The sequence below is a fragment of the Papaver somniferum genome, unplaced genomic scaffold, assembly GCF_003573695.1.
Source record: "Papaver somniferum cultivar HN1 unplaced genomic scaffold, ASM357369v1 unplaced-scaffold_81, whole genome shotgun sequence".
Classification (NCBI taxonomy): domain Eukaryota; kingdom Viridiplantae; phylum Streptophyta; class Magnoliopsida; order Ranunculales; family Papaveraceae; genus Papaver; species Papaver somniferum.
The window spans coordinates 2,649,456-2,721,544 of record NW_020651082.1 but is presented as its reverse complement, the minus strand read 5'-3'; the positions used below and the strand labels follow the sequence as shown (position 1 = coordinate 2,721,544).

General features: G+C 38.1%; 2 protein-coding genes and 2 pseudogenes across 2 annotated transcripts; 1 reads left to right on the top strand and 3 right to left on the bottom strand.

The window, feature by feature from the left end:
- Positions 1-32,654: 32,654 nt before the first annotated feature.
- LOC113345303 lies at positions 32,655-33,994 on the bottom strand. Its single transcript, XM_026589090.1, has 3 exons — positions 33,704-33,994; positions 33,498-33,599; positions 32,655-33,393 (listed from the first exon to the last, which is right to left on the bottom strand). The coding sequence occupies exons 1-3, from the start codon at positions 33,962-33,964 to the stop codon at positions 33,286-33,288; spliced, it is 471 nt and encodes a 156-aa protein (XP_026444875.1). The 5' UTR covers positions 33,965-33,994; the 3' UTR covers positions 32,655-33,285.
- A 47-nt stretch (positions 33,995-34,041) lies between these two features.
- On the bottom strand, positions 34,042-34,122 carry LOC113345631 (annotated as a pseudogene).
- Positions 34,123-43,810: 9,688 nt separating this feature from the next.
- LOC113345613 lies at positions 43,811-47,544 on the top strand. Its single transcript, XM_026589380.1, has 4 exons — positions 43,811-44,248; positions 45,747-45,984; positions 46,734-46,892; positions 47,097-47,544. Exons 1-3 carry the CDS (start codon positions 43,934-43,936, stop codon positions 46,889-46,891), a joined length of 711 nt encoding a protein of 236 aa, XP_026445165.1. The 5' UTR covers positions 43,811-43,933; the 3' UTR covers position 46,892; positions 47,097-47,544.
- A 654-nt stretch (positions 47,545-48,198) lies between these two features.
- Positions 48,199-50,909, bottom strand: LOC113345612 (annotated as a pseudogene).
- Positions 50,910-72,089: the final 21,180 nt, after the last annotated feature.

Sequence of the window (72,089 nt, the reverse complement as noted above, 5' to 3'; positions counted from 1 at the left end):
ATTTCAAAATAGGAATGGTATTATTTTCGGGAAAATGGAAAGATTTCGTATCAAATGAGAAAAAAGAGAGAGGAGGTATTCTCGGGATTTTGTGGGTTTATTATGGGAATTTACGTGGAGATTTCTTCCCTGCGCAGAGTTTAACATCGTCCAAGATGAGTAAGAAATGTTCTTGGAGTGTGGAAGCTGCAGTTGACGCGTGAAGAAGAAGAGAATAAAGAAATTATTTTCGTGACTTAAACAAAAATTATTACGAGAAGATTTTGGGTTATTACATGAGATTTTTAGTCCTGCTGTGCATAAATAGGTTGATGGGAGTCTGAGAAGTGGGTATCGAAAGTTTGGGGTAGAGGCAGAGGAGAACATAGAGTTGCAGTGAAGATTTTAGGCATCTGCTAAAGAAGAAAAATAGGAGTTGTAGACGATAGAAGCAAACTGTCATTCTGACGAACACGAAGAACATTAAGTGATGTGAACTGTAGCAGAGAACTGTTGTTTTCCAATAATCCCTGTCACAATTTATTTGCAACAAAAAATTTGACTTTGCAACACTTCTTCTGTAACATCTATAACGCCATTAAAGTGTTGCACGTACTCTGCTTAATTATTTTTCATTATTTTCTCTTTGAGCCATGTATCAACCTTTTAAAAGTAATTTGAGTATGATGAGCTAAACCCTGAAAATGCGGGGGTCTAACAACCACACCCAACAATTCGTTTGGAAATCTGAGAGGACTTACTCCAATATACTTTCTAGAGAATCAACTAGACTGTCATACTCAATCTAGAGCAAAGTATATCAAAGAGTTTAATATCTCTAACTCTTAATTCAATCTGCAATCAACAAATAGAAATCTGCGAGCCCGATTGAATATAAGAGGAGTAACTTGAATGGTACCAAAGACCAATGTTCAAGTGTCAATCAATTTAAATCAACAAACCCAAGGTATGATATTCTAATTGATTGAACTTAACACATAACCTGTGATATTTCAATTATATAACAAAATATAATGCGGAAAAGAAATAACACAGGCACCAGAAGTTTTGTTATCGAGGAAACCGCAAATGCAGAAAAACCCTGGGACCTAGTCCAGATTGAACACCACACTGTATGAAGTCGCTACTGACTCTATCCTACTACCAATTAACTTCGGACTGGACTGTAGTTGAACCCTAATCAATCTCACACTGATTCAAGATACAGTTGCGTTCCTTACATCTCTGATCCCAATAGGATACTACGCACTTGATTCCCTTATTTGATCTCACCCACAACCAAGAGTTGCTACGACCCAAAGTCGAAGACTTGATAAACAAATCTGTCTTAGACAGAAATGTCTATAGGATTGAATAAATCTGTCTCCCACATAAATGCCAAAGAGTTTTTGTTCCGTATTTTGATAAATCAAGGTTAACAGGAACCAATTGATAAACCGGACTTATATTCTCGAAGAACAGCCTAGTATTATCAATCACCTCATAATAATCTTAATCGACTAGAGAAACAAGATATTGTGGAATCACAAACGATGAGACGAAGATGTTTGTGATTTCTTTACTTTTTCCTATCGGAGAAATTAATCTCAAGTCAATTATTTCAATTGTACTCAATACGATAGAATCGGGCAAGATCAGAAAACGCAACTACAAAGAAAATAATTGGGTCTGGCTTCACAATCCCAATGAAGTATATGAAGTCATTAACCTACAGGGTCTCGATAGAAACCTAAGGTTAAAGGAGAATCGACTCTAGTTTATGCAACTAGTAACACACAGGAGGTGTGCGGATTAGTTTTCCCAGTTGCTAGAGTTCTCCTTTATATATTTTTCAAATCAGGGTATGCAATCCAAGTTAGCTTGGTAACAAAGCATTCAAGAATAATTGACTCGAAAAATCTGGAAAAATTAGAATCAACTAACCAACAATTAGAATCTACAGGAATAATCATGAAATTGTTGCATTGATGCTAATAAACTTATGGTTCTGTCGGTCAAAATTATATGGTTTTAGAGCTAAAATCAAATTATCTCTTTCCTCTTCGCCTATTCCAAAATTTTCATCCATAACAACCATATTTATCAAAATCCAAACTACAAATTTAAGAGTAATCAACCGATTAATTAATTAATAATAATCAACAACTTTCTTTGGCCATTTCATCAATCAATTTCTTTGAAATTTCCAAATTTGAAACTCTCGTATCTCAACTATGGCAGTTTTGGATATTTTCTGAAACTTCTATTTAGTCAGAGAAATAAATAATCTATGGTAGTCCATGAAATCGTATCTCTATACGAACTAATATCAAACCGCTTAATAACCGGTATAATCGAAGAAATCACAACTCACATACGTATAACCAACCCATTTTGTACAAAATCATAAGATTACCATCCAATTATAATAACCTGAGAATGAACTTGACAACTACAAAAGCAATCACTTAGTTCAGGCTATTAAGAACATGCTTTTAAAACAAAAGTGATTGTAATGGGTGAAATACCAATAATTTTCTTATACACAGATGTAACATTAATGGTTTTTTTTTTCTTACTAAATATAAAGCTCTAATATGGTGTTCATGAAGTAGAAGATTAAAGATATGTTGTTTTGCCACAGAGAAAAGAGAAAGAACGGTATTAATGGAAAGCTGGTTTTTGATGTATATTTAGTATTTCTTAAAAATAATTTATATTTGGAAAAACTGGATAACCGCCAAAGAGATTCGGCAAATAAGGAAAGGAGGAACGTGCACTCTGGTTAAAGGCAGGGTGCACAAAGTCGGACTCTGAATAGAGATTTACTATGGAACCGATAATTATGACCACTTATATATGTCTCACATGTTTCATTAAGAGATGGGTCCAAATTCCATGCACAAAATTTAAGGAAGAACAAATATTTACTACTCCCTCCGTCCCATTATTAGGTTCAAGTTTCAAATTTTCAGTTTCTTGCGTATTTTCCTGAGCTTGGTTTGGTCGACTTTTATTGAGATTTTTTCGGAGATTTGATTATATACTAGCATGTTATTTCAAAATATGAATGGTATTTTTTCGGGAAAATTGGAAGATTTCGTATCAAATGGGAAAAAAAGAGAGAGGAGGTATTCTTGGGATTTTGTGGGTTTATTATGGGAAATTTATGTGGAGATTTCTTCCATGCGCAGAGTTTAAATCCGTCCAAGATGAGTAAGAAACGTGCTGGGAGTGTGGAAGCTGCAGTTGACGCGTGAAGAAGTGGAGAATAAAGAAATTATTTCGTGACTTAAACGAAAATTATTACGAGAAGATTTTGAGTTATTACATGAGATTTTTAGTCCTGCTGTGCATAAATAGGTTGATGGGAGTGTGAGAAGTGGGTACCGAAAGTTTGGGGTAGCGGCAGAGGAGAACATAGAGTTGCAGCGAAGATTTTCGGCATCCGCTGAAAAAGAAAAATAGGAGTTGCAGACGATGGAAGAAAACTGTCATTCTGAAGAACACGAAGAACAATAAGTGATGTGAATTGTAGCAGAGAACTGTTGTTTTCCAATAACACCTGTCACAATTTATTTGCAATGAAAAATTTGAATTTTCAACACTTCTTCTGTAACATCTATAACATCATTACAGCGTTGCACATTCTCTGCTTAATTATTTTTCATTATTTTCTCTTTTTCAAACACTGTTTGAGCCATGTATCAACCTTTTGAAAGTGATTTGAGTATGATGAGATAAACCCTGAAAATGCGGGGGTCTAACAACCACACCCAACAATTCGTTTGGAAGTCTGAGAGGACTTACTCCAATATACTTTCTAGAGAATCAACTAGACAGTCATACTCAATCTATAGTAAAGTATATCAAAGAGTTTAATATCTCTGACTCTTAATTCAATCTGCAATCAGCAAATAGAAATCTGCGACCCCGATTGAATATAAGAGGAGTAACTTGAACGGTACCAAAGACCAATGTTCAAGTGTCAATCAATTTAAATCAACAACCCAAGGTCTAATATTCTAATTGATTGAACTTAACACATAACCTGTGATATTTCAATTATATAACAAAATATAATGCGAAAAAAATAACACAGGCACCAGAAGTTTTGTTAACGAGGAAACCACAAATGCAGAAAAACCCCGGGACCTGATCCAGATTGAACACCACACTGTATGAAGCCGCTACAAACTCTAGCCTACTACCAATTAACTTTGGACTGGACTGTAGTTGAACCCTAATCAATCTCACACTGATTCAAGGTACAGTTGCGTTCCTTACGTCTCTGATCCCAGTAGGATACTACGCACTTGATTCCCTTAGTTGATCTCACCCACAACCAAGAGTTTCTACGACCCAAAGTCGAAGACTTGATAAACAAATCTGTCTCAGACAGAAAGGTCTATAGGATTGAATAAATCTGTCTCCCACAGAAATGCCAAAGAGTTTTTGTTCCGTCTTTTGATAAATCAAGGTGAATAGGAACCAATCGATAAACCGGACTTATATTCCCGAAGAACAGCCTAGTATTATCAACCATCTCATAATAATCTTAATCGACTAGAGAAACAAGATATTGTGGAATCACAAATGATGAGACGAAGATGTTTGTGATTTCTTTTATCTTGCCTATCAGAGAAATTAATCTCGAGTCAATTATTTAAATTGTACTCAATACGATAGAATCGGGCAAGATCAGAAAAAAGAACTACAAATAGTTGGGTCTGGCTTCACAATCCCAATGAAGTCTTTGAAGTCGTTAACCTACAGGGTCTCGATAGAAACCTAAGGTTAAAGGAGAATCGACTCTAGTTTATGCAACTAGTAACACACATGAGGTGTGCGGATTAGTTTTCCCAGTTGCTAGAGTTCTCCTTTATATAGTTTTCAAATCAGGGTTTGCAATCCAAGTTACCTTGGTAACAAAGCATTCAATAATCACCGTTAGATGAAAAACCTGATTCAACCAAGCTAATATATTTCAACTGTTAGATCGAACTTAGCTTGTTACACACAAACGAAATGTAACCTCATTTAGGTTTATGTAACTGTACCCAAACGTGTACACCATGTTGGTTCACAAATAGTTAACTGAGGTTAGGCATATGATTACTCTCATATCAACCTTATTCATCTTAACCATAACTAGTTCAAATGACTCAAATGAAACTAGTTAAAGAGTTGGTCAATTGTTATATTCTCATAGAATTATACAATAACACAATTGAAGCAAAATCGGTTTGATTCACTCGAATCAATCATGAACATTATATCCACGGTTTACAAAGATATCATTCCTTATTATATAAATATTTATGTTCATGTTCATAACCGATTTTAAAATTTAACCTTCAAGTATGCAAACGGGTACGCATACTTGAAATACCCAGACTAAGATAGGGTTTCGCTAGTACGCAAACGAGTATGCGCACTTCCAATACCAGCAGAAATTCTCGTACATGAACCTGTACGCCAGTACACAAATGGGTACGCATACTTAGGTTCCTGGATTTCTCAAACCAACCGGTACGCAAACGGGTGCGCATATTATGGTTCCCGGACATGGATTACATATATGCAAGAGTGCACAACATGACATATCCAATAATGGTTAAGTGTTCTAAACTCTTATTTCAATCATTGAAAATTTCTTAGAGGATGACAATAGCCGTTTTCACACACTATTAGCATCAAATCAATTTTCAAGTTATTGAAATAATCATAACGAAACATTCCAAGACAACACCATATCACATAAACCATGCAAGATGTTACTCGGAAATTTTCACATGATATAAGATGAACTTGGTCGAAGCGAAAGCTTTCCAACACATATTTCGAGAAATATGTAAGCGAGATAAACTCAGCTTGAAATCTCAAATGTGTATATAGAAAACTATATCGTAATACGACTTATGTCTCAATATAAGAGATAGAGTAGAAATATACTTTCCAAGTGATAGATGAGTTTAAGTCTCCACGTACCTTTTGTCGATGAAGTTCCACAAGCTCCCCTTCGTAGTTCTTCGTCTTCAAATGATGAACGCCGTGAAGTCTAAGCTCAAATACACAATCTATGTCCTAGTCCGAGACATCTATAAATAGGCTAGAGATCAAGACTTATAGTTTTGATCACTAACATTGAAAAACATGCTTGATATAGCAACGCATGCGAGTTCGAACGAGCAGTGTCTTAAAAATCTCCCCCTTTGTCAATTTATATGACAAAACTATCAATACATATGGACTACAAAATAAATAAAAATTTGTAGCTTATCATCCAAATGCTTGATCTCCTTGGCATCTTCAACACCACTCAAAATCCTCGTCATTTCCAAGTACTCCATGATTCTAAACGTGTTCAACTCATCATCATAGTTTTTGAAGATCCATAGTGATAACAATGAGAAAACAAATGCTCTCAATCGTTGTTATACAATGTCATATTATTATTACACAGTATCAAAGTTCAATTGTATCACAACTTTGAAAACAATACTACGGTGATATGTATCACTCCCCCTTAGTCAATACTTCATCTCATCTGGAAAACCACTCCCCCTTACATAATGATCCGTAAACTATATGTATTTGTAGTATGAAACTACACATTAATTCTCCCACTTTTTGTCAATATAAATTAGCAAAGATACGAAAACTAGTGGGATCCTCATGAAATTTTCATAGAGATACTTCATGACCAAAAGAGAATAACATACTAACTAATTTAGATGCAATCATAAAGCCGAAGCTAAATGCATTCATCAAGGAGTTTATAAAGATACAAGATAACCCCTATAATATTCCACAGCCGCACTCCCTACAAAGATTTGGCAATTAAGAACAAGTTCAATTAAGAACTCTCCCCTATAATACGTCATTCCCGAAAGAACAACAAAGGCGACCTTGCTTTTACAAGAAAAGAAGGATTTCTTTTGATATAACCAAATCACATGAAAACATGAATTTGAATCCAAAACTCTCAATTGAATTAACCACAAAAATGATCAGTATATGCACAAAAAATGTGACATATAATAGACTTAATCCTTGTAAACAAAAGTTCATCATTTCTTTCATCAAAAATTTTCATAATGACATAAAAGGCTTTTAATTTTGTATTGTCAAAAGTTCATTCTATCTTTTATCAATACTTTCATACCGACATAATAGAGATAACTTTTGAACAAGTATGGGACAGTCACAGATTCACGGACGTAAACAACATATCCCATAACAATTTGCAATGTGTAAAATCATAAAGATTAAAATTGCAAACATCATCTTCCAAATAACTTAGAATTTAAATAAATAAATATAAAAACATTGAGGATGAAAACGTTGGACATAGCTATGTGTACCCACAATAATGGCTATTCCAAACCCTGGTTATTCTTCTAAAAACACAAGAAATAAATTCTCATAAGAATATTTACTAGAAAAAATAAATCAAAACAATTCATACGAGATCAACAACCATGGAACGAACAAGGGCGAGTTCATCATTTGCTTTCTTTAGCTCCTCCTTAAAAAACACTAGGTTCTTTGATGCAATCTCAAGATGTTCACGCATGACCTCAAAATCTTGAAGAAGATTTCCAACCAATTGAAGCGACATCTGGATTGGAAGATCTTTTTCATGATCAATTGCTTTAAAGCAAATAACAGGGATGAGATCATCATCAAGTTCAAAGGTTATCTCATCAAAGTTGTCTTCCTTTTTGCTTCCTTCCATCGTGCACTTGCTCAATCAAACCCATAAGAGCTCTTGGCGTTACCGTACCAGTATGTATATCAAACTTGATATATATTTAAGAGATAATTTCTACAAGAGAAACCTAGGGTTTCTTGCATACGTTTGGTAACGGGTCGGGGTGCACAGATTAAAGGTTAATACCCAAGGAGAGGTCGGTTCACCTATGGAGCAAACAAGTTTTGAGACAATGACAAGAATCTTTGATACAAAGTGACTCGACTGTCATTCTAGGAAGAAAAACTAGTGTATATCATGAAGGCATTGTGTATACAATTTAAAACAAAACTGTTCGGAGCAAAATACAAAAAGAGATCAATGTCATCACAATACAACACAGACCATTTGTCAAGAAGAAGGTATCTTCTTGAGGAAAAAGAGATCAATGTCATCACAATACAACACTAGTTTTTCTTCCTAGAATGACAGTCGGGAAATTTTCTTTATAATAGAAATATCACAAGTAGTATATTGTTTACCTTTATAATAGAAATATCACAAGTAGTACGTTAAACAACCTAGGCATTTTTTCGAGCTCAAACTATTCGGAACCTACAAGATTTATAATTTTGAATTTGTATCTTGAGATATAGATTACAAGACTTGTTCTTGTTGGAATTTGGTTCATATACAGTTCAGTACATACTAGGTTGATTATCAAATATTGATTTTTGAGATCGTCCAAGTAAACTTGTTCTACAACTTAGATACATGATTTCATCTGTTGATCTATACTACTGATTGTAACAAGTTTGTCCATATAGATATCCGAACAAAAATGTTGGTGGTGTATTTGGTACCATCTTCTTTCAGAAAAAACCTAATTCAATTGTAGAACCTACAAAACCTTTATGTGAAGCACCGCTTTTACAGTGCCTGGATATACAATTATATATTTTCTAATTACACCAAACTTATTTTCCAAGGAATGTGCATCAGTGTCATTTTCATTTCCGCTAATTTGAACAAAGATTTCGTGAACACATTGCCAAAATGACTGCTTGATTAGAACCAGCAACTCCACTAATAGTTGTGCAAATGTATTTATTTGTAAGATGAACATCTTCTTGGGGAGTGAAAATCCTCTCCACACCGAACTAAAATGAAAGAAAATTTCGGTAGTAAGAGAAAAATAATCAACAAAAGTTCAATTAATTGGGGCAAATTGTATTTGAAATGAAGAGTTATCGTATATAGAGAAAATTTCGATGCTAGTTTTGTAACCATGATTATAATATTCTGAGATGCAATGACTTGAAATATAGAGTCATCTCAGACAAATGGAAGGCCAAGATCGAGTGTTAGAGGAGTGTGGGGAAAATATAAAGTCAAGAGAGAGATCACTTCATGGCCCAATACTAAGAAGTGTCTACCCCGGAACTGGGAAAAATTTGAGTATCCGCCAAGGTTGTTCTCCAGAAACTAAGGGTGACCAACGCATGGGTGGATGCTGATTTGGTGGATGCGGATTTGGTACCACCTGCGTCCAATCCATCTAAATTACCGGTTTTAAAAATACACCTGTGTCCAGTCTATTACCCGGCGGGTGTAATATACGTAGGTGAACGGACAAACCGAGTGGATGCGGGTGGATTCGCGGACTTTAATTAAAATGAGTATGTTACTTGAAAACTTGGGGGTACCAAAATACAAAACCAACTTTTTCTTAGGCAACCTGTATGGACTAAACTCAAATATAATTCTGAGAGTTCAACTTAATGAATCTCAATCAGAAAAGATATGGAGAGCTTATATCTCTTTCTCTCATAATCAGAATGTTACAGAAACTATAGTCCGTGAACCTGATTATATCGTGAGAGTACTTGGACGATTCCAAAGATCAATATCCAAGAATAAATCAAGTCGTATCCAACAATTGTGATGGACTTATCTACTTGAATTGATTACAACGTACAACCTATGATATTTCAATTATAAAGATAAACAATATAATGCAGAAAATAAATAACACAGACACCAGAAATTTTGTTAACGAGGAAACCGCAAATGCAGAAAAATCACGGGACCTAATCCAGACTTGAACACCAAACTGTATTAAGCCGCTATAGACACTAGCATACTATTAGAACTTCGGACTGGAATGTAATTGAGATCGAATTAAACTGTCACAGCAATTCAGTTACAGTCGCGCTCCTTACGCCTCTTGAATCCCAGTAGGACTCCGCACACATGATTCCCTTAGCTGACGTCATTTACAGCCTAATAGTTGCTTCAAGTTAATTGAAGACTGTAAACAAATCTACCTCCCACAGATAATCCTATATGTGATTTCCATTATGGTCAAAGATCAAGGTGTGGTAGGAAATTGATTGCAATAGACAAAGTCTAGCAAACCTCAAAATCTGGTCTTATGGCTCCCGCTCCCTTATTATTCACCTCACAAGTATAAACTTGTGGAATCAAAAAGTCTGAGACGAAGAAACTTTGTGATTCCTGTCTATCTTGTTTGTTGGAGCAAGGCTCGACAATCAAGACAAGATCAGGATACACGAACTATCAAGATAACGATAGTTAGACCTGGCTTCACGGATCCCTAGGTGAAGTCTTTTTAGTCGCTAAACCCTATAAGGGTTTTAAGGAGAAGACAACTCTAGTTTACAACTAGGACACACATGAATAGTGTCAGGGACTCAAAGATCCCAATTGTTTGAGGTTCTCCTTTTGTAGACTTTCAAGATCAAGGTTGCTTTGAATTTAAGCTAAGGTAGCTTTGGATAATCAATAATCACCGTTAGATGAAAAACCTGACTTGAGATTAACATAGCAGAATATACACTCTGGTTAGGATGAACCATAACCGAACCATGTACAAAGACTTGTTCATGTACGGTTAGCCATACTAGCCACTTTAACAATAAGCTTAACCATTTTCATATAACACTTAAGACTTTACTCTTGAGTCACAAATGTGATCAATCATGTCTAGATAGTGTTTTTAGAGAGTTATTCAAATGTCGATTATCTCATAGAAATAATTCTGATGCATCTGAAAATATTCGACAAGGTAAGTACGTGTACTGGGCACGTGTATTATACCTGTTCGAGAACATTCTTGTCATGGTATGTATATCGGCTATACGTACCCTTAAGACAAAAACGAGTTCAGGAACTCACGGATCTTTTATGGTATGCGTACCTTATTTGGTTTTGAAACCAACAGATCTTTTCCGATTTTCATACTAGGTATGCGTACCTTTCCTGGTTCACGAGTTCATAGACTTATTATGGTATGGATACCGGGTATGTGTACCAAAAAGTCGTTGTCGAGCTATATCTAAGCCGGTACGTGTAATGGGTACATATAATGCGGCTCCGGACTTATAACAGTTCTCCCAGTATACGAGTTGGTATGCATAATATCATATATCCAAATTTACAGTAGTTATATATTTCTATAATAATCGATTCGAAATATTCCTGAATAACATCAATCACACATATCACTATTCCATACTATTTTCAAATGATTAAATCTTAAATCATAATTAGGTCATAAGAAATAAATTGCTTTTCACCAAATTCATCAAGTATGAAAAAAATGTTCTTAAGCTTAGCATATTTCGAGAACGATAATCAAGATAAACTTGACTCGAAAATTCTGTTATGCATATACTGTCTAATTTAGTCATGCGACAATGTATCAAAGATATAAAGGTGAAAACTTGAGAAATAGGTGGTTCAGTCTTCACTTACCTTTTGTTGAAGAAGTTTTCCAGAGCTCCTGTTGATCTTCGCCTTCAAACGGTAGAACGCAGTTGTAGTTACCTAAAATCTATGAGAGGTTAGAAGTGGGATTCTAGGGTTTCTGAAAGTGAGTTATGGGAGGTTGAGCATGAACACTCTTCGCCGAAACCACACATAATGTCCGTTCAAAGGATACTTCAGTCACAGGGAAGAGATTTAGGGCTGGTCTTAGGGAGGAAGCAGATGAAAAGAGAGATCAGATAATTCTAGGGTTTGAAGAAGAATTGCTCTGAGAGGTTATGAGAAATATTGTCGTAGCTTGGAGAAATAGATGACCTATTTATAGATGAATTTCTCTAATCTCATGTCGGTGAATATAAGGATTGTTTTTTCGTGCCGTGCGGAGCAATTCTCCCGTCTCTTCAGGATTAAAAATAAACTAGGTTGTGTTTATCTCATTATTCCACCGCCTTTACTCTCTTCTGTGGTGAGAAATAAGCCGGGAATTCCTAACACGTGTCGTAGATAGCCAGACCAAAACCCTAATTATTATCTCCCCCCTCTCCCCCCACCCATTTATGCGAAGCTGAGTCAGCCTTTGTGATGACGTGTTGAGAAAGAGAAATATTCTCTTTAGCCGAGTTGGCCGGGATAGAGAGATATTCTCCGATTTGTAAGAATGACTAGGATGAGTCACGTGAAAAGGCATGGGATGCCGCAGAATTCTTGTGGAGAGGAGACTGGATTCCTACACGAGGCTCGTGCCTACCATGGGGAATATTCAGGCTTATCTGAGATTTCCCGAGAGATTTGAATCTTTCCGAGATTTTGCAGATTGATTTGAATCTCTCCCGAGATTTTGCAGACAGTTCAAAATCTCTACGAAGATTGTGTTAATGGATATGAATCTCTCTGTGGTCAGCTGGGACTCGTCCTGGAGAGAGAGAGAGAGAGAGAAAAGGCTTTGTACGCCCTATTAATGTCTGTGCGAGACTTTGGCTCACTTGTCTTTGACCAGCGTATCTTGCTGAGATGTGCTAGGAATCAACTGTGTGTCTATATGATGGGCCAACAAGACCAGTGTATCTCGAAAGGATGTTCTAGGAGTCTGTCGAAAGGTCCCAGAGGTAGAATAACCAGCATATCTCGCGGGGATGTCCTAGGAGTTATTCGGAAACCTTAGTAAGTCGAGTCAGAGCCTAGAGAAGACATGACCAGTGTATCTCGCGATGATGTACTAGAAATAAGTCCTTGATCTCAAATAGGGTGAGTCGTGCTTACATGAGATATGCGTATCTCCACTCTGGGTCATAAGTCCTCCGGGGATGTCTTTACGCATCTACAGAGCCTACATGACCAGCAGTATCTCATCGAGGATGTATATTAGGAATCATGGCATCACAATCAGCTGCGTCTCGCGAAGACATGCTGGAATTGTGGCTGCTCTGGTTCGTAAGTCTGTCGTGGAAGTTTTACGCTCTACAGAACCTACGTGACCAGCAGTATCTCGTCAAGGATGTATACTAGGAGTCACGACATCACGACCAGCAGTATCTCGCAGGGACGTATACTAGAAATCGTGGCTCTTGGTTCCTTGAGGAACAAGGCCTTAATATCTCCCGTGAGAGTTGAGTTTCGACTATGATCTTGAAATGACGCTTTTACCCCTTATCCAAATTTCACCATCTACATTAAGTCCCGTACTCAGAGTAGAACCTTGATTGTTCTATGATGAGTATATAGATGGTTACAAATCGGCCGGGAGCGAAATTAAAATCCACTCGGTATTCTAGACTTGCCGAGTCCCCAGATTGATGTTTAGTCTTTGATTATTATGACTCTAATCTTGGAATCGATTCTGGACTTTGGAACTTCATGAGATTTTGTGTTAGACGTTAATAAAATGATAGTAAAGTCTTGATGAGACAAAATTTATGTCTGGAGCGAATGGGATTTGTTAATTAGGGTTTCCTTGGCCAAAACCCTAATTTTCTCTCTTCATGCATCATTGAGATTTCTAGTTTGTACAGGCGAGTATGTGAAGAAGAGAAAGTTCTTAAATGGCTTCATTGATGTCCTTGATGTTGGTGAAGAGCCGTGAGAAAATATAGGCACTTACTTTTGAAGTTACGGGACTATCCCATGTAAATACTGAATTCATTCTTATACTGTACCTAAACCCTAATTTCTCTTTTGTTCGCATCTGACTCCTTCGGACACTGTGGAGAGGCTTGACGAGGCTTGGAATGTATACATCTATGTTGTGGAGTCGACACCTTTTATGATGAGAGCATGTTTGATTCCTATGAAATTGCCTAGGCATGGTCGCGGCTTGAGAGAGGGAGAGAGGCATGTGTATGGTCCTTCTTTTGGAAATTATGAACCCGAACTTTCATGTTTAAGCTAAATCACCTTTATTTTTTATGAAATTCCGCCTTTCTGGATTCCGTTTCAATCCCATTCTTCTTTAAACACTAAGATAACTTAGTTTTCACGTGTATAAAGCCTTGGTAATGAGTAGATGAGAGGTTTGTCGGTCTCTAACTGTATTATGGCCTTTTTCTTTTGAAAATACTCAAAATTACGAAATAAGGGTATTTGGGTCAAAATCCCTTATGAGCTCGTTTTTTTAGAAGATTGATGAGATAAATGGCATGAGAGAGGTGTATAAAACCGTCCAAGAGAAGGGAGAAAGGCTCATCCCCTTCTCTTTTAGAGTAAATCCCTTTTTCGCCAAATTCTTGAAATTATGACTTATTTTCGTCAAAACCCCGATTCTCTTCAATTTTGGTCCCTCTGAAAAAAATTCCAAGAGAATAAGTGATGTCCAAATGTCCCAAAATATATTTCATGCATGTGGGAGAGGATTGGCAACGTTCAGAGAGATTTTTGAAGAAGGGAAAGCTTAGATTTCCTTATTTGAGCTAAATTCCTTTAATTTTCTCTTTTAGCTCCAATTCCTTTTCCTTTTGAACGATGGATTCCCTTTTGATATAGGATTGAAAAGAGAACTATTTTACAACTCTTTTATGCGTGCACTAGGTCTGTAGGTTGTTCCATCATTCTTTCACATGTTCTGTTTGTATGAGGACTCTTCGTTTGGGTGTTCGTCAGGAAACTTCAGTTTTGAGAGACTTGCGTAGAATGGATATAAAATCTTCATACGATGTCAGATTTGAGATATCGACCCTAATTTGAAAATATAAAAGAACTATCTATTCAACTCAAAAATAATGACCTAATTCTGAGTTATTTAAGTCAGTCAACCAATCACGTACCTTTGTCATCAGGAATCTCGTATACAATTTCAGGAGTTTTTCAGATTGCTCTTACTTCGGTGTTGGGGACACATCTCCTACCTCATTTGTTCGTTTGAGGAAAACTTTTGGTATGTTGTTTAGAAAACATAGGGGAAAATATTTTCTTCAGGAAGAACCCTGAAATTTCTTATTGTTTGTTATCGGTTAGTCTTCGTGTTGGAATGTATGGATGTCTGTTTTCGAAAGGAGTCCTTGTTGCGTTTAAACTCTTGATGTATTGAGACTCTTAGGAAATGATCCTTTGGAGTGTTGTTAACTAATTTTCCTTCCTTAGCTTGACATAGGTCATGAATTTATCCCTTTGGGCCAAAACGCTTATGTGGCATGCTTATACGTTTTTACTCTTAGTTACGAAGAAAGCATGTCTTCTCTCAATTCTTAAACCATATAAACTCATTAATATCCTTGACGACGTGGATTTGGTTTATTGAAATAAAGGTAGTGATCTAGTCGTGAGGACGGGCTTCGTTTTTGTGAGACTTGACGCATTCTTGTTGAATAAAACCCTAGCGGTGTTTATATACGTCTTCAACTCTTGTATTTTTGATATAGTTTTTCTAACTCCTTCCTTGTTTGTAGGCTCACGTTATGAATATAATTCAATAAAAACATGTTGATAATAGAGTGGATGACCTTATCTTTTTTGGCGGTACAAGTGTGCAACAATCCCCAATTATCAGTAACTTTGGTGTTGGAGAATTCAAAAGAGGTGAGGAAAAACGCATTACCGGTTATCATACTGCTGGTGTTGACCTTGTTAGCCTTATTTGACTTCTGACTAAGGATGAGATACTCGTGGCATATTTGGTAACATGAGGAGAATAACTCTAAGCGCTCTTGCTTCTGAGGATCTTATAAATTTGGAAAATTTCGATGACCACCCGTGATGATCAATGTAATCGAGAGTCGCTGGAAATTCTGTTGGAGCTGACTGGAGCAAGCTAAACTACGGTCTTCGTTTCTCAGAGGAGGCCCTTACATGAGAGAGACTAGTAGCTGAGGAGATGTAGAGGAAAGGATATGGATGCCTTAGGGAATAAGAGAGAGTTTTCTTTCCGAGAGGTAGAGGCCACTACTGCCACATGATTTTCTTAAATGTTGGTAATTTTCTTCTTCGGTTCTTGCTTGTACTCGTCTAGTGAAGTAACGGCTCCGTCATGAGCTCGAACTTGATGCAAACCTTTTCTTGCTTCGTTGCATATGCGAGTAGGTGAAAGCTAGGGTTGTCAATGGGTTCGGGTCCTCCCGGATACCAACAGAACCGGACCCTACTTATAAAAGACGGGTCCGGTTCATAAATTTGTGGACCCAGAACCGGACCCGTTTAAAGACCCGGGCGCCCGTCGGTTCCGGTTACCCGTTGGGTATTAAGAAAACTATAAAAAAAAATCTTAAAAACTTAATTTCTTTCTCTTTTTAGCTTGAATCTAAATTGTTTTTGTAAAAAAATATTATTATTTCTTAATTAATGTACTAAATAAAGATAAATGTAAGAGAAAATTAAAAACGAAAAAAAAATCAAAGCCAAAACTAGCAAAATGCTTATAATTTTGCTAAACAGATGAATAACAGGGTACTCGATACCCGCGGGTACCGGACGGGTATTACCCATTTGGATCCGTTAAGATTCGGATCCAATTGGTTAATTACCTGTCGGGTCCTAAGTTGTTAATGGGTCCAACTTTAGGACCCGAAACCGGACCCGACTGGTTCCAGTTCCGGGTAATGGCTACCCATTGACAACCCTAGTAAAAACCCTATGTTAAATTCGTAATAGGAGCTTAGTGATTATGAGCTTGTATACCTAAGAAGTAGGTACGAGGTTCGATCCTCATCAACTGCCTTATTTTTGGGTCCAAGAGCATAGCTCAGTGGTATCCCATCAACTCCAGTAAGGAGGAAGTCAGGGGTTCGATCCCCACCATAGTAGAGGTTTGTATTTAATTAATTGTATGCAGAGGTTCGGCGGGGTTAGGTCTAGCAGTGGGGCTAGTCCAACTGGCTGGATCTGGGTAGGGGCCTGGGTCCGGCTTTAGCCCATCAAAAAAAAAATCGGAATAGGAGGTCCTCTCTTGCACGGCTTTCACTCCAGAGGTTGTAGAAACTTCGTTCAACGCCCGATTTTAGTGGTTGACCCCAACTATCGAACAGGAAAGAGCTGCCTTTCATCTACTGGAGAAAAAAATAGGATTTGGAGATTGTTTTCTCGGTGATAAGTCCAGGTGAAGTTGAACTCGAAAAATATTAGGTTTTTCAGTAGAAATACATTCCAATGTCTTGATCATCTCTTGGATTGTATTTCGGAACGTCGGTCCTTTTTAACATGCGCTAGCAGGGACATAGATGTACAGTTTCCATCGGGTGCATCATCAAATTATCTACCATTTTTCCCAGACTGTTTAACTGTATGAAGTATGAGGCAGTTTTAGTATAGGAGATATTGCAGGCTCGTTTTCACCCATTACAAACCCTAGTTTATCTCGTGCGTGAATCTTGAGCGGAAAGAAGGGATTTGAACGTGTATTTTTCTTTGGTATAACCCCAATACATGTTTTCATATGTGAAAATCCTAAACATGTTCGGAAAAATGCTAGCTTAATTGATCATGATAGAAACCCTAGATTAGTCTTGATGGGTTTCTTTGGATGTGATGAAACGTGATTTTGAATCTTCTAATCTTCGACTTGTGGAAGTGTTATGGTATCTCTGTTTTGGGATTGATTTCTAATCCCAGAGGATTTGGTCGCAGGTTAAAACATTTCGTCATAAGAGAAGGCTATGTTGAATTCTGTTTGAAGATCGGCCATGGGAGTTGAGGCTCGGAATGATATCTGATTCTTGTTCATACACCTTTAGTGAGAATTCTCTAATTTGAAACGTTCTGAATTCTACCAATTTGTTTTTCACCTGGAATCCCTGGGTTAATGGTGTAAGATTCTTTCATCTAGGAGTTGGATGTTTGAGCCGTCTTATGTTAGTCACAAAGATGTACGATGCATGGTTCTTCGCAAGTCCCCAATTTCTTGCATGAATAGGATTTTCATTTACTGGAGATGTTTGATCGTCCAGGCAATACCTCTGTGTTGCTCGAGATTGAGTCTTCAGGGATGAGACAAAGTTGTTATTTAGTCTCTGCTAGATGTCTTAACAGGGACTCATGCTGATGAGTGCCAAATATTGTATATTTTTATCCCTTTTTGTTGGCATTTAACTCATCTTTTGCGCAGTAATTCTACATTTTATCCCATATTCTGTATTTTCATTGTTTTCAAGAATAAATATTTTTCTTACTTAATTTTGCATTTTTAGGTAATAAATAAAGTCTGGATGAATTGCGGAGCGGAATAGAGCAGAAAAGTAGTGAAAAGCCAGGAGGAATTACGCAAGGAAGCCGTGAAGAATGATGTGCGGAAGACCAAAGAGGGTAGAAATGGGCTTGAAGAAGAGATTTGTTCTTAAAGAAGAAGTGGGCTCAAGATTTTCCAAGCCCAAACTCATTTCCCAAACCCATATTCTATACCCAAAAGCCTAAAACCAAAATCCATACCCGCTTGCGTCTTCAGCCGTCAGATTGATCTCAGAGTCATCCTACGGTCGCCCCCTTGTTGTGCATCAAAGTTTGATACATCCGCTTTTCACTACAGTTCCTAACTCCATCAAGTGTCGTTAGTTTTGTTGTATCACTTCATCTGACGGTCGCTCCTCGCTTACCTCCGCATCGCCGTCAGATCTACCTACCATCTTCACATCCTACGGCCCAGATCGCATAACATCTTCACTCGCTGCAACTGCCCAACACCCTAACATCCGAGCCATATACCCCTACCAAACACCCCCTTCTCCTTCTTCCATCGACCTCTCCCCCTCCATGCCTGTTGCAGACCACCACCATCTTCTCCACCTGCTCTGCCTTCGCATCCACCACCTCACCTGCCTCAACTACCCAAACCAACCACACCCATCCTTCTCCCATCAATCCCCTACCCCTCTACCTATCTAATTCACTAATTTCTCTTCTCATCTTTCTCTGAAAACCTAGAAGAAAAATTGATGAATTAGGTGGAGTTAGTAGAGTAATTGGAGCGTGAGAAAGCAGCAGTAGAGTCAGAAGAAGATTGGGTTAGCATGCATGCGATCAATTCCAACGAATTAGGTGAGTTTCACCAAACCCTAATTACACTGTTTTGGGTCTTTTGGGGACTTCTCTTGTAAACTATAAATTGGGACTGTGGGTGTGATGTAAAAACTTATGCTGGGTTAGCCAGCTTCACTCTTGTAGAGAACTGGACTAGCCAGTTTCTCATTTGTTTCATGTTTACACTGTTGGTTCATATGTTTATCATGTTTTTGTATTTGCTCACCATATGTGTGTTGTTTGAATTGCCTTGTATGATATTTATTATTGTTTACAAGATTAGCATGAGCTAAGTTGCATTGCTGAGGCTCAGATGATGCTTTAGTGCACTGTTAGGTAGTGGAATGCTAGGTTAGAGCCTTAGGATGCATTGTTTTGATTGAGCAATGGGAGAAATTAGTGCTCATAGCAAGCTAATTCTCTTTCCATTCCATTTGTATGCTTAGGATGCATTGTTTTGATTGAGCAATGGGAGAAATTAGTGCTCATAGCAAGCTAATTCTCTTTCCATTCCTTTTGTATGCTTAAGATCCTAATTTCAACCTAGAATTGCATTGTTTAGCTAGGACACAAGGTGGATTCTAAGCCTTAGCTTAGCCACAGCTGAAAACTCCTCCCTGCCCTTGGCTAACAGCCTTGGTTTATTTGGTTTTGTTTCCTGTTAACTGCCACTGTTACCTTCGCTTCATTGTTTTTATTCTACTTCACTGTCACATTTACTTTACTTTCTGTCACTAATTCAGTTACACCAAAACAGCTCAGTTGTGTTTTAACACAACACAAAAATCTCTAGGAAAACAACAATAGCTCCCTCCAAGTCCCTGTGGACAAACCCCTGCTTATTCACTTTCTACTTTAGATCCTGTGCACTTGCAGGTGTAAATATAACCATAGTTTTAGGTTTAATTCCTTAGCTATCAAGTTTTTGGCGCCGCTGCCGGGGACTCGGTTAGCGGCGCTGTTGTTGTTTTTGTTCTACATTTGTTTGCTGTTCTCTGCATTTGTTTGCTGTTATAGGTCTTGTTGCTGGCTAGCCTTTGCTAGCTAGCTAGCTAACTGTTGCTGCTAGACCTTTCTTAACCTTGCTGTTGCATCCTTAGTGCATCCTGTTGCATCTTCACTGCATTTACTGTTTCATTACAACTGCATTCTTGCATTCTTTCATTTACTGTCATCTAGCTCACAGAATTCTTAACTTGCACCATCTAGCCTTTATGGATGCATCATTAGCTTTAGCTTGCATCTAGTTTTGTCCTGCATATTCAGTTATCAACTCATCTTGCAGCTCATTGATTCTGTCCTGTAACTTTCTTATTTGTCATCTGAAGCTTGTGCCATCTGCATTGCATCTTACATCATCTTGGCATACTTGTCATCTTATATTCTTGCATATCTTCTTGCACTGCATCCATTTGCATAAGCATCACTGTGTAACTGCATTTTAGTCTCACTTGCTTCTGTGCATTTAGTGTAAGCATTTAACTGTTCTTGCATACTGTTTTGCATTACCAAGCATCTTTGCTGTTCTTGCTTACTTAGTTGCATCTTTTAGCTTAGCTTAGTGTAAGCATAGTCCCTGTTCTTGCACTTCCTGTTAGGAATTGTCTTACCTCTTTAGTGCATTGTCTTGCTTCTTTCTCTTGCTCTTGTTATTGCTCTTGCTTTTGCCTTGCTGTTGGGTTCAGAACAAAAGCTGCTGCAATTGAACAAGCCCACTTGCTGTTGAACAATTCTGCTGGGCTTGCTGTTTGAACTGCAGTAGTGATCCTGCTGCCAAGCTTCTGTTGCTGGGCTGTGCAATAAAGAAACAAAAGCCCAACTGGGCTGTAAGCTGCAGAAGGAGAGGAAATTGAACCAAGCCCAACTGGGCCTTAAGTATTGAAGCCAAAGCTTAGGATGATCCAAAGCCCAACTGGGCTTTTGCAACCAAACCGAACAGCTGGGCTGTGCTTTATAGGTAAGCCTAAACCCATTAAGAGAACCCAACCTGTGGGCTTCCATTTTTAATTTGTGGGCTTGTAATAATTTTTGTTTTTCTTTATTTTTTATTTGGGCTTGTAATAATTTTTCTTTTTCTTCTTTTTCTTTCTTTTATGGGTTTGTAATTATTATTGTTGTTTTTATTTTCTTTTATGGGTTGTGCTAATTTATGCTAGGCTAAGTTTAAAAAAATAAAAAAAAAAAAAAAAAAAAACCAAATTTTTTTTGCTCCTAATTTCGAAAACCAAATTTTATCCCAAGCAAAACCAAATTTTCTTTTCAAAACCCTTTCAAACCAAATTTTCAAAACCCATTAAAACCAAAAAATTTTTTGAAAAAATGGGCGAGTGTGTGAATAAACTCCGTAGTCTCCATGAATACATGTACCCTAACATAATAAGTCAGTTATCATGTATCGTCTTACCCCAGACTGATGGCCCATTTGAACTAAACGCAAGCATGATACAAATACTTCCTATATTTCGAGGGTTCGATTCTGAGAATCCCTATAACCATGTAAGAGAGTTTGAACAAATTGTCCGGGCTTTACAACCTGACCATATATCCGAAGACTCTTTGAAATTGCGTTTGTTTACTTTTTCTTTAAAGGAAAAGGCAAAAACATGGTTTTACGGTTTGAGACCGCAGTCAATCACCACTTGGGACCAACTCACAAATCAATTTGTCGGAAAGTTCTTTCCACATCATAGGACCATCTCTATTCGTCGAAGTATTAATTGTTTTGTCCAGTTAGATGGAGAAACACTTTTTCATTATTTTGAACGATTTAATGATTTGTTGTTTGAGTGTCCTCATCATGGCCTCGAGAAGTGGAGACTGGTCGCCATTCTTTATGAGGGACTAGACTTTAAGTCTCGAGCCTTGGTTGAATCTATGTGTAATGGTGAATTCATTGATAAAACTGTGGACGATGCATGGTTATTTCTAGCTGAAGTTGCAGAGAAAACCCATCAGTGGGAAACCTATAGGGAAACTAGGACCATGCCACATGATATGGGTAATCACCATGAGTCAGATGTTGATTTTCCCAATGAGCTTAATTCTGGATATAGTGTTTCATACCCTATTGCTGAAAATGTCAATCCATATTCACCTATTTTAGAGGCAGATGTATGGACGAAAAACACTAATGGTTTTGACAAAGTAGGATTTTCATGTATTTGTGATGATGATGATTATGATGATGTTATATTAGAAGAACATGTCTATGCTGAAAATGTTATGGAACCTTTGGGTTCAAATACATTAGGCTTTTCTGCCCCGACCTTCATGAATGATGTTTCTTCTAGTATTCCATATACATGTGATGAGGCTACTGATTTAGATATTGTGCAGTTATCCTGTGAAGAGCATGACTTAGGTAATGTTGAATCTTCTGTTGACACTAATGATCCTATGCATGAAAATATAGTTGATGTGTCTGATTCCATACTTAAGCCACAATATATTGCTTCTTTTGATGTTAATTTGGATATTTCGGATAACCATGATTCTGAATTTGGACTTGTGAAATTGTGTTGTGATGATGAGCATGCTACACAACTTGATTATGATTTAGAAAATGCTGATGTGACTGATAATATTGGTACTTTTGATCTCATGCATGTGAGAAACTTAGATGTCACCTTCTTGCCTAAGTCACAGATTGAGATTATTCCACCCAACCTAGATTTGGTTTGTAACAAAAATTTTAAACCAACTTTTTTGAAGATTCCCAACCTAGGATTGGAACTGTGTGCCTCTCAAGTCCTCTTGGACTATTTTGCATATAAATACAATACTTTTAAGGAGCCACAGTTGGAATATGCATGTTTGTCCATCCCAAACAAAGTCCATTTTCAGTTAGACCTTGTGAATCCTGCACCCCTAAAATTGTTAGATTTTGTGCTTAAAAGTAAACCTGTTGAAAAATTTAGGTTTAGGGGTGATTCATCCGGTTTTTCACTCTCGCTCTCATTTCAGTCCAATTTTAGTGTTTTGAAACTGTCTATGTTTCAACACTTTGTCTTTTGGGTTGATCCTCAACTCTTTAGATTGTTAGTGTATGGTGAATTTTTTGTATATAATCCAGTAGATAAAAATTTTAAAAATCCTTTTGTTCCTTTTGTATATATTTTGCTAATCCAATATGATCTCGGCTGACATATGTTGGATTCTTCCTTGAATAACGGAGTTCTAATATTGCTTTCGCCGAAATCGGGTATTCTCTTTCCTTTTTCTCTACTCAACATGATCCTCTTCATATGTTGTATTATAATTTGTTCATATTTTGAAACATTGAGGACAATGTTTAGTTTAGGTTTGGGGGTGAAAAGTAGATACTTTGATAATATGCCATAATTGAAAACAGAACTCCTTTTTGAAAAAATTTAAAAAATTCCAAAAAAAATTAAAAAATGATAAAAAAAAAAAAAAAAACATAAAAATGGAGCTCATTTACCTTGAAATGTTGACTCTTGTGCAAATATGTAATTATTAGGAGTCTTAGTCTAGATATTTAGGCACCCTGATTCTAGCACAATTCACATAGTGATAAGAAATTTGCACGCGCACGATCTACCAATACATGTATAGCCTCGATCTTCAAGGTGTTTGATAGGAAGTTTGATTGCCAATCACTTTAGAATACTGAATGAGACTTGACTAGCTTGTTCCTTGGTTGGCTGGAATAGAAGTTGGAGGATACGTTAAGAAAAGCAACCATAGAATTTGACCGGATGCATTCGATAAGGGCCACCTCTTGCTAAGAGTCATGTAATTATGTTTTTCTTTTTGTTCATGTATCAAAAGTGTCACTATGTTGTAAAGATCAAAGTTATTTCTTAAAAAAAAAAAAAAAAAAAAAAAAAAAAAAACAAAAAAAAATATCAAAAAAAAAAAAAAAAAAAAAAAAAATCAAGTATTTATTTATTCCATGTTTTGTCATGTTAAAGACAATAGTTCTCTCTTGTTCCAAAAATAAAAGTGAGTAATCAATGTAAATAAGAGTCATGTAAAGAGTTATCTTTTTGTTGTAAATAGTCTTGTAATAAGCAAGGAGGGTGCAGCCATCGATGTATAACGCGGGTAAACTGAAATATCACCAACTCATTGGGTGAACATTCACAATTCTCGTAAAGCCGGACAGCTAGCTTGGCTTAGAATTCGGTTCTTAGCCTAAAAACTATCTCTTGGTGGTTAGTAGTCATAACTTCAGGTCATTCTAGAAACATGTGTAGATACACTTTACACTCTTATCACATGTCTTTATTTGTTATCAGTGCTAGGATTGTGTCTTTGATAGCTAGATTGACATCTCCATTTTGCTGTGAGCTTAAACTATCTTGCACATGTCACATTTGATGGAATCTGAGCTTATATTTTGACCTAGAACTTTGTAGGTACGTTCTAAGCAAACCTTCACGAGACTTCAACTCGTCCACTAGGGACACTTAGTGGTTTAAAAGGCTTAGTGCATACGCTAAATGCATTCGAGAGACCAGCGACAGTGGTATAGGTAGGATTTCCTTAGTTTTGTTTTACTTGAGGACAAGTAAAATTCAGGTTTGGGGGTATTTGATGAGTGCCAAATATTGTATTTTTTATCCCTTTTTGTTGGCATTTAACTCATCTTTTGCGCAGTAATTCTACATTTTATCCCATATTCTGTATTTTCATTGTTTTCAAGAATAAATATTTTTCTTACTAATTTTGCATTTTTAGGTAATAAATAAAGTCTGGATGAATTGCGGAGCGGAATAGAGCAGAAAAGTAGTGAAAAGCCAGGAGGAATTACGCAAGGAAGCCGTGAAGAATGATGTGCGGAAGACCAAAGAGGGTAGAAATGGGCTTGAAGAAGAGATTTGTTCTTAAAGAAGAAGTGGGCGCAAGATTTTCCAAGCCCAAACTCATTTCCCAAACCCATATTCTATACCCAAAAGCCTAAAACCCAAATCCATACCCGCTTGCGTCTTCAGCCGTCAGATTGATCTCAGAGTCATCCTACGGTCGCCCCCTTGTTGTGCATCAAAGTTTGATACATCCGCTTTTCACTACAGTTCCTAACTCCATCAAGTGTCGTTAGTTTTGTTGTATCACTTCATCTGACGGTCGCTCCTCGCTTACCTCCGCATCGCCGTCAGATCTACCACCACATCCTACGGCCCAGATCGCATAACATCTTCACTCGCTGCAACTGCCCAACACCCTAACATCCGAGCCATATACCCCTACCAAACACCCCCTTCTCCTTCTTCCATCGACCTCTCCCCCTCCATGCCTGTTGCAGACCACCACCATCTTCTCCACCTGCTCTGCCTTCGCAACCACCACCTCACCTGCCTCAACTACCCAAACCAACCACCCATCCTTCTCCCATCAATCCCCTACCCCTCTACCTATCTAATTCACTATTTCTCTTCTCATCTTTCTCTGAAAACCTAGAAGAAAAATTGATGAATTAGGTGGAGTTAGTAGAGTAATTGGAGCGTGAGAAAGCAGCAGTAGAGTCAGAAGAAGATTGGGTTAGCATGCATGCGATCAATTCCAACGAATTAGGTGAGTTTCACCAAACCCTAATTACACTGTTTTGGGGCTTTTGGGGACTTCTCTTTTAAACTATAAATTGGGACTGTGGGTGTGATGTAAAAACTTATGCTGGGTTAGCCAGCTTCACTCTTGTAGAGAACTGGACTAGCCAGTTTCTCATTTGTTTCATGTTTACACTGTTGGTTCATATGTTTATCATGTTTTTGTATTTGCTCACCATATGTGTGTTGTTTGAATTGCCTTGTATGGTATTTATTATTGTTTACAAGATTAGCATGAGCTAAGTTGCATTGCTGAGGCTCAGATGATGCTTTAGTGCACTGTTAGGTAGTGGAATGCTAGGTTAGAGCCTTAGGATGCATTGTTTTGATTGAGCAATGGGAGAAATTAGTGCTCATAGCAAGCTAATTCTCTTTCCATTCCATTTGTATGCTTAGGATGCATTGTTTTGATTGAGCAATGGGAGAAATTAGTGCTCATAGCAAGCTAATTCTCTTTCCATTCCTTTTGTATGCTTAAGATCCTAATTTCAACCTAGAATTGCATTGTTTAGCTAGGACACAAGGTGGATTCTAAGCCTTAGCTTAGCCACAGCTGAAAACTCCTCCCTGCCCTTGGCTAACAGCCTTGGTTTATTTGGTTTTGTTTCCTGTTAACTGCCACTGTTACCTTTGCTTCATTGTTTTTATTCTACTTCACTGTCACATTTACTTTACTTTCTGTCACTAATTCAGTTACACCAAAACAGCTCAGTTGTGTTTTAACACAACACAAAAATCTCTAGGAAAACAACAATAGCTCCCTCCAAGTCCCTGTGGACAAACCCCTGCTTATTCACTTTCTACTTTAGATCCTGTGCACTTGCAGGTGTAAATATAACCATAGTTTTAGGTTTAATTCCTTAGCTATCACATGCGAACATGCGTTGCAAATTTTTTTCTGAGATCTATTATTCTAGGAGATGGTCAACCGGACTTGAGAGTAGTAAACACCTTCTGGGAATGGGGGAGATGTATCTTGTCCTTCAATCATCCCGTCCGATTATGACACATGAGGCAGTTTGATGAGCCGGTTTTTCAATGGAAGAGGCTTTGGATGAGGGGACCGCTAGTAGGCGTCTGGATGAGTAGCGTGTGTCCTGGAACAATGGTCTCGGATCCTTCCCTTGTTTACTTCAGTTACAGTAGTTGGTTGCGGTTGTATGTCGAGTAATGAAGTTTTATCTGAATTGTTGACCTCACGAGTATCATTTCAGATTTCTTTTCCCTTGATAGATTCGGTTGTAAATATATTCTATTTCGCCGAACTAAGATCCCATCATAAAATGAAGTTGGATGGTCGTTAGTGCAGAGGCGGTGAAACTTTTATAATTGCTAGGGCTAGTTCCTCCTATTTCTGACACAACGGATGTTGAGATAGCATATCGACCAGTGGTTTTAAACCTTCGGATAAGTATGAGTTTTGGTCGAGTATCATCTTGGAAACTAGTCTTGTTTGATACTTTATTTCTTTCTGGTCATGATCCTCTAAAGCAGGAAGAACGACAAGTTGTATCTTCGACGGGTATGGTAGTCCGTGAAATTAGGCGGCTCTGTAACATTTTGATTAGGTCACAAATTTTATGGAGCCTTTACAAGTTTTCTCTAAGTTTATCTTGTAGAAGGCGAAAAGACAAATCCTACGGAAAAAGAACTAGGTCAATCGGATACAGAATGAAAGCGTTATAAGTAAAATAGTAAAGTGAAGTAAACTTCCCGAGTCCCTTGTGATCAATTTGAGGCCCTTGACCTAAACGAACTTTGGAGCAAGTATCCATATAGATTTGTTGGCTTCATTCCTTCTGGTAACTCTAATGGCGTTTTCATATAAGTCTGGATGTCGATCTGAGATTTTGCAAGATTCTGTTGAGTCTTCGGGAGTTCTCCTTGGTGCTTATCCAAGGTTTTCAAGGATTAACATTAGATTTTCATGAAAACAGGTTGGTGGGACATTTTTTTATGCATGAAGAGATTCAGGCGACCTAGAATGTCATTAACCCGTTCACTAAGGACGAAAATTAGTCTGAGAGGGAAAAATACTGGTAGGGATAACTCTCTCGACTAAATCTGGGTTTACAGAGATTGAATCAAGAAGACGTTTTTTATGTCTGGATTGGTGGAATCGGCTTCCTTCCTAATAGTGACCATGATTGAGAGCAACTGAGTGAACAACCTCCCACTGTGGTCGCCAAAATGTAGTTACCTAAAATCTGCGAGAGGTTAGAAGTGGGATTCTAGGGTTTCTGAAAGTGAGTTACAAGAGGTTGAGCACGAACAGTCTTCGCCAAAACCACGCATAGTGGTCGTTCAAAGGATGCTTCAGTTATAGGGAAGAGATTTAGGGATGGTCTTAGGGAGGGAATCATATGAAGAGAGAGATCATAGAATTCTAGGGTTTGAAAAAGAATTGCTCTGAGAGGTTATGAGAAAGATTGTCGTATCTTGGAGAAAGAGATGACCTATTTGTAGATGAATTCTCTAATCCCAGGTCGGTGAAGATAAGGATTGCTTTCCGTGCCGTGTGGAGCAACTCTCCCGTCTCTTCAGGAATAGAGATAAACTAGGTTGATTTTATCTCATTATTCCACCGCCTTTACTCTCTTCTGCAGTGAGAAATAAGTCGGGTATTTCTCACACGTGTCGTAGACCGCTATACCAAAACCCTAATTGTTATCCCTCCCCCCCTCCCATTTGTGTGAAGCTGAGTCAGCCTTTGTGATGACGTGTTGGGAAAGATAAATATTCTCTTTAGCCGAGTTGGACGAGATAAATAGATATTCTCCAATTTGTAAGAATGACTAGGATGAGTCACGTGAAAAGGTACGGGATGCCTCAGAATTCGTGTGGATAGAAGACTTGATTCCTACATGAGGCTCATGCCTACCATGGGGAATATTCATCCTTACCTGAGATTTCCTGAGAGATTTGAATCTCTCCGAGATTTTGCGGAGAGATTTGAATCTCTTCGAGATTTTGCAGAAGGATCAAAATTTCTACGAAGATTTTCTTAATGAATCTGAATCTCTCTGTGGTCAGATGGGACTCGTCCTGGAGAGAGAGAAAATGAATTTTACGCCCGATTAATGTCTGTGCGAGACTTTGGCTCACTTATCTTTGACTACCGTATCTTATTGAGATGTGATAGGAATCAACTTTGTGTCCATATGATGGTCCAAAAAGACCATTGTATTTTGAAAGGATGTTCTAGGAGTCTTTCGAAAGGTCACAGAGGTGGAATAACCAGCGAATCTCACGGGGATGTCCTAGGAGTTATTCGGAAACCTTAGTAAGTCGATTCAGAGTCTAGAGCAGACATGACCAGTGTATCTTGCGATGATGTACTAGAAATGTGTCATTAATCTCAAAGAGGGTGAGTCGTGCTTACAGGAGATATGTGTATCTCCGCTCTGGGTCATAAGTCCTCCGGAGACGTCTTTACGCATTTACTGAGCCTACATGACCAGCAGTATCTCGTCGAGGATGTATACTACAAATCATGGCATCACAATCAGCTGCGTCTCGCGAAGACATGCTATAATTGTGGCTGTTCTAGTTCATAAGTCTGCCGGGGACGTTCTACGATATACAGAACCTACGTGACCAGCAGTATCTCGTCAAGGATGTATACTAGGAATCACGTCATCACGACCAGCAGTGTCTCGCGGGGACGTATACTAGAAATCATGGCTATTGGTTCCTTGACACTACACCATTTTTAGGTATTAGCAACATACAATAGATGTTGCTAAACGGGGTTGCAACCGGCTTTTGACGTTGCTAAACACGGTGTCGCAATTTTTAGCAACGGCATAAGCTCTGTTGCGAATCTCGGTCAGCAACGGGGATTCGCAACGGCGCCTGCCATCGCGAAATTTTTTATTCGCAACCGCAATCTGCTATTGCTAATATGTTGCTAATTACAGGAATACCCTTACCCGGAACCTGATACTGTTGGTTCTGGTTCTAAATTATTGGTTCTGGTTATAATTTAGCAACAGAGCTCCGATGTTGCTAATTTTTTGCTACCTCAAAAAAAAAGGTCAAGTCTATATCTATTAACCTAGTCAAAATTCATTTCACCCCACATTTTCCTCCCTGCAATTACCGAGTTCTTCATATTCAACATCCACACAGATACAAAAAGTACAGTTGCCATATAAAACTGTATTGGTGATACACAAACTACAATGGCCATAAAAAACTGTATGATATTATAAAAGAAAGGATTCTTCAATAGATAAAAATGTACACAAGTGAACTATATCGCTGAGAACCTAAAATTATGTGACTGACATACAATATTCGACTATGTTGATGTTCATAAATGGATGGGTAACCAAGTTTGTGTCAACTGACAGAGAAACTGAAAAACAGGGAATTAAAGACTAAAATATCACCAGAAGGATCGCGAGACTCCGCTTGCTTAACCAATTTCCTCGGGAAATTATACGTAGATTCATTTGCTGCTAACCAGAGTACTGTTATTTGACTTAAGCACAAATACCTGCATTTTGCACGAATTTGATGTTTCAGTACTGAGGTCACAAACTATGCTATAAGTGAACTGAAATTGAGCTGTATGGTCGTAGGAGGCTTAGAACAAACTTACAGTTCCATTTCAGTTCATGTTCAGAATTGTTTACCTAATCTAATGGAATAGCTACAATCGAAGGGTTTAGTGTGAATTATTAAGAAGCATTTAGTAAAATCCCATACTGTATGATGTCTCAGAATAAATAATGAACACCATGGATATATATACTAGTGTCAATGAAATGATTGTTCAATCAGCTAATAAATTCTAGTTTGCAAGGTCTGACATTATAAGGTTATGACTTATAGACGAAAGCTTTCAGAAAAAGTTTGTTTACCTTCGTTTCAGAGTTGTTGTTGATCATGAACATTAGGAAATTACTTTTGCTGTGAGTGTATCTGCATCATGTAGAAGGACAACAAAGGGAATTGGAAATTCACAGGGTAGATGCAGAACGGGGACCCAGACAGCACATGACATAAGCTTTTTCTGATTCCTGTGAAACTTTAAGAGTGTTAAAATAACTCATACATCACATATAAATATGACAACATATTGATACAAAAAATGTAAGAGTAAGTAGTAACATTACCTGAATCTATCGTCATCTTTTGTTGTTATTAGACGTACTGAAACTGCCATTTTACACAAATATGAAAGAATTAGGAACTTTTTGAATTATGAAGACCCACCAGACCCAATGACTTCATGGAGTAATGAATATCGTAACAGAGACTTACCGGAGAAAGGTCAGCAAAAGCATAATCCCGTAGCAGCATCATGAATAGCATATTACCTCAAAAGCGATTATATATTGAAGATTAATATCCATTTGAACTTAATATGATAAGCATAAGCAAAAGAAGTGTACTTACCTGTTGTAGTAATTTTTATGCGGTAAATAAGAGTTCGTTGCTCGGACTTGTAAAGATTTAAAAATAAAGATATATACAGAAAATATGTCACAAGATCAAGAGGAACCAGGACTCAGGATTCCAATGTGTTTCATATTCAAGTGGCTCAGAAAATAATCCTAGGCGATTATAGCTCAAAATAAAACAAATATTAACTCTATCTTTGCCAAATTAGATTCCATAAAATATTACTTGTATATTATAAGCATGGCACATCAAGAATCCCTAGGACTAAGCATGTTCCATCAAACAGAATCACAAGTAATTAATTGAAATCATAAATCAATTAAAATCGGTGCAAAAAGTGAATTAAGAATTATTTAAATAACCACATGACTGAAAAACAGCTTCCTCCATCATCCCAGTATTGGGGTTTAGCTACTCATAATAATATTGTTCTCAAAATACATACTTGATGCTCAAAATACGATTAAAAGAGTGAAAAATATAAAACAGTGATTCTGCGACTCACAGAAAGCGTCCAGAAAGGAACGATAATAAAAGACTGCTGCTGATGAACGATACTTCCTAACTGTTGTTGACGCTTCTTGAAATAAGTCTGTTCTTGGCGGTCTGTTCTTCCTTGTTCTTCAGGGTTCTTTAATGGCGGAACAGCAGCAGGAGAAATTCTGATGGTTTGATTTACGCCTCATGTGGTGCTCTTCTCGGCCCCAAATCACTTGATATCTCTTCTGGGAACCCTAAGACATCTATTTATACACAACAGATCCCACAAATCCGATTTGTATTCGATTATTGTTTTTCTTTTCCTTCGGCCGGAAGTCACGGGAATGATCTCTGTGTGCAGCTTCTGTTGAGTCCGTGCTCTTCCCAAACTCCCTAAACGCGTCATACTCCATCTAGGACTCAAACTAGACCTGATACGTACAAATCCTGGCGTCAAATTCTCACGCAATCTCTGAAACGCGATATACATGTCCATCTCCTCTGTTTTGCTCTCACGGCTTATCCAGCCCAATTCGATCGACCAAATCACTTGAATATGACCTGTTATCCTCTAGCAAGTCCATCCCAAGAATTTCCAGTGATTTAATCTCCATAAAACTCCTCAAAAATCCGAATCCTAAACTGCCAGGCGTGAAAGCTAATTTTCCCGCCAATTCTCTTCTTTTGAATTTGAAAAGGAAAGTGACCTCCCCCTATCCAGTTCCGGTGTCCCTTTAGCACATGCCTAGAAATGGATTACCCCTTATCCAAAGCGAGAGTCCGAATAGCAAATATCCTCCCAAGTGCCTTTAACAACTTTTCGAGCCAATTTCGCCGCAAAAGCTTATTTCTCCAAAAACACCTACAAAGAGATAAAATACCGAAATAAGTACAAAAATGGGTACTAACAATATACACAATAGAGATGAAAATAGACACATAAATGCGTCTATCATTACCAGGGATTGATATCCCCCCGGGTGGCTACTAGCACCTCAACTGACCTGCACTGTAGTCACCTGCGCAATAAAGTATAACATAACCCAAACCACACATACATAAAAGAAAAACTGATTATATTAGTACTGCCGGTTCACATAGATACATTATGATTCAAAGTTTTTCCTAAGATACAATTGCAGTGCAACTGCATCTACATTTTAGCATGTTAAGCACATGTACATAAGTGTGAACATATATAAGATAACAGCCATATATGTTTGTCAGTTATCGAGCGTTAATTGATGGCTGAGATATCAATGAAGAGTTTCATTGCATATCTCCAAAAAAGTAGGTCGACCGCCAACCCAACTAGTCCATCTTGATGCACTTCTTTGGATGAAGCACGTACCCTCCAACAACAACATCTTTAAAGATGTCAACAAACTTGTTAGCTTTTACGACTGGTGCATCTGGCATGAGAATCTTATCCACCAAAATCTTTCCAAGATTAGCTGGTACAATAGAGCCGTGACACATACATCCCATAGCACCAGTACACAGTCTACCAACAGCCAAAACTTCCTCATCCATGTTCAACAATGAACATGGATGCATTTCAACACTTGTTGATGATCGAGCTGGTGACCTGGTTTTCCCAGGTGAAGGTGTTTGAGTAGGTGAAGGTATTTGAGCAGGTGAAGGTGCATCAGCGACAGAATTATTCTGAAAAGGTGAAGCTTCCTGACCTTGTAAACAACCGTTATTGTTTGATGCCACAAATGACCCCGACATTGCGGACTGGATATCCTTCACAGTGTGACATAGTGATCCCAAGCCTTGGATCAAAATTCCCACCCTGTCACCTAGCTCACCCAACTGATGCTTAACAACTTCATCCTTGGATTTTAATTCTTGTACTTTGGCACGCGCAGGAGCAGAATAATCGTATTGACTACGAGTAACAGGACCAACAACACGAACCCGTCATCTACATTCCTTCTGAAAAACTTTAGTCATTACATCCAAATCTGATACAGGAACACCCGCATCTTTTTTCCCCTTGATATCTTCTTGGGCCTTCTTAAGGTCATCCTGCCATGTCGAGTATAACACTGTCAGATATAAAATAAATAGATGACTAGCAGATAGTATATGAGTACTTAATACAGTACAGATGAAACAATGTGTCGACTCACAAAGGATCTTTGCGAACTAGGCAGAAATTCCCCACCCTCTTGGGTATGAGCTTTAATCCACACATCAGAGGTGCTGATTTCCACTTCAGGATTCTCGCGCTCCTAAATTCAAAAGTATGACGAGTGGATTTGTATTAATCAATCTAGAGAAGGATGAGACTAATCATAATGGTCATAAATTGATATTTTGAAATCAATATACATACCAGTTCATCTTTCACCAAAGAATGAGGTTTACGACCAGTGGTGTGAGAGTAATCATATAGTTCTATTTTCCTCTTGTTCTCAGCTCTGCTTTCCTGTGCTTTTTCAGTGCTTTCATTCTTGCAGAAATCTATCCACTCCTCTTTTTTAACATTTGGAGGAATATGTAGAATCCTTTCTTCATGAGTATCATAAGGATCATAATATGCTTTTCGAAACTCATACTTTCGTCTCCTCCATAGACCAGACATCTCCTTAACCATGGTTATATTAGAAGACTCAGGTAAATGAAATGATTTCTGAAAAAACAGATTTAATCAAAGTATATTCAGATGCAAAGAAATTATGTAGAGCTAATACATATATGCCATCATTTCAGCGAAAAAACCAGTAGGGGAATAACCGAATCATCGCCAAATTCTCAACTAAAGTTATAAAAAGTGTGAAAAGAATTAAGATGATATTTGTACCATTAGTTCATTCCAAATATCATTTTTGTAAGTATCTGGCACATGCTTCCATGTTTTGAACGAGATAGGGACATGAGTACAAACCAAGGAGCCGTTCATGTGGCCGTATGTTGTTGCATTGGGGGAAATGGGAAGACCATTCTCATCTACCTCCACTTCTGCCATAATAACCTGCAAAATAACAACTAACATCTATCATAGAAAGAAGTTACAACTATAACATGCCTTTGTCACTATCCACAGAAACACAACCTGTCAATAATGCGCAAGTTATAAAGCAAAAACTTAGAAGGAAAAGAGCAAAAACATAACCTATCAAGATTCTAAACTCTCATTATCAGTAAGAGCACAAACAACTCTAAACTATCATTGTCACATATCAGAAAAAGATCTTAATCCACACAAAGCTTTAAAACACAGAATCGACAAATATAAGCTTTTATAAACTCTCATTGTCAGCAAGAGCTGACTGATAAATAGTAGGAATTTCAATACTATCTATGGAGGAAGTTAGTCCTTGAGATGAATGGAACACCACATACCACCCTTTTTCAGAAGTATCTTTTGAGTAGAACACTTGTATCGCTTCAGATGCAAGAATAAACGGCTCATCCAGAGCTCCATCAATGTTTTTCATCTTAGACAAGTTAACCTTTATCAACTTTGAATTTGGATCAACCTTACACCCATTAGTCTTGTCTTCAACCTTCACCCAATCACAATAAAAAATTGTTTCTTCAAATTCCATATAATTCAACTTTATAATCTTCCTAATGACTCCATAATAGGTCATTTCTGTTTCCTGGTACTCTGTGTTTGTGGACTTCGCTCTATAACTTGTAACAGCTCTCATTGACACACCACTGTTTTGTGATAAAACCCCTACCTCGTAATCTTGTGCACAGAATGTAAATCCATTGACTTGGTATCTTTTATACGACTGCACCTTGAAGAGAGGTATTTCCACCACCATTTTGATTAACAAATTCTATAAATGACCTAACACATTCTATGTATAGAGCAGATTTATGGGAACAATTCATCCATCCCTTATCAACCATAGATGACATATCCTAAAGATTGACAGTATCTATGTTAAATTAAAACATATGTACTCAACATCAATACAATCAAGAAGCATTTTCGATCAATGAAATGAATACAACCAAACAATAGAGCTAGGTCATGAAGTTATCGTGATTTATTTTCACTAAGAACTTCAAAGCTACATGTTAGAATTCAAGTGTATAAACTCCGCAAGTTTCCATTCCATGAAGTTGATATTCCCACTTGAAGTCTAACCTGTAGCTATGAATTGAATTACAATAACCTGCTAACCAATTCTATTCTGACAAGTCCACTTTATTCATTTCTTGTTCTCATCAAATGATATATTACTCTTCCTAAGTTCAGTTCATACAAAGTACTTTAATTACAAGATCATACAAATTACTTAAAAAACTTCCTCAGTTCAGTTCATACAAACCTACATAACTTCCTAAGTTCATAATTTAAACAAACTAGTCCAGATGATATATTACTCTTCCTAAAATCAGTTCATACAAAATACTTTAATTACAAGATCATACAAATTACTTAAAAAACTTTCTCAGTTCAGTTCATACAAACCTACATAACTTCCTAAGTTCATAATTTAAACAAACTAGTCCTGGTGGTAGGGTTGCCGAAGCCCTTAGGTTAAGGACAGAAACATCCACTCAACGAAGAGCGAATGAGCTACAAGTAGCTTTTCAGAATCACCACTAGGACTATTTATAATGTTCAGCAAACACTCAAATCTCGGACATGCTACTATCATCTAAAATCAAAAAAACTTCACAAAAACAATATTAAAAGTACAATCAAAACAACTGCACTACTAGTTCATAGAAACGTATACCTTGTTAATTCTTCCAAATTCAACTCTGACCACTTCTTCTATGTTCAAACTCTGATGAGCAAACTGTACTCATATAACAATAACAAACCATAAAATCAGTTAAATTCTGAAACCCTGAGCTGAAAATAGATCAAAACCCCTAAAACAGCTAAACATAAATCAATAAATTAAACTTAGACCTTATATGTTCTTCAGTTCTTCAGAGTTCTTTCTTCAAAGTAGACCAGCTCCTCAACCTTGACAAACCCTAAAATGGAAAAGATAAAAATAGTGTTAGATTCATATGAAACCTTTAAATCGAAAAAGAAAGAAGAAATCAGAAAACTGAAATCGGAAACAATAGATTCATAGATGAAACCCTAAAATCGATCCACCAAATTGAAAAACTAAAGTCGAAATCCCTAACATCGAAAAAGGGTTCAGAGATGAACCCTAGAAACGATAGACTAAAAAAAAAAAAGAATAAAGCAGATTCACAGATGTAACCTGAAATCAGATACCCTAAACTCGTGAAACCCTAGAATCGATTAATTGAAATCGAAAAACTAATACTGATAAACACTTACCAGATCGAATACGAGCAACCAAAACTCTAAGATTAAAAGTTAAGATCGAAACTGCTATGAAATTTCAGTTGATATCAAGGGGAAAAAAGCATCTTGTGAGAGCAGAAAAAAAAGAGATGGTGAGGAAAAATGAAAATGGCTTGAGCTGCCCTGAATTTTCTAAGTATAGGTAGATAAGGTTCAAGAGGTGGAAAAATAAAGCACTTATACTGGCCAAACTTTGACTTGGGCGTAAAAAAACGTCAAAGTGTTTCCGACCACACGCGTGCTTCGCATGCATGAACTACTCGCTATTGTTAGTCGCAACCGAATAAGCGTTGTCCCTAAATTGGCAACAGAATATCTCTGTTGCGAAAAAATAGCAATGGAGATTAGCAATAGAAATTTCGCAACGGCGATGGTGTTGTTGCTACTCTGAGTTGTTATATCCTAAAAATGGTGTAGTGTGGGGATCAAGGGCTTAATCTCTCCCATCAGAGTTGAGTTTCTTCTATGATCTCGAAATGACGCTTTTGCCCCTTCTCCAAATTTCACCATCTACAACAGTGATATCTGATTCTCAATTACACACTTCTATCCTAATCTAATACTGAGTAAATGTAGACTAGAAATCAAGATATAGTTTTGACAACTAAATTTGACAACAAACTTGAGATAGCAACACTTGTGCGTTCAACCGAACAATGCTCTAACACTACTCTAATTTGCCTTTCCACAACCTGAACCTTGAATTTTCACACGATAATGTATGTTTCAATTAAGATAGTCTTAAAAATCATAAACTACACAGTACCAAAGTGAGTGAATCAAAATACTAACACGCACTGCTGAGCTAAATTTATTGGGTACTGGGTTTGATTCCTCCACCAAAATTTCATTCCTTAACATTCTATGTTCAATAAAAGATGAGCACATTATCAGGTCAAAAGTTGATTAAAGCAGGGGGAATGAAGCCCCCCGTTTCACAACACATTATTGAAAGATGAACACGAAATGCACTGCAAGTTACAATTACATGATAATCACAGAGAAGAACATGCAAATTCCCCAAAATTTAGCACACCTAAATATTATCCCGTGTTATAATCTTTCCCAAAATTAAGGTTGGTCTTCTTTAGTATTATCTATAGAGAAAAAAAAAAAACAAAATGAAGATTTAGTAAAGGAAAAACAAGAAAATTATAGAGCACAGAAAGGCAACTACTGAATAATAGAGGGGAATATTTTGTTCACTGAGCCCTAGTCAGCAAGGAAGAATTATATGATGTCTGATTTTCCCATAGTATCTTTTATATTTATGTATATATCAAATTATCATGCGGGCCGGATAATCATTGGACGGGTGATATCTCACTCGCGGTTTTAAAAATACACCCATGTCCAATACACCAAATTGCGGACGGGTGTCCACCCACTAAATTCGGGGTTGGACCGGATAAAACCAACGAATATGGACATTTTTCTCATCCCCTTCCGGATTCTCAGTTTCAGTAAACCAACGCTTGGCTAATGAGTATTGCACATCTTTGGTATTCGTACACCATATGTCACTCGAGGCTTAACTTACTACTAGAAGTCTGGAAATGACAAGAAAAAGAGAAAAAGTATACCTTAATATAGTAGTTGTTCTTGGTTGTAGGCCACTGGCCAGAAAAAGACAAACATGGATGTATTGGATCAGGATATTTATATGGATAAAAACAGATACTAATTTACCTGAATCTATTGGATTTATAAGATTTCTTAAAAGAATCTTATAGATTCTTATAGATATATAATTTTGGATTATAATGGATTAGATTTATAAAAAGTGAAGATCATGTTTCCCTTTCAATAAAAAACCCGTCAATAAAATTGATGTGATGGGTGGTGGTGTGTGGATACGGCGGTGTGTGGTATATGTGGTGGTGGCGGCGGCGGTTGTTGGTTGTGGTGGTGGTCAGTGACGATGGTCGACAATGGTGGTTGTTGTTGGTGGTGGTGCTAGTGTTGATGGTGTGTGGTGGTGTTGGTGTTGGTTAGTGGTGGTGGTGGGTGGTTGTTGGTGGCCGGTGACAATGGTGGTGTTGGTGTTGGTGTTGGTTGGTGGTGTGTGGTGGTTAAAAGACATAGTATGATGTGATAAAAAAAATTTAAATAAAATTGTCCACTACAATCCATGTAACTCTTGTGGTTTAGGTAGAGATTATAATGAGATAATAATATGCATATTTTGTCTACAAATTCTTTATATAAAAACAGAGTTTTTTCGAGCGACGTGGTTAATCGGAGCTTCTGGTTGATTCTGGCCCCACCATTCTAAATTTTCAGCCAATAGAATTTCAAGAGAATCTTTTGGTCCCACAAAATATTATTTGGCCAATCACATTTTAGAAAATAGTTTCCTAAAATTATAAAATCTTATTTAAACTTAGAAACATATCAAAACAAATATACACAACCTCAACATTACCATAAAACGATTTCATAAATATCCATAAAACGATTTCACTGTGATGAAATAAAATAAAATATGCCATCTTCATCATGATTCATCGTAAAATTAAATCAATCATATGAATAAAAAAAATAATCCAATGTCCAATGTCCATTTACAGTTTTTGTAATCAAATCATTTAATTACAACGCCAAACTACGGATAAAAGAAAACACTTGCAATTACATTTTCAGTTGGTATTAAATACCTAAAAAAAATTCACGAGAATATACCTGATTAAAAGAACAAATTTAAATCACTGATTAAAAGAATATACCTGAATTATGAATGCCGGAATGAATCCAGTGAAAGGTTTGTAGTCCTGTACAAATAAAAATAATACAAAATCATTAGGAGTATGATTTCCAGAGGGAAAAAAAACGGTGTCAGCAAAAAAAAAAATCATTAGGAATATGATATCCAAAAGAAAAAAAAATCGTTATCAGCAACAAAAGAAAAAAAAATGGGAATATGATTTCGAAAGATATCAAAATAAATGTGGATATCAGAATAACATGAAAGAAAATATTGGAGTATGTCAGTATGATATCGAAATTATTAGGATATATGTATATATTAGGATATATTCATATGTTAGGAGATATTTAATATTTACTAATAGAAATAAATGTGAATATCAAAATAAAATAAACCTTATTCTCATATTTTCTTAATTTTTTCATACCATAATTTAAAATAAAATAAGCCTAAAATAAAAACTAAATTAAATAAAACCGTTTTTGTTTTTTTTTTGTTATGTCTTGATATATATTATATTTTTCATATAAAACAATATTTGCAACTAATAATTATAGTATTACAGTGATATGAGAATAATGTAGCTAACCAAATTTACCAATGTTTTGTAATTATTAGGGTGTTGTTTCCTAACATAAAGATTTTATTTCCAGAACAGAAATTTTGTCTTCTGGATGTTCTCTATATAAAGCGCTGGAGCAAAGGTAACGTCTCAAGGTTTTTATTTTTATTTTTTCTTTTTTTATCTTGCTACGGTTTTGCTTTTTCATCGGGGCGCTGCTATACCTCTTCTCCAATCAACGACAAGGTCGCATATTGATAAGATGGTACATTTACATGAATGTTTCTTTTTGCTTTTTAGTCTTTTTGCTGTTAAGGGTTATGTTGTTTTCTTCTGTTTCCCGATGTTTAGGATTTTATTAACTAACCTATTTTAGGATTTTATTGACTAACCTATTTTTTTGCTATTTGTTTTGCACATATATTTTGGTGCTATCTTTTTTCTTCTTTTTCTTTTTGGTGTTTCAATGGTCCACGGTTGCTCTTTGTTTTGCAGGTCAGCTCATCGATGAATGTTGAATAAACGAGTTAGAGTGGCTATATCAAGTGACAACCGCTGCATTTGTAGCCATATTTGGATATTTTTTTTGATGAATTTTAATCTTCATTATTTCTTCTTCGCAAGTGGATTCTTTCCTTTTCCTTTATGGTAAACATTAAATCTTTTGCTCCAGTTATTGTAGGTCTACTATTGGTGTTGCCTTTAGTGTTCCAGTTACCAACCATACGGTAATATTTGGAATCAATTTTATTTTTTTTTTCTAAGAATGGTGTAACTTCTTTCTAAATTTGCTGCATCTAATTTGGTTTGTGTTAATTATTAACCCTTTACTTTTTATCCTTCATTGTTGCACATACGTATGGTTTAGCGGTGCAGGTATATAGGTTGTTTTGCATCTCATTTGTGTTGGTTCAGGAGAGTGGGGAACCATTTTCAAGGTGATGGTCATTGTTGTTGATTTCCCTACTTCAGGTTTGTACTATTAGCTTTTATTTTTAACTGCATAAATTTTGACTGCATAAATATGAGAAAAATCTTACCAGGAACATGTTTCTTATGAAAATTCTGGAAAAGGTGATATCTCCTGCACTCATGTGAAAGTCTACATTGGACATTTGTTGAATCACCACATTGAAGAATCGATTTAGTTTACTGGCATGTGAGTATATACCTAGATGTCTAATCTTAATTTGGTTTTGTTTTTTTTTTCTTTGTCGCGCCATAGGTATCCAGAATCCAAAGATATTAATGATATTTTTATTTCACGTTTTTTCAGTGTAAGATATGCAATTGATATCGCCAACGAAAAATAAACGCTCATGGGTCTATAATATATATTTAGCTGCTTGCCTTATCCTGATTTAAGCAGATGCTAAGCGAAGGCATCATAAATTCTATATGGAGCGTTGCTGATTTAAAATTTTTGTTGATGATTGCAAGATTTTAGATACCTTGTGATGACAAATTAAAATGAGTCTCTCACAAAAAAATAAATAATAATAAACAATACATACAAAATAGAATACCTCAAAGATACGAACAAATAGAAAACCATAAATAGGATTCTTATAAAATCTCAAACCATTGAAAAAATGTCTTAAAGTCATTTTATTTTCAAATAACCTAACCTAAAAGGGAATTGTAAATCCTTTTCTGGAGCGGTGGGTTCGAAATTAAGTGCATGAAATCCAATACAAAAGTTATCTGCGAAATAAATAAGTAAAGCGGGTGGAGAACCGAGATTATACCCCCGCTCCATCAAGGATGATGTTACGAAGGAGAGGTTTTTGGGTGGCCTGACTTAATGCTTCCTTGACTGTGAAAATGAAGGAAATGGACATCTTATATATGATTAGTTACAAGTTCCGAAATACTACCTTTGTTTTAAAAAAATATGTTGGTTTCATGTACAAACTACACATGAAACAAGCCTATGGAGGGAGTAATTACTTCTCAAATTTATTGAATTAAATTTTTTTATATCAATTCATTTATAGGTTTTAGTCCCAAAATCCATTACAAGACATCATTTACACTTGGGTTCCAAAACTGTTTATCTAATAATTCACGGGTCTCTGTAAACTTACTCAATGAAAAAAACCAGGTTTAGCTATCCCTATTGAAATAACTCACCGACCTCACAATTAATTTATCCAACGGGATGAAGTTAAGTATCATAGAGTAAGCGTTCCTAAACAGGCACGCAGATTTTAACTATCATACATTAACAGATTCCAATATGAATTTTAATGTGTTTGTTGCGCCAAAATGAAACACGTTAGTATAGTGGAATTCACATGTACGTAAGCCTACATAATGATTATTTAAATATTTACGTTCATTCACTATATTCACAGGAATTGATTTTAAAATATACAAAATATTCAGAGAAATCACGTATCCAATTATTCTTAATTTAAAAATTTATTTATCGTGTAAATTACAAGTATGTATATAGTGTCGGGCAATTCTTATAGTTGTCGAATATATTTCATTGCATTATTTCTATTCGACTGAGGTAGAGGATATATCGGTTTGCCGTACGGGTAGTTTTTCATAATCATCTAGATAATTTCATGAGAAAGTATTTCTGTATTTGATTTTTTTTTTTTGTATTTATCAATGAGAAAGTATTTCTGAGTTAGTGCAAAAATCTAAATAAAACCAAAAAGAACGCCAAGAAGTTACCAAAAAAAAAAATCTGCTCGATATCCATTTAACCTTGATAAAATACCAGTCTAAAATCTATTTAACCTTGAAAATATCCGCTCGATATCCATCTATACATAAAAGTTCAAGTGCCTAAACATGATTTATTCTTTTACATTATGACGTATCACAATTTCGATGACACTTCTGCGGATAAAGCAAAGGTATATAATAATTTAATGGACTTAAAATGAAAGAGTATAATGAGTTCCAGAAAGAATCAAAAATTTGGGAAAAGAATTCGAGCAACATAACTTTTAATCAATTTACGAAGTTGAAATAAATACTGCGTGTTTTGAAGATGTTGTGTTGCACTTCTTTATTTTATTGCCTGTTTCATTATTGGCTGTTGAAATATTTTATTTGTTTTTACTGTCATAGGCTTCTTCAATTTTTAATACTTTCTTAGAAATATTTTTTATTCTTAATGAAATAATTCTAAATACAATCCAATATTTGATAAACAAGAAATAGACCCGTGCATGGCACGGGTGACAAACTAGTATCCATAACAAACCTTATATATCCTTTTCCTCAACTATCCTAAAAAATCTTAAACGAATTGAATACCTCGGATATTTAATGATTTCTGGCATATCCTAATTGAATACCTCGGATATTTAATGAATCCTAACATATCCTAATTAAATACTTGAGAGTTTTTAGGATAGTTAGATATCTATCTAAATCCTAATCCAATACACCCATGTCAGTTTCAGTAAACCAACGCTTGGCTAATGAGTATTGCACATCTTTGGTATTCGTACACCATATGTCACTCGAGGCTTAACTTACTACTAGAAGTCTGGAAATGACAAGAAAAAGAGAAAAAGTATACCTTAACATAGTAGTTGTTCTTGGTTGTAGGCCACTGGCCAGAAAAAACAAAAACTGAAACTGGAAAAAATCACCATAGCGCTTGCTCGAATAGCCAGGGACGGAACTGGCATGTAACACCAAGCCTAAATTTTTCTACAATTGAGCTTCCAAACTTTTTTTTTTTTTTTTTTTTTGCTTACTTGCACGGTTGCACCCCTACCCAGACGTTTCTTCCCCATAGCAGTATTTCTACCCCCTGCTGTTTAACCGTGTCGTCGTGTAGACGAGTTATTTGGTTATCATTGTTTATTATTTTTATGGAGATTGGTTATCTATAATACTATTCATATATTACAGCTGCAGTGCAGAGAGATACACTCTAAAGTCTAACTGATGATGCAAAGTCAAAATAATTGTTTGATTTAAGAAGAAAAAAAAAAAGGAAAACTTGAAAAGATAGTAAAACCTAGCAATGCCTTACGAAAATTCTGAGAACCCTGAAGTGGAAGTTCAATTTGAGAGTACAACAACAGATCAAACTCCAAAAGAAGAGAAATTTAGGGAGAAGGAAGAAACTACTTTGTATACTGTTTTTCATAGTCTCTTTACTCAGATTTTCTTTCCAGATAATAATGATGGCACATCAATTCCTCTTCTCTTTAAACGTACAAAGAAATCTGTGTACAAAAATGCTCCTTATTTGCGACAAGCTACAAAGAATTCTACCAATAATCTTCTTCTCTGGACTCGTCAAGGCAGTCCTTTCCGTGCTCTACTCGTCATCTCTGTAAGTATATCAAAATTCCAATCAAATTCCTCCTGTGAATTAATTAATATCCGTGGGGTTCCCGTTATTCGTTGGATTTCTTCAGTAAGTAAATTTTGATTGGATTTTTTTTTTGTCCAATTTTGACTAAAATTGCAAATTCGATTCAGTTTGAGTCTAAAAGAGGAAACTTTATTACATATGTGATTATTGTCAGTTAGTCTTAAGGTAGATTTTGTCTTTATTGGTCAGTAAATCATCAATTTGAACTGAAAATGAGAGGGTTGATGATATTGATTTGGTTATAAAAATGACTGCGTTGAATTTCTGAAATTGGCTTCTGGGTGTATATGTTAACAATTCAGATTACTAACTCTAAGGAATTGGCTCTTAGTGATTTTCTCGATAACATCGATGTTTCATTTAAAGAAGAATAACAAGATCAGATGGTCATCATTTCATTACAATGTGAGACCGAGCCGGAAGCTTTTGATTTTTGAACAATATTATTTGACTGCATCTGTAGTTCGTGCTGGTTGTTTTTTGGTTCATCGTCTTCCTCGATCACTCTCACCACTTGTGATTCTAACGATAGGGTCACCCAGGAACATATCTTTCTTTCCCTGTGTGAATCATGTTCTAACTTTGACAACCTTACCGATGTCCTGGAAACTGAATTGGGTTTCCTTTTACTGATCAGTTTAAGAACCACAACTTAACTGTTGCATCTGGTGTTTTGTTGTGGGCAATAGTTTGCTTTTCCTACATTCCCTAAAAGACTGGTATGTGTGTGCATTTGCTCAAACTTTTGCTTTTATCTGAAATTTGCCTATTTCTGCAATTTTGGTACGATTTTACCAAATCAGAAGCAACAGTTGTAAGTTTTTAGTTCCAGTATAGTACGGTAGGAGTATTACCTTCAAACAAAGCATTATCAGGTTATCCGTAAAGAAATAAGTCACAACATGGTTGCTTCTCCTCTCTCTGAGTGATGTGAGTTTTGAATATATTGCGAACTTTTATGGGTTATCTTGTTCCTTATTCTCTTTTTGTAAGATAGTAGCGTGGGGGACTGTTGTACTATTTGCTAATTGCGCAATTTTTAAGCGCCATTTCCTGTAAGCATCCAACAGCTGAGTTGGTCAGACACTTGGTGCTTGTACGGAGAGGTCTGGGTTTGAGTCCCACTTGCTGTAGGTAGCAGATCTCTCAAAAAACAAACGCCATTTCCTTCACATAAAGTTTGAAGTGTTTTCCATGATAATGAGCTTTTAAAGTTAAATAGTTAAGTATGGATGGTCAGTGAAAATTGGGGAGCCAATGCTGAATTATTGCTCTCTTTTATTGACCGCCCATATAAGAAATCAGTCTTTTCATCTTCTCAATAGATGACCACATAATGAAGAACCTTATTGTTGATGACAAGTTGCTTCTTACAGTAATCGCTTATTATTTGTGAGCATCAACAAGGCTAGGTTTATCCCGAAACTAATTCAGTATTTTGTCTCATAAACTGCAGGCTGGAACAATAACATTTCTGTCTTTGACTGGATTCCTCGTTTTTATGCTTTTCTTTGTGGGTGCAACTATCAATGCGGTTGTCATCTCTCTTTTTATATCTTTAGCTGCTGCTGGAGGCTTCTTAGCTATCTTCTTTGCCTGCATTACGGCAGTATATATTGGAGCTTTATCAGTGGCTTTGGTTGTCATTTCTACTGCTACTGTCACAACAGTTATCGCAGTTCTTATAACCACAGGTGCAACACTGCCATGCTTTTTCCTTCATATATTTGTTGCTTCTTATTTATTGATGTTTGCATTCTTATTGGAGAATATATACTATTCCAATCATAAATAACATACGCACAACTAACTGAACACAATGTTGAGTCCGTCCTATGTATGTTGGACATCAGAGATAAGTTTCCCTTACTTTTAAGGGGGGTACTGAGTAAGCTAGACCGCAGTGTGATATAGGGAAAAGGATGATCTGATAGATTTCTTCCTCCATATCCTACGGCTAAATGAAGGTGGTATTGCTCACCCACTCTTACTAGCGGACAAGCAAAATCGATATTAGAGATCATCTACTTGATTAGAAAATGTTAACTATTCAATATTGTTTTTAACTTTTTAAGTTTCTTTAGGAACGCCTAAATTTCTTGCTTCCCAGTAGATCTAATTGTCAGATGATTTGGTCATGGCTCAAAGTTAGTTGCTGTTGTTATTGTATATGGCATCTCAAAATTCCTCACAATTAGTCTGTCATGAAATTTTGGTTTATGCTTGTACTGGGTTTATTTTCTTTTGAACCACCATGATTTCTAAGACAATATGAAACCCATGCCTAGAATAAAGATAATGAAATCTGTCAGTTCTTTTTTTTTCTTGGGAGTAAATTTGTACCCCAATCAAAATAATAATCAGCTTGATGAGGAATATAGTACATGATTGTCAGATACTTCTGCTGCGTCAATTTTCCTGTAACATCTTGCTGTTTATGTAGGTTGGCTTACTTTTTTCTACGCCGTGTGGTGGGTGACAAAGAAAACTATCAGCTTTGCTGAGTGCTCACTTAATATTACTTCTTCAGCACTATCAGCTTATTCTGCTGGTCGATATGCTAGTCATACATCTGCAGATAAGGGATCTTCAATAGATTGAGGTAGTAATCTGACGAATGTTACCATTACAGAGAAGGAAATAACTTGTCTTGTTTTGTGAGTTTGCTCAGTGTTTCTTACTCCATACATGCTTCCCTGGGGAGACGTTTGTAACTTGTTATACTATAGATTAAAACCCATGCTTTATGCTGAATTTACTTTTCATTTCTTGTGATTCATTAGTTATTCTCTCATGTGAATACCAGATAGGGTCTTCAACCTCTCTGCCAATCATGGAGCACCATCGTCGCCCCACAAAAGTTTGCCTGATCTTCTGTAAACCTGAACAAGGAAATCCTCTGGATCCAACCTGTCTTTCATTTTGTAAGCTTTGTATATGTTCTTTCTTCGCATGTTTCAGAACTTCTCCGATATGCTCTGTTGCATCTTCCAAGTTTGTATCACGTACACGATATCAGTTTCAATATCATTATTTTGGTAAATTCCTGGGCAGTTGATCAAGAAGATCTGTTTCAGAAGCATTATATATTGTCAGACGTTCGTTTCCTACTGGGTGTATTTCAGCCTTGCTCACAGTTTTTTTTTTTTTTTTGAAGTATTTGTACACAGATTTGGTCTGTAATGTATTGATGAATGATGATTTGCCAAACATATGGATATACAACAAATCCCACTGTTGTAGCTTGCTTTTCACCTTTTAAGCTGGCAAACTGCATTAGTACTGATAGAAGAGAAACCCATCAGTATATTGAGCTCTTTACTTCATCAATAGCTACATCTGCATTTCTACATTGCTTTTTTGCCCTTACTCTTCGATTTCGCTTACCCTAAATCACCCATATGATAGGAACAAGGTCCATGACTTTCTGCCCCTGCTTCTTCCTCTTCTTAGCTTCCTGGCATGCAGTTGTTCTCAATGTTCTGCTGTTGAGCCAATTTCACATTAGTGGAGTATTCGTTTCTTTGGCCCAACAATCACTTTCATCTCCTTGCACCTTCTCTTGGATCACCTTTCTTCAGAGTGCCGGTTTCTCCAAAGCAAAACATATGGTGGAGCAGAATTCATCTTGAAACAAAGCAAAATCTTCACTTTTGTTCCTCACTTCCTCACACTTCTTTTGATTGCCTGAAAAAAAAGATAGTAGCATGATTAGGCATTTTATCAAGCTCTACTCCGAACTACATCAATCTGCCAACCTCAGTACACATCCAAGGAGCTTGACAGAACATGAATTTGCGATCACTGCCTACATTTACTTGAACAGGTTGTAACCATGTTTGCTGGCTCTTGTCTACATTTAAGCATGAAATTTTAAAGAACAGGTGATGCTCACAAGATGTGTAAAATGTCAGAGAAACCATAAGTAAACAAAAGCATAAATATATGAGAAGTAGGAAAAATTTAAGGTAGAACTGAACAAAAAACATCATTACATCATAGAAAGATTACACTTCAACTAAACAAAAAACATCCCCATCAACTTCAAGCCCTAGCAGTGCTACTCCACCACATCCAAGTTATACCACTTAATCAACTTCCTCGATTTTGGGTCCTGCACCACTACCAGCACCCATTGAAGGACCATCTTCATCTATGTCACCAGCTCCACCCACGTCAGGTCCAACACCACCTTGATACATCTTGGTGATAATTGGGTAGCAAATACTTTCCAGCTCTTTCATCTTGTCATCAAACTCCTCCGCCTCTGCAAGCTGGTTGGTGTCGAGCCACTGGATGGCATCTTCAATTGCATCCTCAATTTTCTTCTTGTCAGCTGGTTCCAATTTCCCAGCAATCTTCTCGTCCTTGATGGTATTCCTCATATTGTAGGCATAGTTTTCCAAAGCATTCTTCGACTCAACTTTCTGCTTGTGCTGTTCATCCTCTGCCTTGTACCTCTCGGCCTCCTGCACCATCTTCTCAATCTCCTCCTTGGACAGCCTTCCTTTATCGTTAGTAATTGTGATCTTGTTCTTCTGCCCTGTGGTTTTATCCTCAGCAGACACATTCAGAATACCATTTGCATCAATGTCAAAGCAAACAGTGATCTGGGGGACACCACGAGGAGCAGGTGGGATTCCAGACAGCTCGAATTTACCTAGCAAGTTGTTATCCTTTGTTCTTGCCCTATCTCCTTCATACACCTGAATTAACACTCCAGGCTGGTTGTCGGAATAGGTGGAGAAAACTTGCTTCTTCTTGGTGGGGATGCTGGTGTTTCTTGGAATCAATGTAGTCATAACCCCTCCAGCTGTCTCGAGTCCAAGGGAAAGAGGAGTAACATCCAACAGCAACAAATCCTGAACTTTCAGATTACCTTCACCACTCAAAATCGCCACCTGCACAGCCGCTCCATAAGCCACAGCTTCATCAGGGTTGATACTCTTGCAAAGTTCTTTCCCATTAAAGAACTCCTGCAACAACTGCTGCACTTTAGGAATCCTAGTTGATCCACCCACTAGAACTATATCACGGACACTGCTCTTGTCCATCTTAGCATCCCTCAAACACTTCTCAACAGGCTCCATACATTTCCTAAACAAATCCATGTTCATCTCTTCAAATCTCGCACGAGTAACGTGTAAAAATCAACACCTTCGTACAAAGAATCAATTTCAATTGTAATCTGGGCAGTGGCTGAAAGAGTCCTCTTGGCCCTCTCACAGGCTGTCCTCAACCTTCTTAACGCTCTAGGATTTCCACCGATATCCTTCTTGTTCTTCCTCTTAAACTCTTGCAAAAAATGATTCACCATCCTTTTATCAAAATCTTCTCCTCCAAGATGGGTATCTCCACTTCGAAAATACCCTCTTCAATGGTCAGTAATGAGACATCAAATGTACCACCACCAAGATCAAAAATAAGAACATTCTTTTCCCCGACACTCGACGCCTTCTTATCAAGACCATATGCAATTGCAGCAGCAGTTGGCTCATTGATGATTCTCAAGACATTTAGACCAGCAATTGAACCAGCATCTTTTGTAGCCTGACGTTGCGAATCGTTGAAGTAAGCAGGGACAGTAACAACAGCATTCTTTATAGAAGAACCGAGGTAGGCTTCGCAATCTCGCGCATCTTGATAAGCACCATAGATGATATCTCTTCAGCTGAAAATTGCTTCTCTTCGCCTTTGTAAGTCACGACAATCATGGGTTTTTCACCTGGTCCAGCAATAACCTTTCAAGACCATAGCTTCATATCAGATTGAACTGATGGGTCAGACACCCTTCTTCCAATCAAACGCTTTGCATCTACAAATACCAGAAACAAGAGTAATTCAGTACATGCACTAACAAAAACAAGAATCAAAAACATGGTACTTCAAAATCAGCAACAACAATTTGATGCCAACTCTTTTTTCCTGGATCGTTCAACTATGATCATCTGATTCAACAGAGTCATCATGAACAAAATTTTTAACAAAGTCTGATTGGGTCTGCTTCAGTATACGGGACTTTGGAACAAAGACAAATAGTACTAAACCAGACGAACTCGTTCAATTCAACTCGGCCGAGTCAAGCTAGACAAATTTTAATCAATCACAGACAAACATGAACATTGATGAACTTTTGAGTCAGACCCAGTTCTTCTTAGGTCAATCCTAATTCCTAACATCAATCTCACTACTTAACTCGGACATGCAAAATCTCTATTTCCTACTTGACTCAGACCGAGTCAGACTCCAAACAATCACTGATAGAAAAATTAGAAAAGAGAGGATGAAAATCTTACCAAAGACGGTGTTAACAGGGTTCATAGCAACTTGATTCTTAGCAGCATCACCAATCAAACGTTCGGTATCAGTAAAAGCAACATAAGAAGGTGTTGTTCTGTTTCCTTGATCATTAGCGATAATCTCAACTCTGTCATGTTGCCATACTCCTACACAGGAATATTTGTTCCCAAATCAATACCAATCGCCGGCCCTTCACCTTTTCCTGCCATTCTTCTAAACTATAAAACTCAGACGCAAAGAAGATTTGTTTAGAGAAAGAATTGCTTCGAGTAAAAATTGCAGAGCTCTGTTTTGTGATTATGTGAATTGCTTTTTTTGAATACAGTTTTGTGAATGAAGAGAACAGGGAGGTTTCCTTGATCTTTTTATATAAAGGACTGGAACTGAAATTTCATTCGAGAACTTTCTGGCTGTTTCTTGACCGTTGGATTGTAGGAAAGGAGGTTTAGAATGTCTGGATTAGTCTAGTTTGGCTCTAGAAGATTCTTTCGCAAATTTCTTTCACGGGGGAGTTATAACCGTTAGATAGTTGATGGAATCCATAGTCCACTTCATTCAAACCTCGTTGGCATCTTACTTCTTCGGTGTGTATAAGAGGATCCTCGGATTTTCTCCTACGTGTATGTCGTAGGAGGACATCCTTTGAAGAGATTAAACCAAAATTTCCCTTCTAGGAAGTTGAATGAAACTATCTCCAACGGGACTTTTTCACATTGAAAAACTAGGTCATATATGTCCACAGCTTATCGGTTGAACTGTTTTATTTTGTATCTATAAAATTGTTTTCACCGGAATAACTAATTTTTACGCTTTTTAAAACATAAAAACAATGAGAAGTGATTACTCACATCCTCCAAGGGATTCTCTAAAACCGGAAGCTCCAATAAAGGATGTTAGGTTAACCGTCGTCCAACTCATCTTCACATTCTCTCTTTACATCTTTGTTGGAGAGGAATTTTAGGTAAAAGTTGGATAAATCCTACATGGCCATATATTTAGGAAGCTAACACCCTTCATTGGAGATGCTCTAAGGAGGCTGAATATTACTTAACATTTTGATTGTATCTTCTTTCTTATTATATATTAAAAAAAAAAGTTGACATTTTGACTCTTAAGGAGATACAACAGAACCAAAAATTGGTGATGGAGTATACCAGACCCTAAATAGTTTGACTAAACCATTTCCTAGCTGATCTCCATGCCTCCTTTTGATGCTCTGGAAGTTCATTTGACGTCTTTTGTTGAACTTTTCTTGTTGCATGCACTCATTATATTTCAACTTTGCTATTTTGAAAAGAGGAGGAATCATAAGTGATGGAGTAACTCAAATCAACCCATTAGACAAGTTATTGATATAATTTAGGTAATTCTTTAATGCAAATATAAGTTGGGAAACTACCATAATCATAAAGTGAACTTATAATTTTTCGAATATATCTTCGGGTATTTATCAACTTCTTTCAGAAGTTTTTCAAACTCAACAACCTGAAAAGAAAATCATGGAAAAAAAAATTACATTAAGCAGACTAGTAGAATATGAGTTTCACATATTAGTACAGAAAAGAGAAACCGTGTTTCAAGATGGAAGTTCATAGAGACGAGTTAATGCCAGCATGTTTCCTCTCTTCTTTTAGTTGAATTAGAATGAAACCAAGAATACTTTCTCATTAACTGACATAGAGAATAAGAAGTTATTTTTATACCAAGGCAGGACACAGTACAGGCTGTCATAAAACGACACTCAACCTGTACGGATTCAATGGCTAAAGGTAAAAAATTGGGTGTACAACAACCTAACCCAATATTTCGCTTAGAAATCTGTATGGACTAATTCCAATATACTTTTAAGAGAATCAACTAGACAGTCAGTCTCAATCTTAATAAAAAGTATATCAAAGAGTTATATCTCAATTTCTCGATTCAATCCTTACTCAAACAAATAGAAATCTGCGATCCTGATTGAATACAAGAGAAATTAATTTGAACGGTACCAAAGACCAATGTTCAAGGACAAATCAATTTTAATCAACAACCAAAGGTTGGATTTACCAACTGATCGATTCAACGGACAACCTGTGATATTTCAATTATATAACAAAATATAATGTGGAAAATAAATAACACAGACACCAGAAGTTTTGTTAACGAGGAAACCACAAATGCAGAAAAACCCCGGGACCTAATCCAGATTGAACACACATCGTATTAAGCCGCTACAGACACTAGCCTACTAAAAACTAACTTCGGTCTGGACTGTAGTTAAACCCCAATCAATCTCACACTGATCCTAGGTACAGTTGTGCTCATTACGTCTCTGATCCCAGCAGGATACTACGCACTTGATTCTCTTAACTGATCTCACCCACAACTAAGAGTTTCTACGAACCAAAGTCGAAGACTTTAATAAACAAATTTGTGTCACACAGAAAAGTCTTCTAGGAATAGATAACTCTGTCTCCCACAGAAATACTTACGAGTTTTGTACGCATACTTAAGTACCCGGATTGAGCTTGTTTTCAGTTCACAAACTCCAATAGAAATTCACATGATGTGAACTTCCGACAGTACGTATACAGGTACGTTGACTTTAGTTCCGATTATCATGAGTAGCAAAGTACGCATACTTTGGTTCAAGGATTTTGGACTTACACAAGTATGAGTTATCATACAATGTTTATATCTAACCATGGTAATATATTCTAAACTCTCATTTGAATCATTGAAACATTCTTAGAGGACGTTATATAGTTGTTGTTCACAAACTATTTTTCTTCAAAGTGATTTTCAAGTAATTGAAATAATCATCATGACTTTCGTCACTAGTAAAGATGAACTTGGCCAAAGCGAAAGCTTGCCAACACATTGTTGATGGTGGTTTTTAGCTTAGGGCGAAACTGTAGAAATCTGTCTACCTGACCCAGCATCAGAAGTAGTAGACCTCGATATATCAATATTCCGCAAGGAATTTGGAGAATATATCAGAATCTGATGAGCGCCTATGTCTCTCTTCATATTACATTGAAACTCAAGATCCTAGATGAATTGTTCACTAGTATAGAGCCTAATGAGTATTTAAGCTCCTAGTTGCATTACTCACTAATTCCAAAGCCCGCTTAGTATTTTCCTATGCTATGTTCCCCAGCTGAACTTTCAATGTTGGCATGACATGACGATTAATGTTCACTCGCAACAGAGTAACACGAATCTCCCGAAGTGTCAATATTGAAATCTTCATGAAAACACTCGCGTAGGCTACACCACTCTCTTATAAATAGATCAGCGTGTTAACACACCTTTTAACTAAAAGTTAGCGCGATCGAACGCGTTTGAATTCCTTAAGGAAAACCTAGACTGTCCATGTCAGTCTTAAAAGCAATCACGGCCATATGATTTGGCCAGTCGATTCAACAAGCTTAGCCTCTTCCTAGGGGAACTACGCAATCTCCATAGTGTCCACCGACGGGCCTACTATTACCACAGCCGATCGGGATACTTTTACTTCACCCGCAGCATCCCTGGTCGTTAGACAGAAGTTAGGGTGATCGTGTTGTTGAAAGATATCTCAAACGAACTAAGACCGATAAAAAAGGTCTCAAAAATATCACGAACGTACAACTTAGCTAGCCTAGTTGGACGGCTTAGATCTTCCCTTGAATGATCAAGAGGGTACTAGCGTGATCACCAGCGACCTAACTACATTCTTGGTCAAAAGACTTAACCGCGGCAAACCAGAAACGCATTGAATCACACGCCCAAGGAAGGGTGATCGCGCGACTTTTAAAACCCTAAGTTGAATAAGCGGCGTTATACAACTGCCGCAAATCAATCGTGTCTGATCATCTTCGCCGGCCTAGTCGGACGACCTGAATCCAGTTTCAGGCGACCAACAAGGTGCTAGCGCGTTCACTGGTGACCCAGCTCCATACCTCATTGATCGAACTACACATAGCCATCCAAGAGCGCGTCAAACCGTTTGCCTAAAGTAGCGCGATCGCATGCTATTTAAACCCTAAAATTGAATCAACATCAGTATGCAACTGCCGCAAATCATCTCCGCCGTCCAACTTCGCCAGATGAGTCGACCGACCTAGATTTGATTTCAGGTGGCCAACATGATGTTGTCGTGATCACCATCCACTACGATCGGCCAAGCAACAACTAGCCCATAAGGATCCCAAACGATCTCCCAAAGATAACTAGTTGCGCTGCTTACATGTAACTCAACATCAGTCATTAACTGCCGCAAATCGTCTCATCCACTCAACTTGGATAACCGATTTAAGCAGTCCAGATGTAACTTGGATCGACCGATAGGATTTTAGAATGGCTACCAGTCTCCACTCTCCTATAGGGACTGATCGGCCACTCCCTGGGATGCGTGCGTATCACCTACCAACTCCCTAAAATAGGGAAGTCATGCTCCTTTTAAGACATTGAGCTCCGCGGATGACTTAGACGAGATTAAAAATAATGATGCTTTATATGCATCAGTTGTAAATGATGTTTTATAAATATTGTTTCTACAAATAATTTTGACCTAAAAGCACCATGTGCTGCTTTAAACGACAAGTCTCAAGACTTGACCTATTTACTCGAGATATCAAACATTTCGAAAACTGGGGGATGCTCATTGAGGTATTGGTCTGGAGGTTTACAGCGTGCAACACACCCATTATGAGAAAGTGTCAGGAAGGACGAACGATTAACAATAATGAGAGTAGTGGGTGAAAGTATGACCAGTCTTCCCTCATAACGGAAACACGATGATCACCACCTTCCGCACAACCCCACTTCTCCATTACTTAACTTCCTCCACTTCCTATGAGATCAGGGTGCACTCAATGACTTGTATAAATAGGTTTTCAACCTATTTCAAAGGGAACACAAGTGTTATCAACACAAGTAACCAGAAACCATTTTCTGATATAAGTCATAAAACAACTAAGCCTTCATAATTCAATATTATGATCTCAAACACCTTCTTCGCTTCCCTCCCTAATATCAACCCTTCTCCTTCACTTTGTGACCGAATTGAATCTGGAACGACCATTTCTTGGTTTAGGCCAGAGTCTTACAGATTGATTTCTCGAATCTAAAAGTACTCCCGTGCAGTGCATTTGTTTAGGGTTTGAATTCGTTTCTCATCAACACACCCAAATTTACCAAAAATAACAGAATCAGTTTTTACCCCTGTTGAGGGGTGAATTTAGGTTTGAGGTTTTACCCGTCCTAGCTAGCCAATGACCACACTTTTCTAAGGATAGTAAGAGAGAGAGTTGATTTTCCATTGTACCTTGTCCTTCTTTATATAGACTTTCCAAAAACCCCTTCCTTTTATGACATCATGCCATGTGTCCGAAACTTCTTTAATTACTGCTAATGTCATTCCTTCTCTAATAAAACCTCCTTCTTTCCTATTAATTCCTTCCTTGTCCTTTCCATCTAAGGGATACTTTCTTAGTGGACTTGGGATTTAGTCCCCATGTCTCATATTGGGCTTGCCTCTCATTTAGGGGCACACTAGCCCGGCTAAGGGGTAATATTTTTCATGTATCAACATTAGTCCCATGACTATTGGGTCAATTTTTAAATGACCCGATAGTCAAATTAATTTATGTTCTTGATGACCACGCATCGTAAGCATCAAGACGGTTACCGTGTCATTTATGATGACACTTCCTCTATAAAGGTATCATTCCTTCTATCATTTCATCCGTTTCAAGAACCCTGTTTTCCATTTTTCCTCTTCCCGTCGGATACTTTCTTAGATGGCTCATTCCCTTCATGGGCACGTTTCGACTTTAGCGCATGTCCCTACACTGGTATCAATGTTCAAGGAGGTGGAACTTGAGCGCTTGTTGTTAGTGAAGGCCGAAGTTGAGGCGCTTCGCGAACACAGACTAGCAACAGGGACTCCATGCGTTCCCCACTTTGCGGATCATCATGAAGTGTATCAGGCGGCTCGGAGAGCCGAACATATGACATCTGCCATTCAACACGCTTTAGATGACGTCGTCACATCTCCGTATGCTGCTAATTCGCTTCTCATGGAGTCCTCACTAGTGACAACAACTATAGATCATGTCGTCGCTGATTGTCGTTCGTGTGCCCCTAATCAAGTAACTCCGCGGCTTCTTGGGTACACTCTGTCCCTAGCGGCTGTCTCAGCGCTCGTAAACCTAATATATCCCAAAGATAAGCTCGCGCGTCTACTAGCGTTAAGAGCATAGATGGAGGTACTGCGGGTTCTCAGGAAAACTCGCTTAGATAAAGCTCGTAAGGAGTGTGATGAACATGAAGACACTCTCGCGATCGCTCGTAATACAAGAGGCAAGGGAAAAGTTACGCGAAACATCCTCAGGTTGATAAGCGAAGATAACCAGGAACTATCTCAAGCCGTCATTCAGTGTGGCGAGGGGCGTTTAATGGCTGAAGCCGTGGATATGGACATTGCCTGTTGTCGCGGGCAGATAGTCGGTTAATGCTGCATGTCGTTTTGTGGCGACTTATTTTTCTAGCTTTTTCCTTCGTACATTTTTTTTTCGGATTCCATCTCTTGTGGACTTATTTTCGATATTAGTACTATTTATTGCTTGTCCCTATGTTGCTTTTCCCTGTTGCTACTTTCCCTTTCTCGTGTTGTGGGTATTGCCCTGCTGGTCTTTGATCTCTGAGTCCCCAGGGCTCATTTCAAGTTTGCCTTCACTCTAGGAGGTACCCCAGTGCTGCTTGTGGAGGCATCATCTCCTGTATTTCATTTTCAATGTGAATTGACACGTATCTCCACGTGTAAAGGAAGGAGGGTATGAATGATAACTGCATCGTGAGTCACGCCCTTTACCTTTATATACAATTATTCTCCCTAGTATGCTTACTAGTTTAATTTCATTCTTCTTCTTTTGGTCAATCGTATTGCCTGCATGGCTAACTCTCTTCATGGATATGTGTTATCCTTGGCGCCTATTCCCATGTTGGTTTCGGAGAGGTTTAGACGCTGTGAATTGAAGCGCCTTCTGCTTGTGAAGTCTGAAATCGAGGAGCTTTGAAAGCAGAGGAAGGTAAATAGAGATGCCAAGTGCGAGGACTTCAGTTTACAACATGAGGCTTACCAGGCTGCTCGGCAAGCTGAACCGTAGGACGAGGCTACTACCGCTCGTGATGCGGCCAGTCAATTATTCGCGGATTCTGTGATGCTGATGGCTACTATAGATCGTGCCATTTCTGATTGCTATATCTGGATTTCCGATCAGATAGCATTGCCGCTTCTTGGGCATACACTGACCTTGGAGGCTGCGTCTATACTCGTACCTTACCCCTATCTTGAGGATGAGTTGGTGCGCTTATTAGTCTTACGCTTCGGTTAATTCGTAAAGATAAAGCTCGTAAAGAGTACGATGATCATGAGGACACTCTTTCGCTTGCTCATGAAGCCGGGGCTGAGGGTGAAGTTATTCAAGATATCCATCATTTAGTGCATGAAGTTGATCGGGATCTTCGCTTGGCTACATCCTAGTGTGGTGATGGGAGTTTGATGGTGGATGCTTTGGATGCAGATATTGCTTGTTGTCGGGCGTTAATGGCTGATTAGGTTGCATGTCCCTCTACAGGGTTGTCTTTTCATTTTGACGATTGGTTTCCCTTTTATGTTTGTTCTGAATCAATATGAATAGTTTTTGCTTTTTAAGTTGGAGTTTTGTTTTCTTCCCTTTCTCTCTATTTTTTTTTTGTGAGAAGGGTATGCGTACTCCCTCCCTCTTTTGTGAGGGGGATTACCACTGATAATAGAGGATTAACGCCCTAGTAAAATGCGCCTACTCTACTGAGTTTATTGAGAGGGTGTTGGGTGGGGAGGGAGTTAGTGAGACGTACCTACCCCCCTTCACCCCCTCCCCCCTTTTTTTTGTTAAAAGGGTCATGGGTGGGGTGGGCGTTGGTGAAACGCGCCTACTCCCCCTTCTTTTTGTTGAAATGGTCGCGAGTGGGGTGGGCGTTGGTGAAACACGCCTACTCCTTCCTTTTTTTTTGTTGAAAGGGTGTTGGGTGGGGTGGGCGTTAGTGAAACGCGCCTACTCCTCACTCTTTTTTTTGTCGAAAGGGGCTTGGTGGTTTCGGTGGAGGGGCGGTCGGTCAGGCGCCTTTAGTTTTCTTGAAACCTTTTGTGAATGTCGGGCAATCAGGCGCCTTTGGCTTCCCTGGGATCTTTTGTGAATTTTTCAGTTGATCAGGCGCCTTTGGATGCCTTGAGACTTTTTGTGAATTTGTCAGTCGATCATGCGACTTTGGCTAACCGAGACCTTTTATGAATTTGTCAGTCAATCAGGTGCCTTTGGCTGCCCTGAGACCTTTTGTGAATTTGTCATTCGATCAGGTGCCTTTGGCTGCCCTGAAACATTTTATGAATTTGTCAGTCAATCAGGCGTCTTTGGCTGCCCCGAGACATTTTGTGAATTTGTCAGTCAATCAGGCGCCTTTGGCTGCCCGAGACCTTTTGTGAATTTGTCAGTCAATCGGGTGTCTTTGGATTCCCTGATACCTTTTGTGAATTTGTCAGTCAATCAGGCGTCTTTGGCTTCCCTGAGACCTTTTGTGAATTTGTCATTCAATCAGGCGCCTTTGGCTGCCCTGAGACCTTTTGTGAATTTGTCAGTCAATCAGGCGCCTTTGGCTGCCCTGGGACCTTTTGCAGATACATCATTTTCACTAACTTACTTTTATTGCTCTGGACGGATATTTACATGGTACGGCTTATGCGTAAAAAAATTTCAACCACTTTCCATGGATAGGCGTTTTGACTTTGGTTCCATTCATACATCTAAGCTTATAGTATCCGCTTTCTGCCACTTTCCTTATCATGAGCGGGCCCTCCCAATTCGTAGCGAACTTCCCGGCGTTGGCGTTTCGTTGTACGTGTGGGGAGATTTTTTAGACCAAATCATCCATCTTGAATGTTCTTTCCTTTGCACTCTGGTTGTAGTAATCAGCTGCGCGCTTTCTATAAGCTTCCGCGAATCTCTCTGCTCGTGTTCTCCTTTCCTCCAGTGTGTCTAAATGAGCGAAGCGGCTTATTTTATCGGGTGTGGTGTGGCTAGCCATTGCTACTCTTTCAGACGGGATCGCTATTTCTGTAGGTAGGATTGCATCTTCTCTATATACTAGTGAATAAGGTGACGCTCCCGTGGAGCTGCGCTTTGAAATCCTATATTCCCAGAGTGCCAATGGCAGCTGCTCGTGCCATTCTCTATGATGATCATGCGCTATTATACTAAGGATGCGTATGAGCGTCTTATTTGTTGCTTACGCCTGCCCATTCTCTTTGGGATAATAAGGAGTTGACGTGTGAAGCCTTGTGTTGTATTGGCGGAGCAAGTCGATCATGTCCTTGTTCACGAACGACTTTGCGTTGTCTACTCTGATTATCATAGGCGCGCCAAACCTGAAAATGATGTGTTCTTTTATGAACACGACTATCGTAGCACCTGCATAATATTTGAGGGGTATTGCTTGAACCCACTTGGGCGCGTACTCCGTGGCTGTTATTATGTATTTATGACGCTTTGAGGATGTTGGGTTGATCGGTCCTATGAGATCAAGTCCCCAACTATGGAACGACCATGGTGTTACTATGCTACGTAGTAGGGTATGAGGTGCTTGGATCAAATTTCCATGTGTCTGGAAGTGTAAGCATTTTTGGATGTGTTCCGCAGTATCACCTTCCATGGTTGGCCAGTAGAAGCCTATGTTGTGATTACACAACATATTGACAAACAAGTGAATAGAAATGAGAGATACTTTGGTGATTAGCACCTCTTGGATCGAAGAACCAAGCCAAATATCTGGGAAAAATAGCCGCAGCCAAGGACAAACAATTCATTAACTTTCAAATAAGATTCAACAGAGTCTTTTTACAGCTTAAATGAACAATTATTGGGTCTAACCCTACTCAATGGATGATAAACACATGTCCTCAATCTAAAGGACACCATCAGCCAATGACAGAATTACTAACTACACCCACATAACTACTAAGGGCGGACTGGACTAGTAGTCTAAGCTAAACACACCGTGACATTACCTTCCCATGAAAAACATCCTTGTCCTCAAGGATGAACTTTGGATAGTGAGTGTGAATGTAGGAGAGATCTTCCCATGTAGCATTCTCTGGAAATGAATTAGTCCATTGGATCAATCCTTGTTTGACCAGCCGGTTTCCCTATTGAATTGTCCTTTTCTCCAAGAGCTTTTAAGGTAGCATGATAATTTGGCCTTCCTGATCTACTACTGGAAGAGATGGTGAAGAAGTGTGTTGCTGCCCAATGTGCTTCTTAAGTTGAGATACATGAAACACATGGTGAATACGAGAGTGTGATGGTAAATCCAACTTGTAAGCCACCTTGCCAATGCACTGGAGAACTTGAAAAGGACCATAAAACTTTGAAGAAATTTCAAAATTTTTCCTCAAGAAAAGAGAGGATTGTCTGTAAGGTTGCAGTTTAAGGTAGACTAAGTATCCAACATCAAAAGTTCTATCTGTTCTGGACCTGTCAGCATATAGCTTCATTCTCTCTTGAGCTTTAAGGAGAGACTCTTTGAATATATCCAGTAAAGAAGCTTTATCCTTTAACTAAGCCTCAACTGCAGCAACTGAAGTGGTTGTAGAAGAAGGAAAAGCAAGATGAGGAGGTACATACCCATATAGAGCTTGAAAGGATAAATCTTCAAGCTGGTGTGATAGCTTGTATTGTACCACCATTCTGCAAGCTCTAAGAACTCAGTCCATTTCCCAAGTTTGTGTCCAGTGATGCACCTTAGATATTTTTCAACACAAGCATTGATCTTTTTAGTCTAGCCATCTAATTGTGGGTGATAAGCTGTACTGAGATTAATACTTGTTCCCAAGGATTTAAATAAGTCCTGCCAAAAATTGCTTGTAAACACCTTATCTCTGTTAAACACAATGGAGGAAGGAAATCCATGTAATTTCACCACTTGATTGAGGAATGCATGAGCAACGGAAGCAGTAGTGTAAGGATGTTGCAGAGCTAAGAAGTGTGCATACTTTGTCAACCTATCCACTACCACTAAGATGACACTCTTCTTGTTTCTTACATGTAATCATTCTATAAAATCCATGGTAATATGTTGTCAAGCATGTTCAGGGATATAAAGTGGTTGTAGCAAGCCAGCTGAGTTAGTGTGATCAGCTTTATTTCTTTGAAAAACATCACACTGAGATACAAGGGAAACTATGTCTCTATGCATACCTGTCCAATGAAAGTGACTTCTTGCTCTCACATAAGTAGCTTGAATTCCAGAATGCCCTCCAATGGTAGAAGTATGTAAAGACTGTAATAGTTTATCTCTGATCTGAGCACCAGTACCAATGTAAAGTTTAGTTTTGTACCTCAGGACTCCATCCTTGATTGTGTAATTAGGTAGAGTGGCAGGACTGAGTAGGATTTGAGAAATAAGTTGGTTGGCATTTGCATCATTAACATAACTCTGTTGAACTTCATGTATCCAAGTTGGTGTAGAGATGTCCATGGAGTGACAAGTACCAAATTCTATGGGTCTTCTAGAAAGTGCATCTGCAACCACATTGTCACATTCCTTCTTGTACTGAATCTTGATAGGTGTCTAAAACACCTTAATATTTATCTATTGTTTATGCTTTCTTTGATAAGTTTTCTTGCAAATTTTGTATCTTATGTTTGCTTTTGAGTGTTTAAGTACTTTGGAGTCATTTGGAACAAAAGAAGAAGAAACAGGGCAAAATATCATTTCATATGCAACTGTTGTTGGAGGTGAACTATTTCTCATTATTTGCTTTTATTTCATAATTTCTGTCTGAAAAACATGTCGGATTTAGTGATGAAAATTTATCTGTCTGAAAAGCACGAAAAATTGAAGAGAAGAAGTGGATCTGAGAAATAAGAGACGACTGCTGTTGGTGGAAGAATTCAAGGGAAGAAAAAGCGCCAAAGTGGATTGCATCCGTGCACGCGGCTAAAGCTCATCGAAGGCCAAGGACATTTTCAGGGAAGCTGGAGCTAAATGAGAATTATAATTCTCTTTGTTGCTGTCAGAGAAATGCAAAGACATGGACTGGGAATGGCGCACATGTGCAGTGAAATAGTGGATGGAAGGTGCTGGCCATAAGTCGTGGGCCTGACACTAACAAAGGCTCGGCAGTTATAAGACTGGAGACCTGCTGGAGTCATTGTCTTACTGGAGGAGCTATCGTGCACCAGCTGAAGTGAACAGAGTGTGTTTGAATCTAGACCACAGGTTTTGAGTATATTTCACACAAGGGAAGAATACATGTACTGGTGGTGAAAACAGTTCAAGGAAAAGAAGACTAGGTCTCCTTTAGAAACCAATGTTCAAGCAGATAATTACATCAAGCAATTTCAGCTATTTTCTTCATTTTATGCCTCTAGTATTTGTGTTCACTGAACCAAAATTGCAGCGTCAGTATCCACAGATCACGTAGCTACGAGTAAGATTAGCTGAACAAGAAGATCTGATGTTGTTGATTATGGAGATTAAGAGGAGGATGTGAAGTAGTTTCACCTGAGAAGAAGAAGAAAGATCTGTTGATGTTTCGAACCAGGAAAAGGGAAGAACTGAAGCTGTTGCTGGCCTTATTTGTGTGGATGATTAAAATGGGTTTGGAGAGAAATTCAACAGCAACAAGAACAAGAAGATGATGTTGAGCTTTGGTGTCTTTGAGGCTCGAGTTTGGAGTTGAAATGGGTTCGATTTGGGCCAGAATCACATGGAAGAAATGGGGTTTGCAGTCATTGATTCAGCTAGATAACGAGATGATTTTAGGACAAATTCGTGAACGGGAATAAGCAGAATTTGGGGATTTGTTGTTGTTGGTATGGCAATCAGGAGGAATGGCTCAATGTTGTGGTGATTCGGTTGAGTTTTGAGCTTTTGTTGATGTCGGAAATCAGTGAAGAGGACGTTACTGGTGCTTTGTTCTCGATAGATAAAGAAGATATTGTGAAGCCATGAATTCAATTGAGTGAAGCTTTGGAAGACATGAGTTTTGTTGGGTGTTTGTGTGAATCAATAGCTCGAATTTATGTTGGTGGATTGATTTCACAAGTTGTTGAACTGGAGTTGTATAGGTACCAGAAATGGTTGAATTTTTGGTGATTTGGTTGAGTTCTGGCAGTTCATAACAAGAAGAAATGGGTAGTTGTTGGACTGATTTTGTCATGGGAAACAAGGGACTGAAATTGAGTTGCTGCCGATGTTTGATTCATGGATGGAAGAGATGAAGATATAAGGATTTCAGTGGGGTTGCAGTTGGTTTCAGATTGAAGAAATAATGGAGAAAGTAGACAGGAAAAGGCAATTTAGTCTTGGTTCTGGCAGAGGCTAGGTGGTGCAGCCAACACGGGAGATTTGTTGCCATTGCTGCCATGGTTCACTGGTCGCATTTGGCATTGGCTTGGACCTGATTTATGAGGTTACAGGTAAAGGAAATTTGGGTACCAATCAGTCTCGGCATTGGATAGAGCTTGGGTCCGTGAAAACAGCCACCAAGCGGTGCTGTTGCCATTGGTTTGGCAGAGATGGATGGCTGTGATTTGAGAGTCTGTAGAGTTTGTGAATGTGAGGTGTGTGCAGTGTATATCTGATACGAACTTGCAGGAGAAGGTATAGAAGGGTGAAGAAAAATACATAGGAGGACTACCTTATCATCACCGTTTTGCGCCTGTACATGTTTGCAGAATTGCTGAGAAAGCTTAGATCTGACATAAACCTGTTCAACACAGCAACAACTATGGTTTGCTTCCTGGGTTTAATCTAAACTTCTTTTTCTTTTGAACATCTTTTAATCCTTGTATTTGAGAACATGTTTGCTATGAGTAGCTGAACTCTTTTTTGATTGAGGGTGATTTCAAATCCCGAAAAATGAACTCATAATTGTTATGCAATAACTCGTTTTCTCGCAAGTTTAGTTATTGTTTGATTTCTACCATGCTAATAATGCTTATGGATTGTTCCTTAATTGTTTAAGTTCGAAATTAAATAGTTATGTCACAATCTTATGTCTATAAAGATAAACATAAGTAGCAATATGTGGATACTGATGATGGGACTTTGTTAAGTACCCATATGTAGAAATTGACACTAGTAGGTGATTCATGCTTTTGAGTTCATCACTAGGAGAAACCTTATCTCATAAAACGTGAAGCATTTGTTTAAGTCACACCTAGTAAGTGTACCTCTAGGGAACTTGGCAAGTAGAAACCGGTAGTCGAGCGCTTCTGTATCCGGTGAACTTAGGAGATAATAACGGGATAGTTGAGCGTACTAATTATCCTAGGGTTGTTAGTAACGAGAGAATGCAAAGAACATATCTTTTTGTCAATTTGATTTATATTCCGTGGCCGAGAATGAACCTTTAATCAATTCCATCTCATATTTGAATACAACTTTACAATTTACAGAATTTCTATAAAAAAATCATCTTGCTAAGAATAATTTCATAACAACTTTTACTTGATACCACCCTTGGGACGAATCTGCTTTCATTATATTACTTGCTAGTGTAAAGAAAGGTAGAAAAATATTATTTGCGAGTTGACACCTTATTAAAATTTGCGCCGCTGCCGGGGAGGCAGTGGCAAGTTTAGTTGTTATTTTTATTCTTAGTTGTTACTTTTGCATTTATTTTCAATTTCAGTTTTCTTATTCAATCTCTTAGAATCTGATTTTCAGGTACTATTTCTTTGGTGAATGCGTGGAGAAGGCATACCAAGTCCTATTGGTATACGTCTTTGTTCGGGCACTTTACTGAGAGACTTCATTCGAGCAGTGAATACTCCACTTCCTCCTAGTTCTTCATTTAGTGAATTCTAAGATTCGGATAAAGAGGAAGACAACACGATAGGAGGTCGACCACCTACTCCGAGAACACTCAAGGATCTCACTTCTCCAAACCTTGATCAGCAGCCTTTATGTATTCAGCTAAATGGAACCATTGAGTTGAAGGCACAATTGATTCACTTGCTGCCCAAATTCAGAGGTTTAGTGGGAGAATATCCTAATCGTCACTTGCAACAATTTCATCATGTTATGACGATTTTGAATCAAGCAATCGCAGATGCGGATATGGCTATGATGACATCATTTCCTTTCTCCCTTATAGATGCTGCAGGAGAATGGTTCTTTTGCTTACCTCCCGGGAGTATAACCACATGGAATGGGATGAGGAAGTTATTCCTTGAGAAGTATTTTCCGGCATCAAAAGCAGCTGTGATTCGCAAGGAGATTTTTGGTATTATACAAGTATCGGGGGAGACTATCTATGAGTATTGGGAGCGCTACAAGAAGCTTCTAGCTAGCTGTCCACACCATCAAATTAGCGATCAAATCATTATTTAATACTTCTACGAGGGGTTGCTTTCTAATGATAAAATTTGATCGATGCCGCAAGTGGTGGTGCACTCACTAACAAGACAATTGACGAAGCTACAAGCTTGTTAGAGAACATGGCTGCAAACACTCAACAATTCTACACTCGAGATGAACCAATGGTAAGGAAAGTGAATGAAGTTGTTGATTCTTCACATTTGGAATATAGGATGGGTAACATGGAGAGGATGATGCAACAAATAGCAGCGGCTGTAATACTATCATACACCGAAGAAGTTGAGAAAGCTAGTGCAATGTACCAAAATCAGCAGCGACCAAGATATGACCCTTACTCTAGCACATACAATATGGGTTGGCGTGATCATCCAGTTTCAGCTACGCCAACAAGCAAGCTGCATCAAATCCTACTTTCAATCAACAGGGTGGGTACCAATTCTTGCAAAGGCCGTAACAAGAAGCTCAAGGCATGAGTATATATGACAAGTTGAATCTCATTCTCAACACAATAGCGCAAGATAAGCAAAAGACGGAGATGGCTATGAAGGACATGCAAACACAAATGGGTTAACTAGCTACTACCGTGGGCAAATTGGAAGCACAAGTATCTGGAAAACTTACCTCGCAACCATTACATCCTAGGGAGACTGTTAATGCTATTGAGTTGCGAAGTAGAAAGCAAGTAGAGAAGCCGGCAACATCACCGGAGTCCCATGATCGTGATTTAGAGAAAGAAGTGGACGAAGCAGTCCATAAAAAGGATGATTCGGTAATAAATTCTAACTCTAAACCTCTTATTTCTACTTATGCTACTCCTCCGCCTTTTCCTAGCAGGTTTGCAAAGTCGGACAAGGAGACGTTGGACAAAGAGATTTGGGAAATCTTCAAGAAGATCAAAGTGAACATTCCATTAATTGAGGCGATAAGGCAGGTTCCTCGTCATGCAAAGTTCTTGAAGTAATTGTGCACTAACAAGCACAAATTGACCGGTAATGAGGTAATGAGTGTGGGGGAGAGTGCTTCAGCATATCTTCAAAAGAAACTCCCACCTAAATTGAAAGACCCAGGCAGTTTTATTATACCTTGCACAATTGGTAAAACAAGGTTTATAAAAGCTTTGCTATATTTAGGAGAATCTATTAGTGTTATGCCTTCTTCAATTTATGAATCTTTAAATCTTGGTCCTCTCAAAAGTACCAGCATAGTTATTCAACTTGCCGATAGATCTAATGTCTAGCCGAAAGGGGTTGTTGAAAATGTTTTGGTGCAGGTTAATGAGCTTATATTTCCTGTGGAATTATATGTTTTTGATATGAGTGATGAAAACTCGTACTCGTCTACACCTTTGTTGTTGGGTAGACCGTTTATGAGAACCGCTAAAACAAAGACAGATGTATTTGAATGTACCTTGACAATGGAATTTGATGGAGAGGTCGTTCGCTTCAACATCTTTGAGGTGATGAGACACCCAAGTGATGTGCATTCATGTTTTGTTGTGGAGGAAACTGACGCTGGCTAAGAATGCAAGTGAGATGAAAGTCGAGCCGACGAATTTAAACCAAGCGCTAAGTAGGGGGCAACCCACTGGTTTTGTATCTTTATCTTTTTATTTTTAAGCATTTTATCTTTGTTTTTTCCTATCATTTGTGGAATTTCCTACCTTGAACTTTACTTTGAATGACTAAATTTTACATTGAGGACAATCTAAAATTTAAGTGTGGGGGAGCATTTATATGTTTTTAGAGTTTGATGCCTTTAGTTAGAAACAAAAAAAAAAATTCTTTATAAGCTCCGAAATCTAGAAACTTGTGCCTTTAGGATGACACTACCAATATAAGTGGATGGAACCATCTTAGTTTCAGGAGTTGAGGAACCCATTAACTAAAAGGAAGAATATAGCTCAGGTGTTAGAAATAATATGATAGTTGTTACCATATCTCGGAATGTCACCGTATCACCTTCTGCTTTTTATTTTTGCAATCTTTTTGTTTCTTTAAGTGATTTGGTGGGTCACTAACATCGAATTGTTATTACTGCTAGGATGAATTGAGTTACTAAAAAAAAGACCAGGCCAATTAGACCAACCGGTGTTTATACAAAAAAAAAGACACTTGGATAGCAATATGTCTGTGTTCTCCCTGTCTCCGTCGCCTAAGCAAGCGTGGACCGCAGGATCCACGGGAATTACCATGTAATCTGCTGACAAGAAACATGCGCTTGGGTCCAAAAGATATAATCATGTTGTCAATTCAAAAAAAAAAAGTGAAAAAAATAAATAATACTTATTATAATTGTTCAATTAATAAACGACCGCTGGTTTCCTTGTATTTTCCAGTCGAGTTAATCTAGAAGTAGGATTATAGACCACTGGTTCCCTTGTATATGCCATCTGAGTTGATATTAGAATTTATACCAGTATCTCAATCCAATAGGATTTTTAGGTTCATCTTGGCAGTGACCTTCAGACAGATATGGGAAACACCGTTCACTTTAGTTAACATTCGCAAACATCTACATCCATATCCATCTTCTTAATCTATTCATGTGTGATTGTGGTTAGTTAGATTCGAGTATTGTGGTTTGTTCAACTTTTTGAGTAGAGGTTTGTTTACTTATATATAAATTGGATTGCATCAAGGTACCTCCTGTAGTCATTTTGGATTCGTTCATAGACTTTTCATAGGTAGCTGGAATTTGGAGTAAAAGGCTTTGTAGGCACACCTCTGGTAAACCTTCACGAGACTAAAACTCGTCTACTAGGGATTCCTAGGGGTTCAAAGGCTTGTTATACGTGCTAAGTGTGACCGTAGCCTCGACGAGACGGAGTTGTATGTATGATTTAGAATTATTTTGTTTGATTTGCTCGAGGACTAGCAAAGTCTAAGTGTGGGGGAATTTGATAGGTGTCTAAAACACCTTAATATTTATCTATTATTTATGTTTTCTTTGCTAATTTTTCTTGTAAATTTTGTATCTTATGTTTGCTTTTGAGTGTTTAAGTACTCTGGAGTCATTTGGAACAAAAGAAAAAGAAACAGGGCAAAAGTATCATTTCATATGCAATTGTTGTTGGAGGCGAACTATTTCTCATTATTTTCTTTTATGTCTTAATTTCTATCTGAAAAGCATGTCGGCTTTAGTGATGCAAATTTATCTGTCTGAAAAGCACGACATATTGACAAACATGTGAATAGAAATAAGGGATAATTTGGTGATTAACACCTCTTAGATTGAAGAACCAAGACAAATATCTGGGAAAAATAGTCGCAGCCAAGGACGAACAAATTCATTAACTTTCAGAAAAGATTCAACAGAGTCTTCTTACATCTTAAATGAACAATTATTGGGTCTAACCCTACTCAATGGATGATAAACACATGTCATCAATCTAACGGACACCATCATCCAATGACAGAATTACTAACTACACCCACATAACTATTAAGGGCGGACTGGACTGGTAGTCTAAGGTAAACACACTGTGATAGCCTCCTTCATAAAGCTGTAGGAAAAATTTCCGCATTCCTTGATGTTCCGCAACGTGGGTCCGGGTCATGACTTCTACCGCTTCCTGATCTGACAGAAACCGTAGCGCGGCGTTACCATAGTTTCTGCGATAAAGGACACCCTCGTGTATGAAGAAACGCGTCGCCTTCCTTTGGACTTTAAGGGTCGTCTGTCTATCGCTCGGTAATATCCTGTGTTGGATGAAGTCGAAGTAGGGTTGCCTCCAATCTGCTTCTTCAATGGTGCAGACTTCCGCCGGTTGCGGTGGTGCTTGACAATCGGCGCAGCTGTCTTGGAGTGCTGATGCTTGAGTTGACATACTCGGACAATACACGCCCTTCCTCTGAAGTTTTCTGTAGAGGTGTACCGATCCGGCACATGTTTCCGCGTGCAGTTCCTGGAGAAACTTCTCAGCTTCTCTCTTATTCACACACCTCGCGAGATATCCTCTGTCTGCCCTGTAATACAAGGCTCCTTGGATTACAACGAATTGCTTCAGGGCTTGCGTGGGTATTACTCGTCCTTCATCCATCCGGGTCAGGTCTTCGACATACACCCGTCTCCAGTCATCTTCTTCCTCGAAGGACAAGTCTTCCTTCCAAGTGCTGGGAAACTCCTTTCTTTTTATTGTAACGATACCATCTTCCTTGACATTCAATTGTACTTTGCTTTCCAGGGTTTCCAGGGCGTCTGCGTGCTTTTTTCCACCTCTGCCGGTATGATCTAAGGTCGAACCCGTTTGGTTCATCAATCTCTGGGCCTCTGCCCGATAAGGCGCTAAGTGTGGCTCTTTGACATGAAAGTCGTCGTTCACTTGGTTTGTCACAAGCCTTGAATCACCTTTGACTTCCACGCTTCCCAGATTGAGCTTATTTTCCATTCGGAGTCCCAAAATCAAGGCTTCATATTCCGCGACGTTGTTACTCCATGGAAAGTCCCATTTAAACGAATACGAGAGTAGCTCTCCTTGTGGCGCTTCGAATACTACCTCGGCTCCCACGACAGTACCATATGATGACCCATCAAAGAACATGGTCCAAGTCTTGTCAATGTCTTCGGATGCCACTTCTCCGGGTATATATTCGTGTACCTCATCATCGCCTTCTCCCGGAAACATTTCTATGAGATCGGTTATTGCTTGTCCTCTCACCGCGTTCGGGGGTTGATATCTGAGCTCAAACTCCGATAGTTGTATCAGCCATCGGGCGGTCCTTCTTGTTAGGACAGGTTTCGAAGCTAGGTAGGCTATGGGGTTCGCCGCCGCCACCACGATAGTCTCGTGTGCCAAAAGATAAGGCCTCAATTTCTGTGTTGTGTATATGAAAGCTAAAAATGCCTGTTCTACGTGCGGGTACCTCAGTTCCACATCTCGTAGAACTCGGCTAACATAATAGAAAGGTTACAGCTCGTTTCTTCCCATGTCTTGCGCAAGGACTGCGCCTATTGCCGAATTAGTAAATGTCGTGTAGAGGTAGAGGGGTACTCCTCGTATTGGGGGCCTAAGGATTCTGGGACTAACGAGGCACTGGTTTAGCTTCTCGAACGCAACGTACTGTATTTTCCCCCACATAAAGGGTGTGTATTTCTTTAGAAGGGGAAGGAACGCAGCCGTTAGCTGCGCCAAACCAGGAACGAAACGACGTATGTAGGATATCCTCCCTATGAAAGCTTGCAGCTCTTTGGCGCTAGATAGTGGTACCATCGTTGTGATCTCATATACTTTTCTCGGATCCACTTGGATTCCTTCGTCAGTTACTACGAAGCCTAGGAACTTCCCCGACGTCACCCAAAAGGCACACTTGAGAGGGTTCATCTTGAGTTTGAATTTTATGCACCTTTCGAAGGCTGTTTTTAGGTGAGAAATATGATCATCAGCTTCTTGCGTTTTAACCATGATGTCGTCGACATACACTTCCACCGTTTGGTGCAGCAAGTCATGGAATATGGATGTCATGGAACGTTGGTACGTGGCGCCAGTATTCTTTAAACCGAACGACATTACCACATAATAGAAGTTGTCGTACGGAGTTTGGAAGGAGGTTTTTTTGGCGTCTGAGGGATCCATCTTTACTTGGTTGTATCCGCTGAAGCCATCCATAAAGGAATACCTCCCTTTTCTTCCTGTCGCGTCTAGCGTCATATCGATGTTTGGCAGCGAGAAGTCGTCCTTCTGTAAAGCTTGATTCAGGTTTCTATAATCCACACATCACCTGACTTTTCCATTCTTCTTGGTCACTAGTACAATGTTGGATAGCCAGGTGGGGTGCTGGATAGGCTTGATGAACTTGGCTTTAAGTAGTCGTTCCACTTCTTCCTTTATCGCAAGAGCAGTGGCCTTGGGGAATTCCCTTCTCCTTTGTTTCACAGTTGTGTTGACCTAGAGTTAGGATTATTAACTACTGGTTCCCTTGTATATGCCAGTGTGTTAATATTAGTCATACCTGTATCTCAGTCATTTAGGTTAGGTTCACCTTGGCAGAGGCCTTCAGACAGATATGGGAAACACCGTTCACTTTTCAACCATCTACATTTTTCTTTTTCCATCTTCTTAATCTTTTCATGTGATTAGTCTGACTCCGAGTATGATGTCCATCGTGAA

Coding starts and splice junctions, on each gene's coding strand:
- LOC113345613 (XM_026589380.1), top strand. CDS start 43,934: ATGCCTTACGAAAATTCTGAGAACCCTGAAGTGGAAGTTCAATTTGAG. Junction 44,249..45,746: donor GTGCTCTACTCGTCATCTCT/GTAAGTATATCA, acceptor CATAAACTGCAG/GCTGGAACAATAACATTTCT. Junction 45,985..46,733: donor CGCAGTTCTTATAACCACAG/GTGCAACACTGC, acceptor CTGTTTATGTAG/GTTGGCTTACTTTTTTCTAC.
- LOC113345303 (XM_026589090.1), bottom strand. CDS start 33,964: ATGGTTAAGGAGATGTCTGGTCTATGGAGGAGACGAAAGTATGAGTTT. Junction 33,600..33,703: donor CTTTGGTGAAAGATGAACTG/GTATGTATATTG, acceptor TTTTGAATTTAG/GAGCGCGAGAATCCTGAAGT. Junction 33,394..33,497: donor CTAGTTCGCAAAGATCCTTT/GTGAGTCGACAC, acceptor TCGACATGGCAG/GATGACCTTAAGAAGGCCCA.